The sequence below is a fragment of the Sorex araneus genome, chromosome 1 (assembly GCF_027595985.1).
Source record: "Sorex araneus isolate mSorAra2 chromosome 1, mSorAra2.pri, whole genome shotgun sequence".
Lineage (NCBI taxonomy): Eukaryota > Metazoa > Chordata > Mammalia > Eulipotyphla > Soricidae > Sorex > Sorex araneus.
The window spans coordinates 41,130,098-41,201,872 of NC_073302.1; the positions used below are offsets into that span (position 1 = coordinate 41,130,098).

The window sequence follows — 71,775 nt, forward strand, 5'->3', positions numbered from 1 at the left end:
CTGTTTATTTCTCCTTTCTCCTCTACTTCTCTATCACAGCGTAGTTATATAGAAATGTGAAGGATGGGGGTACTCATAGGTGGGGTTGAACATTATCATTTACAATCACTTGTATCACTTGTCATTCTGTTGCTTATTGATCTGTAACGTCTCATTTCTTCCCTGTCGCGTGCTAGTGTAGCCCAATAGCGTCTGCTCATTCCAGGAACAAGAAGAGCCTCAAAACCGTTCGGTCATAACAATAAACAGATGTAAAACCTCTCCTTCAGGGGAAGTTTTAGGAGATTAATTTAAGGACAAAAATCTCATCTCGGGATTCAGCACTCTAGATTACTAGGAGATCCACTCAAGGGCGGGATTTCATCTAGGGTGTATTACTTTCTGCTTCCCTTAGCGAGTAATCTATTTAAACAGTCATAGTAAATTTACTTCTTACTAATATTCCTAGTCATTTTGTATGGACACGGGAAGATATATATTAAGCTTAAAGGTTGGCTCCTCCTGGGGACATCTCACTGTATATCCCAGACCACAGTCTCAGGCCAGGTTAGTCTCTCCTAACCCCAGCAGAGTCCTTATTCAGTTACTTCTTTTTGGGTCAGGACAGAGTTTGTTCCGTGACTGTGCTTTTGACACTATGCTTCTTATGGCACTTAACTTTTCCCAGGCTAGCTTACAGCTTGCGCTGGGTCCATCCAAGTTCCTTCCTGGGACACTCCTTTTGGGGGTATTAGGAAGTAAGGGCAACTGAGGCTTAAGTCAGGAAAATATGATGGATGCTCAGGAGTAATTATTATCTTGAGTCACTTAACTCCCATGTTATAAAGGCGTAGCATCAACTATCTTCCTGTGTCTATACAAACAGGGCATTGCTAAACCATGCAAAAGACATCAAGAAAAAAGAAAAGCAATATAAGATTAGGAGTGCCTTGGGAGCACTGAGCAAGGAAAACCAATGTCAGCAACAATATACCATAGAGGTAGAGTGCATATGTGAGGTCCTAGATGCAATCCCCAGCACCAAAATGGGAAACTTATTAGTCTATTTCACTATGAAAAATAAAAAATAAGTGGCTATTTAGTAAAAAAAAATCAATATTATTTTCCCCAAGCATGTTATGATTTTTCTTATACATAATTCTAAAGAAAAAGTAATAATTTTGTTTTCACTGAGTGCTTAAGTTACCCCACTGTGTTCTGTGCATATTATGTTTGTGCTATGACATTAAAAAATTGGGAAGCTGGAAGGCCAGAGAGCGAGTACAGTGATTAAGGCACTTGCTTTGCGTGCAGCCAACCCTGGTTCAATCCCTGGTTCTGCACACTGTCCCCCACTACTGCCATGAATTGCCCTGAGCACAGAGCCAGGAATAAACCCTGCGCACTCTGGGAGGCCCCCAAACCCAAATCCAAACCCACCCTGCCCCCAAACCCTGCAAATCGAGGGAAGCCGGGGCAAGGAGATAGAGAAAGGGGTTAGGGCACATGCTAGCTCAGACCCCAGCACCACGTGGACCCCGAGTACCATTCTGTGTCACTCTGGCGGCCTCTTGAACCCAGCCAGGGTTGCTCTGGTGGTCTGGCCCTGAGGGCTTGCGCAGCGTCACACTGGACAACTCACCTGATTGAGTACCGTCACCTGAGCACATCTGGGAGCCCCCGCCCCCTAACAGCTGGAAAGCAGTAGAAACTGTTAGCATCAAAAAGGAGAAACAGGCCAAGGAGGTGGCTCAATCACAGAGAGCAGTCTGGAGTCTTGGCCGGGAGGCCTCCAGAAGCCGCACTGAGACAGGATTTGAGTGTGACTCCTCGAGTGGGAAACGGCTCAGAGTGTGAGCCGGGGAGAGGGGAAGTGAGACAAGGTCCTTGCAGCAGGAAGCCAGTGAGGTGGGTCAGTGTGCCACTTATTCGTCTGGGCAATGGGAACTCCAGCTCTCTGCAGAGCCTCTGGGAGACACTGAGGTCGCTGCTTCAAGAGCATTTCACCACGGCAGGGGCAGGAGCAAAGTTTGCCCAGGGACTCCACATCACCGCTGGCTCCCCGGGGTGTAAATTCCCTCTTTCTCGCCTGAAACATTCGGAGGCCAGAGAGCCCAGATGAAGCCTGCAAGCCGAGTCGCTTGCACTGAGCGAAGCTGTCACGTGCACGAACCGTGTAACTATAGTTAAAGCTCAGTAGGCTCTGTTCCTAGTGATACTTACTACTTGAGAGTAATTACTCTTATGACATGGACCGAGGTGGGCCTGCAGAGAAGACTATGTCTTGTCTTCTTGTCTTCGCTGGTGCTGCCTCTAAATGATCTCTTAAATCGGTCAATTCTCTGGTCCTGCCTGCCAGCGCCCTTGGCAGTAATACATCAGGAAACTCCCAACCACTCTCAGCCTTTCTGTACTTCCCCTTCCTGCACTAGCCCATTCTTCCTCCCAGCAGTAACAGAGAGCTTTATAAAGTGAAAATCACATGCTACATTCTGGCTAACTCCTCCGAGTTGTTTTTTTTTTTTTTTTCACTGAATACAGGATGAACCCTGCCTTGTTCCTCAACGGTGTGTTGTCTGGCCCTGGCTCAGATCTCAGCTTTTGTTTTGTTTTTTTTTTGTTTGGTTTGTTTTTTTTGCGTCACACCCGGCGATACTCAGGGGTTACTTCTGGCTCTGCACTCAGGAATTACCCCTGGCGGTGCTCAGGGGACCATGTGGGATGCTGGGAATTGAACCCAGGTCGGCCGCATGCAAGGCAAATACCCTACCCGCTGTGCTATCACTCCAGCCCCACAACTTTTGTTTTTCTTTTGCTACTTGTACTTTAGCTCCACTTCTGTCATGCCTAAAAAAAAAAAAAAAAAAAAAAAAAAAAAAAAAAAAAAAGATGCTAAAGGTCCTGCTCTTGGATTTTTGTGTATGTTCTCCCCTTAGTCTGTATCATAGGCCTAGGCTGGAGAGATAGTATGGGGCTTAAGGTACTTGCCTTGCCTGTGATTGACCCTGGTTCGATCATCAGCACCACATGTGGTACCCTAGCTCTACCGGGAGTAATTCCTGAGCATAGAACCAGGAATAGCTCTTGGACAAAACTGGATATGGTTCCCAAGTCAAATAATAATAATTAATAATAAATGATAAAGTAGGCAAAATACTTGAATAGACATTTTTTCCAAAGAAGAAGCTCTTTGGAGAAATGAAGGACCAGGGAGGTTGCTCAGTGGTGAGAGAACATGCTTTGTATGTGTGATATCCTGGATTCAATCCTTGGCACTGCAAGCAGCAACAAAATATACAGGCATACAGGTTGAAGAGATAGAACAAAAGCTCTTGCCTTTGCATGCAGCCGACTCTGGTTTGATCCCCAGCATCACATATGGTCCCCTGAGTACTACCAGGTGAGATCCTTGAGTGCAGAGCCAGAAGTAATTCCTGTGCAAAGCTGGGTGTGACCACAAAACAAAACAGATATAGCAATGACGAAATGACATATACAAAGATGTTCAATATCCCTGTTATATAAATGCAAATCAGGGCCACAATGAGATATAAGACACCTCACACGTATTAGGATGACTGCTGTTAAATCACCTCTTGCTCCTAACCCAAACCAAATGAAAATAGGTGTGAGAGAGGGTGTGGAGAAATTAAACACTAGAATACCACTGGTGCATAAAATGTAAAACAACACAGCTGTTTTGGAAAATAGTAGGTATTCCCTTTATTTTTTATATTTTTGCTTTTTGGGTCGTACCCGGCAATGCACATGGGTTACTCCTGGCTCTGCACTATGGAATTACTCCTGGCAGTGCTCAGGGGACCATATGGGATGCTGGGAATCAAACCCGGGTCAGCCGTGTGCAAGGCAAATGCCCTACCCGCTGTGCTATCACTCCAGTCCCCCCTTTATTTTATAAACACTAAATGTAGGATTATTTTATGAGTCAGAAATTGCACTTTGGGGGCCAGAGTGATAGTGCAGCAGGTAGGGCACTTGCCTTGCACATGGCAGACCTGGGTTTGATCCCAGGCATACCATATAGTCCCCTGAGCCCTGCCTTCTAGCCACAGGAGTTATCTCTGAGCACAGAGCCAGGAATAAATCCTGAGCACTGCTGACTGTGATCCCCACTGCAAAAAAAAAAAATTCCACTTTGGAGATACACACACACACATACACACACACACACACACCACACAAATAATTGAAGGCAGATTTTTGAAGATGTCTAATCATGTTCATAGTATAGTAGCATTATTCACAATAGGAAAAAGTTGGGGGCTGGGGATGTCGCTCAGTGGTACAACACTATCTTTGTGTGAAGGCTTGGGTTTGATCTTGAGCACTGAAAAAGAAAAGAAGGGAGTAGAAAAAATTTATATCCATCCATTGAGGGACAATAATGTATAATGTCGGCATTATTCAATGAAGTGTTGTTCTTAAACTTAAAAGGGAGAGGTTTTGCATTTGTGCTGGGGATCAAACACACAGGGTTTTATATAAGTGATCTACCACAAAGCCACATTCTTGGCACTATTAAGAGGAAATTCTGATAGGCTGGAGGAGGAGTTCAAAGGCCTTAGCCATTCTTTGCATGCCAGTGGCACAGGTTCAATCTCTGACATCACATAGTTCCTTGAGCACCCTCAGGAGTAACCCCCGAGCTGTGAGCAGTCCCTGAGTACTACCAGATGTGGTTCACTCCCAGAAAAAACAAACCCAAAACAGGGGTCAGACAGACAGAATAAAGAGATTCAAGTACTTGTTTTGCATGCAACTGACCTTGGTTCCCTCTCTGGCACCACATATGGTCCCACTGATATGTGAGATTAGGAAGAGGCTCCTTCTCTCCCTCTCTGAGTGATCCCTGAGCGGAGAGCTAGGAGTAAGCCCTGAACACTACCAGGCACAGCCCCCAAACACACAGTGAAGCTATGATTTCACTAAATATTTAGAGTATCTTAGAGTGGTGAGCTTCACAGAAACCAAGTGGCTGCTGACTGAAGCTAGGGAACGAAGAAATGGGGAGCTGATAAAGTAATAGTTTCACTTTTTTTTTTTTTTTTTTTTTGCTTTTTGGGTCACACCCAGAGATGCTCAGGGATGACTCCTGGTGGTGCTCAAAAGACATATAGGATGTCAGGGATCAAACCCAGGTTGGCCACATGCAAAGCAAACATCCTACCTGCTGTACCATTGCTCCAGCCCCTAGTTTTATTGTTTCAAAGTTAAAAAGTACTGGAGACAGGTTTCAATATGACATGAATATACTGACCGATATATTTAAAAATCATTAAGATGGGTCAGAATGATAGTACAGCAGGTAGGACATTTGCCTTGCATGCTGCCAACCTAGGTTACCAGGAGTAATTACTGCCAGGAGTAATTCCTGAATGCAGAGCCTGGAATAGACCCTGAGAACTGCTAGGTGTGGCTCCCAAAAATTAAGAAAAAAAAAAGAGTAAGATGGCAAGTTTAGGTTTGTGTACTTTGCTACAATTTTTTTTTAATTAAAGGACTTGAGTAAAGAGAAAGATCCAATAGCCTTGAACAGTGCAGCACAAGATACATTTGCAGTTTGAAGACGACCTTCTGGCAGTGAATTTCAAACTTGAGCAGGCATCAGAACAGCCTTGGGATTTATTAAAAGATTGCCAGGACAGGACTGGATAATACAGTAAGGTGCTTGCCTTGCATAGGCTGACCTGGGTTTGATGCCCAGCACTCCATATAGACCCCAGAGCCCTACCAGGAATGATCCGTGAGTGTAGAGCAAGGAGTAAGACTTAAGCACTGCTAGGTGTGGCGTAAACCCCTCCCTGACCCCCAAGTATTGCTGGGGGAATAGTTCAAAGTGCTGAGTGACTGCTTTGCATAAAGGAGTCCTGTGTTTTCATCTCCAACATGCATGGTCCCTGGAGTGTAGCCAGAAGTGACTCTAGAACAGAGGTAGGAGGTGCCCATGAGCACCTCCCATGTACATTCCCCCCCCCCCAGCCCCAACAAAAAGGCACTTGAAAAATGCTCTACATCACTAATCATCAGGGAAGTACAAATAAAAACAATGAGATGTCATCTCATGCCACAGACTGGCACCCATCAAAAAGAACAAGAACAACCAGTGCTGGCATGAATAAGTGGAGTGAGGGACTCATTTATTACTGGTAGGAATGCCAATTGGTCCAGTCTTTTTGGAAAAAAAATACGAACACTTCTCAAAAAACTAGAAATTGAACTTTCATCCAACCCAGCAATACCACTCCTGGGAATATACCCTGGGGACCCAAACACACAAAAAGAAAAGGCATCTGCTCTCCTATATTCATTGCAGCACTATTTGCAATAGCTAGGATCTGAAAAACAACTCAAGTGTTCAAGAACAGATGATTGGATAAAGGAACTATAGTACATCTACACAATGGAATACTACACAGCCATTAGGAAAAATGAAGTCATAAAATTTGCTTATACATGGATGAGCATGTACCATGAGTAAAATGAGTCAGAGAGAGAGGGACAGATATAGAATGATCGTACTCATTTGTAGGATACAAAAACCCATGAGAATAGGGGGCTAGAGTGATAGTACAGTGGGTAGGGCGTTTGCCCTGCACTCGGCTGAGGCCGACCCGGGTTTGATCCCCAGCATCCCATATGGTCCCCTGAGCACTGCCAGGAGTGATTCCTGAGTGCAGAGGCAGGAGTAACCCTGTAGCATTGCTGGGTGTGACCCAGCAATGATGTAGATGTAGATGCACTGTAGTTTCTTTATCCAATCATCTATTCTTGGACACTTGGGTTGTTTTTCAGATCCTAGCTATTGCAAATAGTGCTGCAACGAACATAGGAGTGCAGATGTCTTTTTTTTGTGTGTGGGTCCCCAGGGTACATTCCCAAGGGTGGTATTGCTGGGTTGAATGAAAGCTCAATTTCTAGTTTTTTGAGAAGTGTTCATTTTTTTCCAAAAAGCCAAAAACAAACAAACAAACAAACCCAAAAACCCAAACATGAGAATAATACCCAAACATAAGAGAAACAAGGGCCAGCAGGACTGCTCAGAGGTAGGAAGGTTACCACAAGGGGTGGAGGATGGGGTGGGGAGTACAGTTAGGACAGAGAAGGGACCATTATGACAATGGTAGTTGGAAATGATCACTCTTGACAAGAACTGAGTGCTGAAAAGAGGTAAAGTGACATGTATGATACCCTTCCAGTAATAATATTGCAAACCACGGTGCCTAAAAGGAGGGGCTGGGAAAGTAGAAAAGTATCTGCTAGAGGCAGGCTTTTGGTTAAGGGAAGGGAAAGAGGGAAATTGGGGACAGCAGTGATGGGAAATGTACACTGGTGGAGAGATGGGTGTTGGAACACTGTATCACTGTCATTCTGTTGTCCGGTTTGCTCAAGAGCGTGCCAGTAACGTCCCCATTCGTCCCTGTTGTGTGCTAGTGTAGCCCAATGGCATCTGCTTGCTCCAGGAACACGAAGAGCTTGAGATTTTAGCAGCCTCTTCTTACTCGTCCTTCCCCAACACCACTGCATTGGGGGCTCTTTCAGGGTCAGGGGAATGAGGCACGTTGTTACTGTTTTTGGCATATCAAATACATAATGGGTAACCTGCCGGGCTCCCCGAGAGGAAAAACAACTCTGTTGGACCACTATATGACTGAAACTCATAAACATGTTTGTAACTATCTCACGGTGATTCAACTAAAAAAGAAAAAGACTGCTGGCCTAACCCCGCACCCCCTTTCTGGTACATCTTAAATCTGTGGTGAGGTCCAAGAAAGTGCCTTTTCAGCTATTACTTTGATGCCAAAGACCATTATATTATTTCTGTATATCTGTGAGCAAATATTTGGAGGCTGAGAAGGCTTAGGGGCCTGCCATAATTCTCTTGCTCTGTGCTAAGTCACCCTACCTCTCTGACCAGGCATTCTCTAAGACAACGGGCTGGAAGGAATAGGCTGAGCGTGAAAAGACCTATTTGACACACTTGAACAATCCAGATCTGTTTTAAATGGACTCACTAAAGCGAGCAGAAGGATAATTCTGAGTTAAGAAACCATAGCGTGTCCTTCCCACCTCGAGCAGTGGAACCGCACGGCAGGCACGGGTCCTCAAGTGCCCGGAGATGCTTCCTGCTCCCCCACTTCCTGTTGTGACCTACATACAAACCCGCGTCTTCTCTGCTAATAAGACAACCCTCTCTGGGGTTTCCTGCAAATTTACCCAACTTTGGTTTTAGCTAGCGTTTCCATCACTCTGTGCAATCTTTTGCTTTTCTAGGGGAGGAAACAATAGCCCCATCTTAATGAAGAAGAAATCTGTTTAAAACCCAGTTTCGATTGAGTTTGAGGATCAGGTTGATCAACCATGTCTTAATCCCTAAAATAGGACTCTTCCATCTGCCTTTGCATAATTGCAATGCCACTTTTAGGGAACATTCTGGAATGACTTATAAGTCATTATAAGATTTCAAACGACTCATCCCAACCTCCTTCTCCTATGGCGTATATTTTTTCCCTGCCTCTAAGCCTGTTTTTCTCCCCGGGTGAAGAAAAAAAAAGCAAGAGTAGACTACAGTAAACTAAACGGGGGGCGGGGGGGAGGGAAGAGACATAGTACTGCAGGAAGGTGAGGGGGAGGAGGCTTGCCTTGCTCCTGGCTGACCTCGATCCCCAACACCCCATATGGTCCCCCGGGGTCCCGCCAGGAGTGATCCCTGAATTGCACAGCCAAGAGGAATGAGGCCTGAGCACCGCCGGGTGTGGCCTAACCCGCCCCCACCCCCGAGTAAATGAGAAGGAGGGGTGGCCGGGAAATGCAGTCGCAGGGCCAGTCCGCGGCGGATCCGGGAACGGCCCTAGACGGTAACTGCCGGCTCGCCGAGCCTCCCAGCTGGGCCTGCGAGGCAGTGAAAGGGGCGCGGCTCGGTGACTGGGGGGGAGGGGCGGGTGCCGCAGAGGCAGGAGGTACCCCCAAGTACCCGCTCCCTAGACCCCCCCCTCCCCGGCGGCTGCCCGGAGCGCGAGGGCACGCGCGCGGTGACGTCACTCCCCGGCGCCGACACGCCCCTTGACGTCACTCCCAGGCGCCGGCCGCGCCGGGGCCGGCAGCGTGGCGGGGAGCCGTGGGCGTCCGAGGTAAGGCGGCGGCGTGAAGGCCTCCCTCCGCGGCCCCGAGCGCTCGGCCGCGGCCCCGCCGCTGACGCACGCCCCCCTTCCCGGCAGGCCGAGCGCCGGGCTTCCGGCCGGCCCCTTCCGCTCGGCCGCCCGCCGCGGCGCACGTGCGCCCCCGCCCCCCTGCCGCGGGCTGCGCCCGGGGCCGGGAGGGCAGGAAGGGGGCGGGGAAGGGGAGCGGGGAAGCCGGCGAGGGGCGCTCCTGTGGGCTCCCAGTGGGGGCCCTTCAGCCGGAGACCACCCCCTTCCCGCCCCCCACAGTCTCGGATGCAGCCCCTGGAGGGCCCGCGCCGGGTGGGCTTCACGCCCGGCTGACGGCTGGTGGTCAGTCTGCCGGAAGGCCACCCGGTGCCTCTGTGCCTTTCGACCCGGTGCCAGTGGGCACTGCCTGCCTTACTGGATTCAAATGATCAGATTTAATCTTACTTTATTATTATTTTTTTATTTTAAGGTTTTGGGGTTGTTGCAGTGTGGCCCCAACTTTTTGAGCCCCTACCCCAGACCCCTTGACTAGCTTCCACGCCCATCCCACCCCACCGTGCAAGGCCCACGTGGAGGATGCAGTCACTTGAGCAAGTGTTGGGGCTACCGCCCTGGACATGGCAGCACTGCCCATGGTGGGCCGCCTGCGACTACCTGCAGGCGCAGGGGCCGTGTGAAGTATGCTGAGAAGGAAGTTAGAGATCACAGCCACCAGGAGGGTGCTGGCTTCCCGGCAGCCCCACGAGTGGTCCTGAGCCCCCTCCTTCCTCCCCGGCTGGGTGGGGGTGCTCCCCCCCTGAGTGAGGCCTTAGCCCGGGCCAAGATTTGAACTCATCCTAAGGGATACCTGGGAGTTACCCACCTTTCCACCTTTCTGGTTTTTCTCTCCTCCCCCCCCTTCCACCTCTAGGGCATCTCCATTTTGTTTTCTATGTAAAGGAAGAGTAAGGGAGGTGGGGAGATGCTGTGGGGAGTGGCTCAAAGGACAGGGCCCACCATGCCCTGCTAGCCCTGTCACCAGGATCCAACCCGGGTTGGTTGCTTGCAGGGCAAGTGTCTTACCTGCGGTGTTGTCTATCTGGCACTCTCTGAAATTTATGCTTTATCAGCAAGACAATAACACGTATACCTCCATAATTGTGCAGGTTGCCTATTGCATAAAGCTACAACATTCACACCATTTTTTTTTAAGGGGTTGCACTTGGGTTGAAGGGGGGCGTGGAGGAAGAGATGGGACTGTGTGGTGGGACCTGAATTCTGCATGTAATGAATATACTCCAGCCCCTGAGTCATCTGCCAGTTTGCTTCTACATTTCTTAAATTTTTTGGTTTCTTCATTTATTATGACAATCTTCTAGCACAGATGGAAGTAAATATACTAACAGTATATTATGACATGGAAGGGAAACTTTCCAATCGGCCTGTGAACTGGAGTGCATCCTTTCAACACCTGGCAGTGCTCAGGACTTCTGGTTCTGTGTCATTCAGGTATCACTTTTGCAGGTGGTTGGGGGATCTAACATGGCTTTGCCGCATGCAAAGCAAGCACCCAACCCACTCTAGTATCTCTCAGACCAGTGTCCTTAAGTTCTTAGATCTTTGCTAAATTCCTTTTCTTAAACAACAACAACAACAAAACGAAGCCTGGGAGATAGCTCAAAGGGCTAGTTGTGAATGCTTTGCATGCAGGAGCCCTGGGTTTGTTTTTGCTGTGGGACCTTCTGGGATGCTGAGAATCAAAACTGGGTCTGCTGTGTGCAAGGCAACTGGCTTAGCTGCTGTACTATTGCTCCAGCCTGGGAGCCTTTATTTGATCCCTGGCACGATCCCCTGAGTATCGCCCCAAGAGATTCCTCAGTTCCTCAGCACAGCCAGGCATCGTTATTTCCACCCAACCCTCGAGACAAAAATATTAAAAAAAAAAATCTCGGGCTGGAGTGTTAGCCCAGTGGGCAAAACACTTACCTTGCACGCACCTAGCTGGATTCCATCCCCCGCACCCCATATGGTCCCCCAGGCCCAGCTAGGAGTAAGCCCTAGGCACCGCCGGGTGTGGCTCAAAGTGTTAAGCAATTTTACTTTTCATTTCCTCCCTCCTCTCACTTCCCTTTGTTGTTTCAATATCAGGAATTGCATACATACCTATGAGTGCTTTATCACAGTTTTAGCTTGTGGTAGTTGCTCGCTGGGGTGTGGGTTACACATTAGGTTGTCGTGTTTGCACACTTGACCATGAGGCTTGGGAAGGTTTGCACTGCTGTAGCTGTGGTGCTTGTACATGTGCTTGCTGTGCACACAGGCTGTGGTTGTGTTTGCCAGAGGTTGCCGTCGGCTTCACATACACACTCAACAGAAGTCACACTGCCTTTTCTTTTTTTCTTTTTTGGGGCCACACCTGGTGGTGCTCAGGCCTTCTGTGCTCCGGGTCATTCTCAGCAGGGCTCAGGGGACCATATGTGGGACCAGGAATTTGAACCAGAGTAAGCCATGTGCCAGGCCAGTGAGGAAGTCACATGTTTTGGCCACAGCATTTGCACATCTTAGTGCTCGCAGTGCTTGCAGTAGTACAGCTGCCGAGGTTGTGCTCAAGCCTGTGGCATACTTGGGAATGTGAATTCATGTACTTGCAAGGCAGGTGATGTTTTAGGCTCTTGCGCTACTTCTCTCTCCCATAAAGATATTTTTTAGGAGTCAGAGCGATAGCACAGTGGGTAAGACCTTGCACACAACTGACCCAGGTTTTATCCCTGGTATTCCATATGGTCCCCCATGCACCTCCAGGAGTAATTCCTGAGTGCAGAGCCAGGGGTAATCCCTGAGCGTCATGGGGTGTGGCCCAAAAAGCCAAAAAAATAAAAAATACTCCCCACAAGAACTGTTCTTTTCCTGAGTTAATGCCATATTTGACTAGCCTCTTCGCACAGTGTTAATCATATTCTGTGGTAATGTCTGATACAGGAGTTTGTCTGCTTCACTGCCTTCCGGGTCCTTGAAGCATGGGGATGGTGTTAATCATTCTTTGATCCCCAGCTTGTAGTGCAGTGTCCAGTGCATGGAGTCTGCCAGTAGTTTTTCTTTTAGTTGTTTATTTTTTTAATTGATTCACCATGAAAAAAATTACAAAGCTTTTAGGTTTAAGTCTCAGTCATACAATGATCAAACCCCCATCCCTTCACTAGTGCACGTGTTCCACCACCAAGAACCCCCAGTATATCTCCCATCCCACCCCCACCCCCCCCTACCTGTGTGGCTAATGATCTTCACTTTACTCTCTATATACTTTGATTACATTCAATATTTCAACAGAAAACTCACTATTATTATTTGGAATTTTCCCCCAACAATCAAACCTGCTGAAAAGGCATCATTTGATAATTTGTTTTCCATTGCTGAGAATGAGGAGTATATGAGGTCAGTTTTGGATTTCTGGTATTTTAATAATTAAGTCCAGAGGAATTTCTGCCAGAAGTTGCGTCACTGCAAGCTCCTACCTCTGGTTACTGGGCTCTATAAGATGGTGGTCACCACGCAGCCACCGCCGCCGCCACCACCGCAGAAAGGAAAGGCTGAGAGAGAAAAACCTTTCCCCTCCCGGGGTGGAATGGGGTCACAGCTCAGTTCACAGTCTAGAGGCATTTCTGTAAGAAGCCGCTGGGTGCTGAAAATAGTTAGTAGGCCTCGGGATCATGGTCTTTTAGGAGCAGAAGAGCCATTCGTGTGCGGCCGCTCTGGGTCTCCTCTGGTCAGAGTGGAGTCTGCCAGGAGTCTTAATAAAAGATTTGATTTTCTAGCATGATTCAGATAGACAGCAGTAAACCCTACCCACCTCATCTCACTGAACCCTCACAACAGCCTCATGAGTCCTGTCATTATGACATTTTACAGGTGGGGAAATTGAGACTAGGGAGGAGAAGTCACTTGCCTTAAGATGAACAGCTGGTAAATGGCTGGTGTGGTGGTCTGGGTGTGACTCCCCAGGGCTTGTGCCAGCGTTTCCAGTGATCCCCTTCGGTGTCTTCTTGCAGAGTAATGATGCGGGCGTGCTGGTTGGTGAGGCAGGACAATCGGCACCAACGAATCAAGCTTCCACATCTGGAAGTGATTGTGCTTGGGCGCAGCCCCGAGACCAAGATCACAGACAAGAAATGCTCCCGCCAGCAAGGTAACTGCTCACAGGAATGTGGAGATGACCCAGTGGGTTCCTTAGGATTGTGATAACCAAAGGCGGACGTTTCTTTCATGGAAACCTTTTGGTTTCAGTCAGCCACAAGCAGAACTTTTAGTCAACATCACGGCCCCCTTCACTTCTGGTTCCACCCTCTGAAATCCGTAATATCTAAGGCAGGGCAGGTTGTGTGTAGATTGTAGACAGATTCTGCTATGCTCCCATGCTCCCGTGGACTGGTGGGACTAAATCCAGGTCTCTCCTGCTCAGGGATATTTCTTAATTTTTTTTTTTTTTTGTTTTTGGGTCACACCCGGCGATGCACAGGGGTTACTCCTGGCTCTTCACTCAGGAATTACCCCTGGCGGTGCTCAGGGGACCATATGTGATGCTGGGGACCATATGGGATGCTGGGATTAGAACCCGGGTTGGCCGAGTGCAAGGCAAATGCCCTACCCGCTGTGCTATTGCTCCAGCCCCTCAGGGATATTTCTTGATGGGTGGTAAGGCCACAGAATTCTGGAAGTCTCCAGGCAGAGTACTTTGAGAAGTGATGGGATGACCCTACCCTTCACATATTGCCTTACTTTTGAAGGCTCTGGCATCCTGCCATTGGAATGTCTTTCCTGAGATTTAATGGGATGAAAGTCTTCAGAAAAACGCCATATCGGGGCCGGAGCGATAGCACAGTGGGTAGGGCGTTTGCCTTGCACGCAGCCGACCCGGGTTCGATCCCCGGCATCCCATATGGTCCCCCAAGCACCGCCAGGAGTAATTCCTGAGTGCAGAGCCAGGAGTAACCCCTGAGCATCGCTGGGTGTGACCCAAAAAGCAAAAAAAAAAAAAAAAAAAAGTTTAAAAAAAAAAAAAAAGAAAAACGCCATATCAAGTACCTTTTTTTTTTTCTTTCTTGTAAACTCCAGGCATGCTCCTTACTGCTCAAACTTCCCATACTCCCGTTACTGCCAACCCATTCCAAGAACTGGAGTCTGTAGCACTGATTAAGATTTCCCTCCATGTGATTTACTCGAAGTGACTCCCCCCACTTTTTCTTTTTTGTAGTTCTAGGGATTAAACCCGGACTGGAGCAATAGCACATCGGGTAGGGCATTTGCCTTGCATGCGGCTGACCCCAGTTTGATTTCTTCGTCTCTCTCGGAGAGCCCAGCAAGCTACCGAGAGTATCCTGCCCACATGGCAGAGCCTGGCAAGCTACCCATGGCGAATTCGATATGCCAAAAACATTAACAACAAGTCTCACAATGGAGACATTACTGGTGCCCACTTGAGCAAATTGACAACAGAATGACAGTGCTACACTGCTAGAGGGATTAAACCCAGGACCTTATTTACAATGTGAAAGGCAATGCTTTGTCATTGGGCTGCATTCCCAGCCCTTAATCTAAAGGGTGAAAAAGCTGTGCTTGAGCAGAAAGCAGAGGTAGACTTTGTTTCTCTTTGGCAGCAGCTGTGAGGACCTATTTGCCAGCCTGCTTTCTGTCTTCCTTTTCTAGAGAGCCCCAGAGATAAAGCTTCTTTGCTTCCTGAATGATACCAGAAACTTTGTTTCTTGACTCCAGGATCAGATATTAGATCTGGGGATTCACACATGCATGGCCTGTGCTTCACCATTCAACCTCATCCTCGGCCCTATATTAATCTGTATTTATTATGAAGATTACCGGAACTTCAAATAAAGGACCTGGTTTGGTTCTAGGTTCTCATTTCATACATTGAATAGTTAATTTCTTATTCAGTTTCTAAATGGCTCATTTGCTTTTGTTTTTATTTAAAGTATGTGAATATATATGAAGGGCTGGAGCAATATCACAGTGGGTAGGGTATTTGCCTTGCACACGGCCGACCTGGGTTGATTCTTGCGTCCCTCTCGGGGAGCTCGGCAAGCTACCAAGAGTATCCCGCCTGCATGGCAAAGCCTGGCAAGCTAACTGTGGTGTATTTGATATGCCAAAAACAGTAACAACAAGTCTCACAATGGAGATATTACTGGTACCCGCTCGAGCAAATTGATGAGCAACAGGATGACAGTGATACAGTTATACCTGAAGTTCAGTATTTGGTATTTCTTCTCACACAGACTCTTGCCATCTTCCTTCCTTCCTTCCTTCCTTCCTTCCTTCCTTCCTTCCTTCCTTCCTTCCTTCCTTCCTTCCTTCCTTCCTTCCTTCCTTCCTTCCTTCCCTTTCTCTTTCTTTCTTTCTTTCTTTCTTTCTTTCTTTCTTTCTTTCTTTCTTTCTTTCTTTCTTTCCTTCTTCTTTCTTTCTTTCTTTCTTTCTTTCTTTCTTCTTCCTTCCTTCCTTCTTTCCTCTTTCTTTCTTTCTTTCTTTCTTTCTTTCTTTCTTTCTTTCTTTCTTTCTTTCTTTCTTTCTTTCTTTCTTCCTTCCTTCCTTCCTTCCTTCCTTCCTTCCTTCCTTCTTTCCTCTTTCTTTCTTTCTTTCTTTCTTTCTTCTTCTTTCTTTCTTTCTTTCTTTCTTTCTTTCTTTCTTTCTTTCTTTCTTTCTTTCTTCCTTCCTCCTCCCTCCCTCCCTTCCTTCCTTCCTTCCTTCTTTCCTCTTTCTTTCTTTCTTTCTTTCTTTCTTTCTTTCTTTCTTTCTTTCTTTCTTTCTTTCTTTCTTTCTTTCTTTCTTTCTTTCTTTCTTTCTTTCTTCCTTCCTTCCTCCCTTCCTTCCTTCTTTCCCTCTTTCTTTCTTTCTTTCTTTCTTTCTTTCTTTCTTTCTTTCTTTCTTTCTTTCTTTCTTTCTTTCTTTCTTTCTTTCTTTCTTTCTCTCTCTCTCTCTCTCTCTTTCTTTCTTTCTTTCTTTCTTTCTTTCTTTCTTTCTTTCTTTCTTTCTTTCTTTCTTTCTTTCTTTCTTTCCTAGCACTCTCTTTAGTCTTTATACCCCAAACCGACCTGAACCAGGAATCTTTTATTTTTTTATGTTTTGTTATTTTTTGCCACACCTGGTGGTGCTCAGATCTTATTTTTATTTATTTATTTATTTTGCTCTTTTGGGTCACACCCAGCGATGTTCAGGGTCACTTCTGGCTCTGCACTCAGGAATTACCCCTGGCCGTGCTCAGGGGACCATATGGGATGCTGGGAATTGAACCCGGGTCGGCCTCATGCAAGGCAAAGGCCCTGCCCGCTGTGCTATCGCTCCAGCCCCATCGGATCTTATTCTTGTTGTACCCAGAGATCACGCCTGGCTGTGCTTGGGGACCTGATGTGGTTGAACCTGGGTCAGCCATGTGCAAGGCCAGTGCTGTACCTGCTGTGCTATTGCTCCGGCCCCTGGAAATGTATTTTACCTCTTTGTTGAAGGCATCTGATGGTGGTTTTTGTTTTTTTTTTGGCTTTTTGGGTCACACCCAGCTGTGCACAGGGGTTACTCCTGGCTCTGCACTCAGGAATTACTCCTGGCGGTGCTGGGGGACCATATGGGATGCTGGGAATCGAACCCGGGTCGGCCGTGTGCAAGGCAAATGCCCTACCCGCTGTGCTATTGCTCCAGCCCCCGGCATCTGATGGTTTTACGGAAGAGTGGAAACCTTATTTAATCCCACACCAAGAGCTGTGAGAGCAGTGGGTCTCCTTCCTTGGCTGCAAAGTTTGAACCTGATGTAGACCAACTGCTTTGAAATAGGGAAATTTCTGAAGTTACCTCATGGGGACATTAGTAATAGGTAAGGGAGTGTATGCCCTACTGGGCAGTCATTGAAGGATTTCATTTGTTTGTTTTGGACAAACAAACACGCCTAGCAGTTCTCAGGGCTTACATCTGGCTCTGCACTCAGGAATCACTCCTGGTGGTGCTCAGGGGATCATATTGGGTGCCGGGGGTCAAACCCAGGTTGGCTGTGTGCAAGACAAGCGCCCTTTCCACTTTACTATTGCTCCTGTCCTTATTGAAGGATTTGGAGCTCTTAGAAATTGATGCATTTGGAGCCTCAGTCACCTGTGACAAATGGTTTTTTGCTCACAGGCCTTTGAGGGAACTCCTGTTGGGTGGCTTCCTGAAGTGAGGCATCATTGTCTTATAGGGAGAATGGAAGCAGGAGACTGGTTCTTTGTGGCATTTGTGTTTAACTTTTCTTAATCTCTTTCAGTACAATTGAAGGCAGAATGTAATAAAGGCTATGTCAAGGTGAAGCAGGTATGTCTGCCGGTAACTTGGATTTTCATTTTATACTTGATTTCCTTGTGCTGTTGATTTTAAAATGTTTGTACCAGTTAACGAGCAGAAGTGACAGAGTAATAGAAACGAACATTAAGCATGGTGTCTGGCATAGAGCAGTGGCTATGTTACTAATTTTTTTTTTTTTGCTGTTACTATAATTATTTTTTGATTGTTTATTCTCTAGGTCGGGGTCAATCCCACCAGCATTGACTCAGTCATCATTGGGAAGGACCAAGAAGTGAAGCTGCAGCCTGGCCAGGTTCTCCACCTGGTGAATGAGCTTTACCCATATATTATAGAGTTTGAGGAAGAGTCAGCGAGCTCGGGTGCGACGACACCCAGGAAGAGAAAGAGGTCAGGCAGCAGTGATTCTTTAGAAAGTAATGCTGCTCCGGAGCCTGCGCCTGGGACTAGACTGGAGCCCGGGACCCACCCTAGCCAGTGCTCTGTTTCCCCAAAGAAGAGCAAAGATGATGCATCTACCAAGAAGGTGAGGGCAGTGTGCTCAGTAGGCGATGCCAGCGGGTAAATGAGATGTAATGGTTGCTTAATTGTTTAGCTTACTGAAAACACACAGGAAGGGGTTATTAAACCATGATGAAAGAGTCATTTGTTTGTGACATGAAAAAAAATTCATCTGACTGTCTCTTTATTCTCTCTTCAATTCCTGAGGTTAGCCACTTGAAGGTAGGGTGATAGTGGCAGCATGCTGACTATTGAACTGCTAAAGTGAGTCAGGTGTTTGTATAACTATGGGAGGTTAGCATTGGAGCACTTTTCAGAGGTCATATGATTATCACGTGAAATCTTAGTCAGGCTGTGTAGGTGAAGAGGGTTATGCAAATGAGATTACCCAGTCTCCATCTGGACACACAACTTTGAATAGAAACAAAATGGAATTGCCTGATGGTTGTAAAAGACGAGTGAAGTAATCTAGTTAAGTCTTAAAAATTAGTCTTCCAAGTTTGGTTGGACTTTCCTAATAGATACTGTTTACTAATGCCAAACTAAAATTGGTGTATTTGCAAATCCTATCGCTGTTTTCTTGGTTTTAGGAATCACTGGGCCACTGGAGTCAAGGCTTGAAGGTTTCTATGCAGGACCCAAAAATGCAGGTCAGAATAAGATTTTGGCATAAAAGTAAATACATTTTTTAAAATTGAATCACTGTGAGCAACACTTACAAAACTTTGTTTGAGTTTCAGTCATACAATGATCAAACACCCATCCCTCTACCAGTGTACATTTTCCACCACCAATGTCCCCAATACCCCTCGCCCGTAAAGTAAATACATTTTATGTTTTAAATAACCCCTCCAAGAAGTCTTAATTACAAACAAAATTTAGCTATCAGTCCTGATTACAATGAGTGAGATTTGTTTTATTGGACTACTTTTCTATAAGAAAAAATGTTTTTCCTATTATCAGGAAATTAGTAACTTTTCATCTTTAGAGAAGGTAAGTTCTTCAAATGAATATGCTTTTCTTTCTAAACTTTTGGATTCTTTTTTGGGGGCGTGGGGGTCATACCCAGTGGTGCTCAGGACTTACTCCTGGCTCTGCACTCAGGAATCACTCCTAGCAATGATCAGGGAACCATATGGGGTGCTGGGGATTGAAAACAGTTGGACATGTGCCAGGCAAATGCTGTATCTGCTGTACTATCTCCTGCCCCCCAGTTTTTAGATATTATTAAGAAAAGTTGTGTTAAACTTAGTTTAGTCCCTTTAAAGGGTACATCAGACAATATATTGTGACTGGAGTTACTTGACTCCTCTGGGATTAATAAGATCGTCCTAGGAGAAGTCTTTGAGTTCTTAATCACATCTCGGGTGAGAAGTGTCAGATCCATCATGGCTTCTTGGAACACATGTGCATGTGTCATGGTCTGCTCTTAGAGGGAGAGGGGGATGTTTGAGAATACACCTGAAGATACATCAGGTCCCTAGGAACTGTTTCGCACTGGGTCTTGTGTGTGGTGTGGAGATCGAAAGCACAGACGCTGGAGTCAGCTGGATCTGGGATTCCAGCCCAGATTTCCACTTAACAGCCCTGTGACTGTGTACAGGGTGCTCATTTTGCCTGAATCTCTGTGCTCTCTCAACTGTCCAATTGAGATATTCAGGACCTTTTGCTCAAGATTGTTGTGGGAATTTAGTGACATACTTTATATGAGAGCACCAAGCACACAGAAGATGCTAGTGGATGTTCGTTTCCTTCTCCTGCCCCCTTTGCTAGGTTTACAAAGATGAGCAGGTGGTGGTGATCAAGGATAAATACCCCAAGGCTCGGTACCACTGGCTGGTCTTGCCGTGGGCCTCCCTTTCCAGCCTGAAGGTCGTGGGCCGGGAGCACCTGCAGCTGCTCAGACACATGCACTCCGTGGGGGAGAAGGTGATCGCAGACCAGGCCGGCGCCAGCAAGCTGCGCTTCCGGCTGGGCTACCATGCCATTCCCAGCATGAGGTGAGCCCCGGTGGTGGTTCTGGTGTGTGTTCCTTATACTGATGCTGGGCATTTAGTTTCTATAGTTGAATGACTGCTTGTTGTGAGTTTCAGCACTTTTGAATTGACACCTACCTCACATACAGTAACATGCATACTAAGATTTACAGTTTGATGGGTTTTGGCAAATTAGTTATGTGCCCAGTAGTTATCACTCTGATCAAGGTGCAGAGGACTGTGTCCATGTTCTCATCCCTGTGTTCCTTTCTGTGAGTTTCAAGGAGCGTGGGTCCGAGGGGTGGGCGTGGTTCGGTGCCTGAGAACCGTGACCCTGGCTGGCCTGCAGTGATGGACGGACAAAGGACAGGAGAATGGGAGAATGGGGAAACAGGGCCCCAGGCTGGTTGGTTGTTTCTCTCTCCTCTCCTTCTCCCCTCTTCCAATTCATTCTCCTGCTTCCCTCTTACAGTGTAGTTATTTCTTCCCCAGCATACTTACACCTCTCTCTCCCCTACAGCAGCGCAGTTATTTCTCCTCTTCCCCTATTACAGTGTTGCTATTTTCCAGCAGGTAGGGCGTTTGCCTTGCATGCGGCCAACCCGGGTTCGATTCCTCCATCCCTCTCGGAGAGCCCGGCAAGCTACCGAGAGTATCCCGCCCGCAGAGCAGAGCCTGGCAAGCTACCTATGGTGTATTTGATATGCCAAAAACAGTAACAACAAGTCTCACAATGGAGACGTTACTGGTGCCTGCTCAAGCAATGGGACGACAGTGCTACAGTGTTGTTTTCCTCCCCATTACAATGTAGTAATTTTCCCCACAGTTAGGTCTCTTCCCCCTTACAGTGTCAATATTTTCTTCCACATAGTTAGATAGATTTGTTTCCCATCTCCTTCCTTACTGCAGAGTCATATAGAAATCATGAAGGGTGGGGGTACACATAGGTGGGGTTGAACATTGTCATAACCACAAACAGATGTAAAGCCACTCCTGCAGGGGAAGTTCTTCTAGGAGATTAACTCAAGGACAAAATCTCATCTCTGGGGGTTCAGCACCTTAGATTACTAGGAAATCCGCTCGAGGGCACCATCGAGGGTGCATTGCTTTCTCCTTTCCTCAGCTAGTAATCCATTTAAACAATCATAATAAAGTTACTTTTTTTTTTAGAAAAATTACTTTTTGCTAATATTTCTAGTCATTTTGTATGGATACAGTAAGGGATGTATTAAGCATAAAGGTTGACTCTTCTTGGGGACATCTCACTATATATCCCAGACTACAGTCCTCAGGCCTGGTACTCTTTTTCTAACCTCAGCAGGGTTCATGATAGTTTTTTTTGGGTCATGACAGTTTGACCCATGACTGTGCTCTTAACTTATTATACTTCTTATGGCACTTAACTGGTCCTGTTTCTATGCCAGGGTAGCTTATAAGCTTGTCCTTGGTCCATTTTTGTCCTTCTCTGGGGCCCTCCTTTTGGGGGTGTTAGGAAGTAAGGGCAATTGAGGCTTGTCAGGTAAAAATGACAGATGCCCAGGAGTAAAGATTAATTTGGACATCAACTGTCTTCCTGTGTCTATACAAAAAGGCCATTGTTAAACTATGCAAAGGACATAAAGGAAAGAGAAAAGAAATGTAGGATTATTAGTGCTTGATGGAATTGGGTATGTCTCAGGCGCTCTGTTGTGGGAGTATCTCGGTAAACCGAAGGTCCCTATGGAAGGAGCAAGGACAACCCAATATTATCCAACACTTTTCCAATTAATTCTCCCCATAAATCTGAAGCACTCTTCTGATTTCTTTCAGAAGAAATTAGCTTTATCTCTTCGAGAACTTCACATAAGCACAGTCATACATGTGTACTCATTCTTTCCACTTTTATTAGTTGTAATTTTGAGACTCATTCATGTGGTTTCATATTGTGAACATACTTTGTTCCTTTTTCTCCATGGGCTAATGCCTAGTAGTGGAATTGCTAGGCCATAGGCAGGCACATTAACGATAGTGTAAGAAATTATCTGCGTGTAGTCCCCTTCCCTTTGTTGTCACACGGATGGGGTCACTTTTACACTTAGTGCTGCTGCTTTGTGAGGGCATTTCTGGCCTGCTCATTGTTTAGCCCCAATGCTTGCTGGCAGTTGCATATTTTAGTTGTAGTGCTTAAACACACCTGACTGCTTGCCAGACATTACACACTCTTATGTGGTATCGGGGATGTCAGACTTTGTGGGTGCACGTGGGTCGAACTGGGAATTGAGTTTGTGATCTCAAACCTGCCAGGCAGTTGCTTCCTGGACCCCCTTCCCCTAGCTTCCCTGCTTTTTTGTTTTGTTGTGTTTAGGCCACACCCAGCTGTGTTCAGCTTCTGACTCTGCGCTTAGTGATCACTCCCCTCCTGGTGGTGCTTGGTGGACCATATTGAGTGTCAGGGATTGAACCTGGTCAGCTAAGTGCAAGGCAAGTGCCCTACCTGCTATATTATCTATCTCTCCCTGAAACTGTTCTTAATCTTGTTAGAATTGTTTTTCATTATTATTATTATTTTTCAGTTTTTGAGCCATACCAGGTGGTACTCAGGGGTTATTCCTGGCTTTGCACCCTGTAATCACTCCTGGCGGTACTTGATAGACCATATGGGATTCCAGGGATGGAATCCGGATCAGTTTCATGCAAAGCAAGTGTTCTACCTGCTGTTCTATACTCTATAGAACTCTACACTTCTTTTCTTTCTCTCTTTTTTTTTTTTTTTGCTTAACCCCAGCGATGCACAGGGGTTACTCCTGGCTCTGCACTCAGGAATTACCCCTGGCCGTGCTCAGAGGACCATATGGGATGCTGGGAATCGAACCCGGGTCGGCCGCATGCAAGGCAAACGCCCTACCCGCTGTACTATCGCTCCAGCCCCTCTCTTTCTTTCTTTCTTTCCTCCTCCCTCCCTCCCTCCCTCCCTCCCTCCCTCCCTCCCTCCCTCCCTCCCTCCCTCCCTCCCTTCCTTCCTTCCTTCCTTCCTTCCTTCCTTCCTTCCTTCCTTCCTTCCTTCCTTCCTTCCTTCCTTCCTTCCTTTCCTCCCTCTCTCCCTCCCTCCCTCCCTTCCCTCCCTCCCTCCTTCCTTCTTTCCCCTCCCTCCCTCCCTCCCTCCCTCCCTCCCTCCCTCCTTCCTTCCCTCCCTCCCTCCCTCCCTCCCTCCCTCCTTCCCTCCCTCCCTCCCCTCCCTTCCTTCCTTCCTTCCTTCCTTCCTTCCTTCCTTCCTTCCTTCCTTCCTTCCTTCCTTCCTTCCTTCCTTCCTTCCTTCCTTCCTTCCTTCCTTTTTTCTTTGCTTTTTGGGTCACACCTGGTGATGCTCAGGGGTTACTCCTGGCTCTGTACTCAGGAATCACTCCTGGTGGTGCTTGGGGGACCGTATAGGATGCTGGGGATCGAACCCAGGTCAATTGGCCATGTAAAGGCAAATTAGGACCCAATCCAGGATCTCACATTATGTTTATTTGTTGTCCATCTAGTCTCTCCTAATTTGTGATAGTTCCTCCTTTCTAGGTTTCATAATCTTGACAGTTTGAAACTTTATTTCAAAAGATGTGAGTGAAGAAAGGGAGCACTACATGTTTGAGAGTGAACAGTCTTCAGACTCGAAAAAGCAAGCAAAGAAACACGAGCTAGCAAGATTCAAGGGAGAACAGGGGTTTAGCAAGCCAACCTTGACACTTTTCTTTCTTTTTTTGGCTTTTTTTTGGTCACACCTGGTGATGCTCAGAGGTCATTCCTAGTTCTGCACTCAGGAGTCACTCCTGGCGATGCTCAGGGGACCATATGGGATGCCGGGAATTGAATCTGGGTCTGGCAAATGCTCTACCTGCTGTACTGTCTCTCCAGCCCAACCTTGACACTTTTCATAAGTGTTGATGGAGACCTCTTGCTTTAGAAGAAGTCCTCAATTTGGATTTGTTTGATGTTTTTTATGATTAGATTTTTTTTAACTTTTAACTTTTATTTTCATAAGGTTGTTCACATTAATTACATTGAATATTTCAACAGCAGTCTCACCACCATTACACCTTCCCACCACCATTATTTCAAATTTTCCCACCACCATTCAAGCCTGCTTGCCACAGGCAGATGCTAGATAATTTATTTTCTCTTGCTTATTATGAATATCATGAGCGGTCCTGTGGCCGCTTTTGAGGTCTTGAACTCCTGGTTTTCTAAAATTGTAAATGATTGTTTGGGAAATCTCTTTAGGGAGCTAATCCATCCTGAGATTCCATTTGTGAGTCTCTGGATCAAGGTCATTAATGCACTTAAATGGCACCTGGAGGCGTGACAGCCAGGACCCCGAGCAGGTGGGGAGATGGGAGGGAAGGCCTGTCCCACCCCCATATGGGCTGGAGTCTTCAGTCCCTGGTCCTGAGTGCCTGGGCTTTCTTTGGAAATTTTTGGCCCCCGGGGGTTCATTTGGAGTGGGCAGAGAGAGGACACCCCTCCATCTGAGGCCCTGGAGAAATGGCTCCATATGGGGTCTGGAGAAATCTCCGGCGAGCTGCTGTTTTCCAGGATTCACTGCTGAGCATGCTTAAAAATTCTGATTAGATTTTTTTTTTTAAGTACTACTGAAATATTGCTCTCAGTGCCTCATATCAAGGATTCCCTAGTGTTGAGAGGGTTTATTTATTTTTTTGTTTGCTTTTTGGGTCACACCCGGAGATGCCCAGGGTTACTCCTGGCTCATGCACTCAGGAATTTCTCCTGGCGGTGCTCGGGGGACCATATGGTATGCTGGGAATTGAACCCCAGTTGGCAACGTACAAGGCAAACACCCTACCCACTGCGCTATCACTTCAGCCCCGAAGTGGTTTATTACATGTGATATTAATCTTATTCACTTTTATCAAAGTGGCATCTTGTGTTTCTCTACTCAGTGCATAAATTTTCCCCTTTGTGATTAATAAATATCTTTGGGAGAATGGTTTGAGATTATACTACTTCCTGTTTCTCTTCAAACTTTAGTTCAGTGATTTTAGCATTGGTGGTCCTAACCTGCAATAGTACTGTCGTATTTACCTAGTAGATATTTTATGCTTCTTCATGCCTTCTAGTTTATTAGTTGGAAATCTGTGTGGAAGAGCTGTCTCTCCTACTATCTATGTATTTGATTATTTGCTAGTGTGGACTCATAATTATTTTTGTCTGTAGGTCTTTCTCTTATTTTTTTCTCAATTGAAATTTACTTAGAAAAATGTGAGGGTAAAGAGAGGGATACATATTTAAGAGGAAACATGGGTTCCTCCAGAATGGGGAAAAGCAAAGAAGGAGACAGAGAGAGAACATAGGCTTGAAAGAGCAAGCCTTATTGTGTAGGTCTTTATTCTTTTTTATTTTCGATGGGGGAGGGGAACACTTGCATGTGTTCAGGGGCCTTGGTGCTCAGGGAAGTTCCCGGTTTGCCTGGGAAACCATGTTGGGCTAGGAGCTACGCCAGGGCTCCTGCACATGAAGCGTGTGCTCCTTTGAGCTATTTCCCAGCCCCCTAATCTGCTGGTGTTAGTTCAGTCTATTTACATTTACTTTGTTCCAGTTTTGGTCTTTGGCAGCTCCTTTAGGTTGGCTTCTGTGCCACTGTTGACATGAGCCAAGCAGCATTTTTTGAGTACTTTTTGTTTGTTTGTTTCTGAGCCACTCCTGGCAATGTTCAGGAATTACACCTGGGTCTGCACTCGGGAATCACTCCTGGTGTTGTTCAGGGGGCCCTGTGGATGCTAGGGATTGAACCTAGGTCTGCCACACACAAGGTAAATCCACTGTATTCTCTCTCTGGCCCCATTTCTTTCCCCTGCAGTGTCAGGAATTAAGCCCAGGGCCTCACAGGTGTGAGATATCTGCTCTACTGGGGTATTGAGCCATACCCCAGCCCATTATTGTGCTGGGATATTCTTAAGTGAATGAATAAATAAATTAAATGAAAGCACTTTTAATTTTGTGCATGGTCATACTTCTGTTAGTTACAGTGGTTAAATTATAATTTATAATCAGTTTAATGATCAATTTTCTTCTTCTCTACTAGCCAAGTACACCTTCACGTAATCAGCCAGGATTTTGATTCTCCTTGTCTTAAAAATAAAAAGCACTGGAATTCTTTCAATACAGAATACTTCCTAGAATCACAAGGTAAATGGTGTTCCTCAGTTTTATGTCTGTTTCCTTAAATAATAAGTTTTTCAAAACCTGTTTTCCACTTTGTCTTCTTGATGAGAAAGAACCCTATTTAAAGAACAAAGACGCACACACACACACACACACACACACACACACACACAGAGCCCTAAAAAACCTACAAGACCAAATGAAGAACAAAAGCTGGGTCATTGTTAGAGGATTGCCACCGTGCTATGAGTAGCCTTGTAGGGGATCTAGAAAGAATCAGAAGGGTGTTTGATTGTAATAGCAAGGGACTGAAAGGCTGTTCTGATAATTATTGGGGTTTCTGGATATCTTCCTCTCTGCCATGATCAGAGCATGAGCTTGGGGAACGTTAAGGTCCTTACTGACAGGGAGGCTGTGTGCTGGAAGGATGCGTTTCCCAGTGTCTGTATTGTCCAGCTTCAGTGCTGGGTGGTTAATAATGACAGCGACCCTCCCTCCTACTGAGGGTTACGAGGGGCAAAGCCCTTTAACAAACCTTTGACATCGTATCATGAGTTATATAGAGCAGCTGTTTCTCCTCTGGAGGACATGTGGTCCCAAGGTATCCCACGGATGTGACAGGTGAAGTTCCTGGGAAACCACGGCCTGAGACTTGGCTGGGTCAGGGAGCAGCAGGAAGGAAACGAGCTTGGGAGGGGGCGCATGGTTGGAACAGGGCTGAGGAACAGCGGTTTTGCACAAACCGGAAGGGATGTCATCATCTCAGAAATAGGTTTCCCAGATTGAGAATCTCATCAAGATTGTTTTCCTCACAGTGAGTCCAACCTGAAGACTAGCTTTAGGACACCTGGCGTATTTTCATTTGGAATCAGGTTTTCTCCCTTCCTTCCTTCCTTCCTTCCTTCCTTCCTTCCTTCCTTCCTTCCTTCCTTCCTTCCTTCCTTCCTTCCTTCCTTCCTTCCTTCCTTCCTTCCTTCCTTCCTCCCTCCCTCCCTCCCTCCCTCCCTCCCTCCCCCTTTTTTCCTTCTTTCCCTTCCTTCCTTTCTTTCTTCCTTCCCTCCTTCCTTCCTTCCTTCCTTCCTTCCTTCCTTCCTTCCTTCCTTCCTTCCTTCCTTCCTTCCTTCCTTCCTTCCTTCCTTTCTTCTCCTTCTTCTTCTTCTTCTTCTTCTTCTTCTTCTTCTTCTTCTTCTTCTTCTTCTTCTTCTTCTTCTTCTTCTTCTTCTTCTTCTTCTTCTTCTTCTTCTTCTTCTTCCTTCCTTTGTATTAGATTGAGGTTTCTCCCTCCCTCCCTCCCCTCCCCTCCCCTCCCTCCCTCCCTTCTTTCTTTCTTTCTTTCTTTCTTTCTTTCTTTCTTCTTTCTTTCTTTCTTTCTTTCTTTCTTTCTTTCTTTCTTTCTTTCTTTCTTTCTTTCTTTCTTTCTTTCTTCCTTCCTCCCTTTCTTCCTTCCTCCCTTTCTCCCTCCCTCCCTTCCCTCCCTCCCTCCCTCCCTCCCTCCCTCCCTCCCTCCCTCCCTCCCTCCCTCCCTCCCTCCCTCCCTCTCCTTCCTTCCTTCCTTCCTTCCTTCCTTCCTTCCTTCCTTCCTTCCTTCCTTCCTTCCTTCCTTCCTTCTTCACTTTCTAGAGTAGCTGGGCTCTGAACAGTTTTTGTTCTTGCCTGCAGCTGTGATGGACATGATACAGGAGTCTGGCAGAGTGACAGTCCGAGACGGGGACGCCTGAGCTCTTGAAGCTGCCCCTCCGTTGTCACGAGTGCCAGCAGCTGCTGCCTTCCATGCCTCATCTGAAGAGCATCTCAAGAAGCACTGGTTGGAGTGATTCTGTGGAGCGCGGGCTGCGGCACCAACTGTGGCTGGTTGTCCAGAGCTGGGCACCTGTCCTGCATTGTGGGTGGACCTTTCATTTATTGAATTAAAATCCACAGCTTTTGGGGGCTGGAGAGCTAGTACATCCTTGCAAGGCAAGTTAAGGCACTTGCCTTGCATGTGGCCAATTGTGATTCAACCCCTGGCACCACATGTGTTCTCCAGAGCAGCATCAGGTATGGCCCAAACTGCACCCCTCACCCCCAATAAATCAAAGCTTGTCCTGTTTGCGAGTGGGGTAATTCAAAATAGGTTCGGTGTTAGGGTTTGTCATGGATGTGTTTTCTTTTTTTTTTTTTTTTTTTTTTTTTTTTTTTTGCTTTTTTTGGGTCACACCTGGCGATGCACAAGGGTCACTCCTGGCTCTGCACTCAGGAATTACCCCTGGCGGTGCTCAGGGGACCATATGGGATGCTGGGAATCGAACCCGGGTCGGCCGCGTGCAAGGCAAACGCCCTACCCGCTGTGCTATCACTCCAGCCCCTGTCATGGATGTGTTTTCTGATGAGGATGGTTGGGACATGAACAACACTGTGTTCCTATATGAAAACCAGAGGCTGATTATATGTTCCTCTGTGTGTGTGTGTGTGTGTGTGTGTGTGTGTGTTAGTGTGTTATCAGGGATTTAACTTAGGCCTCATGCATGCAAAACTTGAACACCATCCTGGCTTGTGTTCCTGTCTTTACATTTATCTTCCTGGATGAGAGGGAGGGGCAAGGGGAGAGAGGAGACTAATGATTTTGTATATGTGGAAGACGGAAAAAAATTTGTGGGACGTGCTCAGTGGTGTGGTCAGGGCTTACTCCCGAGTTTGTGCTCAGGGATCACTCCTGGGGCCTCAGGGCACCATATAGGGTGCCAGGGATTGAATGAGTTTCAGCGGTGTGCAAGGCAAAGCTCTTTCCTGTTCTACTCTCTCTAGCCCCTAAATTTTAACTTAATCATCTGAGTTTTGTATGCGTATCTTTCATACAATTCCTAAGGACCCACAAGTGCAGGAAAATCCACTTTAGTGCTAAGAAGATCACCCTTGTTCTCTTTTCTCAGGAAGTCTGTCTCATTAGCAAGCACACTGGTGAGATGTGGGGGTGAAGGACAGAGTTTTCTTCTTCCTCTTCTCTACTTTTTTGCAGGGAGAGATTCTTTTGGGGGGCGGGGTCTGGTAGAGTTTTTTTGTTTGTTTGGCTACACCTGGCAATGCTCAGGCCTTACTCCTGGCACCATGCTCAGGGGTTACTCAGGGACCATAGGCGGTGCTGGGGACAACCTTCACTTGGTTACCTGCAAGGCAAGCGCCCTCCCAGCTGTACTATTGCTCTGGCCCCTTTTTAGTGGGCTAAGGGGTTATCTCTCCAGCTTCAAAGAGCTAGCACTGCCTCATCTTATATCTGCAGATAGTATTTTGATTTTTCTGTTATTGTTTTTGTTTTTTGTATGTGCTCAGGGCTTATGCTGGCTGTGCTCAGGGATCACGCCTGGCAGTGCTACAGTGAATATATGGTGCAGGGTCAGCTGCATGCAATGCAAGCACCCTTTACCCACCTAATATCTCACCAGCCCTGGGGTTTTGTTTTAATATCAGGGGTTCCGGGACTGTTAGGGACATACTGACCAGATATATTCCTATCATGGTTCAACTTCAGATTTTTTTTTCTTTTTTTGCTGGACTGCATGAATCTTTTATCTGAAAATAAAGTTATTTGTTTATGGATTCTCAAGTTCTTGGAAACTTTCAGGAGTTCAATAAATTATGAAAATCAGTTCTGATGCACCAAAAGGTAGTTGTTCAATGGGTTGTGTCAAACTCCATGACTTAATTTTTTCCCCCTCAGAATAAATTTGGACAGAACAGTAACATCAAATCAGGGAATGAAGGGAAATATAAAACATTGCTGTAATAAAATTATTGAATTTTGGGGTTAGATGGTCTGATTTTCTGTCAATTAAAAAAAGCACCATATTTTGTTTGATTTTTGGGCCATGCCCAGCAGTGCTGAGGGGTTACTTCTGATCTGTCTCAGGGATCACTCCTGGCTCAAGAGGGCCATCTGGGATTGGCAGGATTGAACCCCAGTTGGCCACACGCGAGGCAGACGCTCTGATCTCTGTACTATTGCTCTGGGCTAAAGCCAACACCCTTAACGTTCGCTTTCCTAGGGCTGCAAGAATCTAACCCACAGAGACCTCACTTGACCTCAGTGTCTTCCACAAATAAACAAGATGCCCGAGTGGTTTATGGTTGAGCGTGGGTATACTAACAATTAGTAGTAATTAATGTTTACAGTAGCTAACATTTGTCCAACTCCTGTGAGTCTGGTATTATGTTACATACTTTATTTAATCATCTCATTTACTTCTCACTGCATGTGGCTTTGAGGGTGGGTTAATCCCCATTTAAAGAATGAGAACCCAATAGTCTATAAAGGATCCTGGGCTTCAGAGTTGGGCTTGGTGCTGGTCTTGGTTTTGAACCCATTATTTGCCCTCTCAGTTAAGAGCTATAAATGTAGTGTCCTGTTACTTACAGGCAGCTGGAGCCAGATGCTCCCCAGAGACTCTGGGCCTGTGCCGGCCAAAGTCTCTGATTGTCATCCCTTTAAAGCCCCTTTGTCCACGTGCTGTTGTCTAACACTTCTCATTTCAGTCCACGGCTCCTTCAGCACACTAGGAATATGCTACCTCGAACACCCTGGACCTACGGGTCTGCTCTGTCATTGCCTTTCTCTCCTGCAAGGGTTCATGGGTTACTTTCTGTTTTTTTGTTTTTGTTTTTTTTTTGCTTTTTGGGTCACACCTGGTGATGCACAGGGGTTACTCCTGGCTCTGCACTCAGGAATTACTCCTGGTGGTGCTCGGGGGACCATATGGGATGCTGGGAATCGAACCCGGATTGGCCGCATGCAAGGCAAAGGCCCTACCCGCTGTGCTATTGCTCCAGCCCCAATGGATTACTTTCTGATGGATTACATTCTAAGCATTTTAAGAAGTAACATTGGTTTGTCCTGGCTCCTTCTGCAGGGACCTTAGGTTTTTTTTAATTATTACCATCCAGGTGCTCCCGAGGCACATCCACTTTCCTTTATGTCCTTTGCATAGTTTAGAGCAAAGTTTACTTTTTTTTTTTTTTTTTTTTTTTGCTTTTTGGTTCATACCTAGCAATACACAGGGGTTACTCCTGGCTGTGCACTCAGGAATCACACCTGGCGGTGCTCAGAGAACCATATGGGATGCTGGGAATCGAACCTGGGTCAGCGTGTGCAAGGCAAAAATGCCCTACCCGCTGTACTATTGCTCCAGCCCCAAACTTTACTTTTTTCCCTCTCCTCAGGCCCCAACTCCTGAAGTTAGAATCAAATTTCCTTTTTAAAAATGTAAACACTGGGGCCAGAACTATATAGTTTAGTGGGTAGGGCATTTGCCCTGCAAACGGCTGGCCTGGGTTTGATCCCCAACATCCCATATGGTTCCCTGAACACCTCCAGGAGTGATTCCCAACTGCAGAGTCAGGAGTAACCCCTGAGCTTCACCTGGGGTGATCCTAAAAAGCACCACCCCCCAAAAAAGTAAAAACTGGTCCAAATAGCCAGTTATTTGGTTATTAGAATTACTGATTTATAGTCTCCTGGACCTAGGATTTTTATTTATACTAAAGTTGGAGAACTACAATATTAAAAGTGACAAAGGGTGCTGGAGATAAAAATTCAATAAGACCAAGTGCATAATGCTAGAGACCCTACCCCTGGCATCAAATTGTCCCCCAAGAACTGCCAAGAGGGACCCCCAGCACTGAGTCGGAACTACCCCTGAGCACTACTGACTATAGCCCAGAAACAAACCCTTAATACGCCCAAAATAAAAGTGTTTGAATGTTGAGATTGAGCTGCCTGTACTTCCTGCTCGGCTTTCTGGGCTAAGGTTCAGTCCTACCTTCTGTAGAGTCTAGACCAGGAAAACAAGGAAGGCTGACCCTATTCCCGGGGGGTGTTGGAGGTTGCTCTGTCCCAGGCTCTTTGGAGATGATCTGGACTTCCTGGCCACTCCTTCCCGTAGCGCCCATCTATTCTGCCCAGAGCGCTCTCCCCGAGACTTGGTCAGGGTCTTGGAATAAATGGAGCGAGCCGAAGCCTTGGAGCACAGATGGATATTTCCCTTTCCTGGGCCTGTCTCAGATCTACCTACCAATGGTCTTCCCAGGGGCCATACCAGAACATGCTTAGGATCGTTATTAAGGATTTGTATATTCAGGGGCATGGTGTGGAGCCTGGCACCTGGCAGCCAGTCACTGGGTATCTGGGCAGGACTCACCTGGGTCTGAACTGGCCTGCCTCTCTCCAGGAGGTCATCCCCGCTCAGACTTCCACAGAGCAATGAAGATTTTTCCATGGGGTAGATTAAAATATACATGCAAGTCATGAAAGCTTGGCTCTTCAGAATTATGTATAGATGCAGTTTATTCCTGTTAATAAGGGATTTGTTATCTTTTAAGTGCTTCGTATCCTCTTGGCATCAGGACCCCAGCTGGAGAAGTTCTTGGGAGAGAAGGATTCTCCCTGTTCCTCGAGACCTCAGGCATCAACTGACTGTCTCCAGGATGCTTTCCGGTTTTTATTTTGTTTGTTTGTTTGTTTCTATACCCAGCAATGCTCAGGGGTAACTCCTGACTCTGCACTTGTAAATTACTCCTGGCCAGCTGTGCAAGGCCAGTGCCCTATCTGCTGGACTATCACCCACTTTCCTTAGAGGCCTCAGGGCAGGCCAGGATTTTAATTTTAACCCAGCTTCCATCCTCCCCTTCCATCCCTCCCCTCCCCTCCCCTCCCCTGCTTGGGAATTCTCAGTGAGTCCCAGGGGGCTGGGAACCCTTCCCGAGAGGCTCCTAATAATTTGATCTAAAAGCTGAGGACTTGAGTAAGATGAGCTGCTGAGGACAGCAGCAGCACTCACCCCGTTAGCGACCACTTGCATCATGACCGCCCAGTCAGTGGCAGGGACTGCACTTCTTCCACGCAGGATGTTAACGGTGCAGACTGTCCGTCTGAAGACCAGTACAGCTAGAAGCATCTTGAGTTACAGAACTAAGGCAGAGATTTCCCTGAAGCCCAGGCCAAGCCAATGCTCTTGAGAACTACAGTTTTTCTTTTTCCCTTTCTTGTTTCGTTTTTTTGAACCACACTTGGCAGCAGTTGCTTAGAGCTCAGAACATACTCCCGTTTCTGCACTCAGGCCTCCCTTGTGGGGACTCGGGGGGCCCATATGGGATGCTGGGGATCAAACCTGGGTCAGACACATGCAAGGCAGACACCCTAGCTGCTGTCCTAGAGCTCCAGGCCCTCAGTTTCAGGGACTGAGGCCTGTATCCAGCAGAGGCATGTGGTGCCTGGCAGTGAATCCAGGTGTCATACATGCCAGGAATGTGCTTCACTACTTTAGTTGTCTCCTTGGAATTGCAGGAATTATAGAACGTCTAAGTGAGTTTAGGGCCAGGGGGTGCTTCAGTGGAAGCACACATGCCTTGCATCCATGACCCTTTGGGTTCAGTCCCCAGCACCACACCTTCCACTACACTCTTCCCAAGGTTCCTTAATTTGGAACATTCGAAGTTCAAGTAAAGTGCTCAGTGAACTTTATTTTTGGCTCTTAATAAGGCTCAGGACTTCTTGTGGTGCTTGGGGGGCTATATAGATGTCGGGCATTGAACCAAGGTCAGCTGTGTGCAAGGCAAACACCTTACCTGCTATACTATCACTCTGGCCCCAAACTTATTTTTTCACTTTTGGGTTTTTGGTCCCACTGAACTGTTTGCAGGGGCTGTTCTGTGCCCAGGAGTGACTCCTGCTGGTACTTGGGGAAATCTAAATAGTGCCGGGGGATTCAAACTGAATAAAAGGCCGCACTTAACCCCTGTGCTATCTCTCTGGCCCTCTCATGTACTTTTTTTTTTAAGTTTTTTTTTTTTTTTTTTTTTGGCATATGAGACTTGTTGTTACTGTTTTTGGCATATCAAATACACCACGGGTAGCTTGCCAGTCTCTGTTATGGGGGCGAGATACTCTTGGTAGCTTGCCAGGCTCTCTAAGAGGGGTGAAGGAATCGAAACAGTAACAATAAGTCTCACAGTGGAGATGTTACTGGTGCTTACTTGAGCAAATTGATGAACAACAGAATGACAGTGATACAGTGACAGTGATTAAAGTTTTATTTATTTATTTATTTTTGCTTTTTTTGGGTCACACCCGGTGATGCATGGGGTCACTCCTGGATCTGCACTCCGGAATTACTCCTGGCGGTGCTCAGGGGACCACATGGGATGCTGGAATCGAACCCGAGTCAGCCTTATGCAAGGCAAATGTCCTACCCGCTGTGCTATCACTCCAGCCCCTCCCGTGTGAACTTTTAATTTTATTGTTTTTGGGCCACACCTGGTGGTGCTCAGAAGACCACATGGGATACTGGGGATTGAACTGGGGTCGGCTATGTGCAAGGCCCTACCACTGAACCACTGCCCCAGCCCAGTATATTAACATGTTGACACTGGTGCATGCCACTGGTGACTCAGACCCGAATGAAGTTTAATTAATACAAATTGCAGCACCAGCATCAGTGAATTAAAATCAAAACACAAATATTAAGAAGACTATTTTGTAAGGAATTGTAATCAATTTACCACTGGGGAATTGTAAAGAGGAAGTGGGCTAGGGGATAGTTCTGTGGCAGAGTCACCTTCCTTGCAAGCCTGAGGCTTGTGACCCCCAGCACTGTTCCAAAGACCTGAGCAACCCCCAAGTGGCTCTGCTGTTTGGGATACCTGGTGCCACCGGGAAGCCCATCTTTAGAGAGCCACAGGTGTGCACGACTGCTGGTGAGCACCGTCACCAAAGGTGGATGATGACGTCTGGTCACTGCAGTGGGGAGGGGAAGCAGGGAGTGGTTTAAAAAAGAGAGAGAGATGGGGGCCAGAGAGAGGGAGAGTACAGTGGGTCAAGTGCCTGCCTTGCTCCCTGGCACCTCATAGGGTCCCCCTCCACCAGGAGACCAGGAATGATTCATGAATGCAGAGCCAGGAATAAGATCTACCAACTGCCTGGTGTGACTCCCAAACAACAGCAGCACAAAGAGAAAGGAAAGCCATGACTCTGCTGTATAGGAGATGTAATGAAGGACAGTTTGGAAGAGTGAGGTGAATGCCTTTCTGTTCTTCCTTCAGCCAGGCTGCTGAGTGATTTGAATAATAACTCTTAGAACAAAGTGAATATTGACATGAGTTGGAAGGGACCCATAAAAGAAAATCTAAGTAAAACAATATGGACTATTCTCAAAAAATTAGAAATTGAGCTCCCATTTGACCCAGCAATACCACTGCTGGGAATATATCCCAGAGAGGCAAAAAAGTATAATCGAAATGGCATATGCACATGTATGTTCATCGCAGCACTGTTTACAATAGCCAGAATCTGGAAAAAACCCGAATGCCCTAGAACGGATGACTGGTTGAGGAAACTGGTACATCTATACAATGGAATACTATGCAGCTGTTAGAAAAAAGGAGGTCACAAATTTTTTATTTAAGTGGATGGGCATGAAAAGTTTCATGCTAAGTGAAATGAGTCAGGAAGAGAGAGACAGACATAGAAAGATTGCACTCATCTATGACATATAGAATAACAGAGTGGGAGACTAACACCCAAGAATTGTAGAAACAACTACCAGGAGGTTGACTCCATGGCTAGGAGGCTGGCCTCACATTCTGGGGAAAGGGCAACTCAGAGAAGGGATCACCAACTATAATGTAGTCGAAGGCCATGTGGGAGAAGGGAGTTGCGGGCTGAATGAGGGCTAGAGACTGAGCACAGTGGCCACTCAACACCTTTATTGCAAACCACAATAGCTAATTAGAGGGAGAGAACAGAAGGGAATGCCCTGCCACAGTGACAGGGTGGGGTGGGGGGAGATGGGATTGGGGAGGATGGGAGGGATGCTGGGTTTACTGGTGGTGGAGTATGGGTACTGGTGAAGGGATGGGTTCCCGAACTTTGTATGGGGGAAGCATAAGCACAGATGTGTATAAATCCGTAACTGTACCCTCATGGTGATTCATTAATTAAAAATAAATAAATTTATTTAAAAAAAAAGATAATCTAAGTATATAGACCCCATGAATCCTCTTTTCCAGGCCAGCTATTGTTGATACAGTTCCTAGAAAAAGGACATCTTTTTTTAAAAAAAAATTTTATTGAATCACCATGTGGAAAGTTACAAAGTTCTCAGGTTTATGTCTCAGTTATACAATATTCTAACACCCATCCCTTCACCAGTGCCCATATTCCACCACCAAAAACCCCAGTATACCCCCCGCCCCCGCCCCCCATCCCCAACTGTATAACTGATGAATTTCACTTCCTTTTCTCTTTACCTTGATTACATTCCATATTTCAACACAAAACTCACTATTGTTGTTGGAGTTTCCCCCCAAGAAAGACAGCCCTACTACCAAGGAAGCATTTGATAATTAGTTTTCCATTAAAAGATTGTATGTTTTCAGTTTTTAGAAAAGGTCGGAGTTGTCCCAGTCCCGAATCCCGCAGCCGTGTTAGTTGCTGCTCAGTGTCGCTGGGGCTCCATCTGGAGAAGGTGTGGTGGCTGCACCTCCTCCGTCTGGATCCCCGGTGTTGCTGGCCCTGTCTCGGGTCCGGAGCATTCTCCGGCCACGTTGCTCACCAGAATGCCCGGCTTCTTCTCTGTTGAATGTCAGGACATCTCTTTTTTTTTTTTAACCCCCAATTTAGCATTGTGTTACACAGATCACGGTACAGGGTGTACTGCTTGAAGAAGTAAACCAAAAGCATACACATCACATTTTTTTGTTGTTGATGTTTTGAGGCAATACCTAGAGATGCTCAGAGTCTACTCCTGACTCTGTACTCAGGAATCTCTCCTGGTGGTGCTTGGGGGACTATATGGGATGCGGGGGAATCAAACCCAGGTTGGCTGCGTGCGGGGCATACGCCCTACCTGCTGTACTATTGCTCCAGCCCTATGCATTATGTTTGTGACGAAAAATTGTTACATTTCCCAGGTTCTTTGCCTCCGTGTGCCATGCAATTTGGCAGCCAGCCGTGGATATGTCCCCAGACAGAGCGCTCCTGGACACTTATGCATGAGCACAAAGGTGACTGCGTGGAAGAAAGTCCTCGACTGGCTGGCTCTCCAGGCAGCCTGATCACAGACTTTAAACACTGTCTATGGGATTCAAGAACATCCAAGAGCGTCCACCCAATTTGCAACAATATGCAGCTCCCTTGTCGCTTGCCAGGAGACGCAGCACTCTGCTCCAGGAACCACGCCCCGTCCTGCTGGTCTGCACACGTTCTAATCAGGGTTTGCTGCCCCGGGCTCCAAAGATCAGCACACGGCAGCACGGGAAGCACGTGTGTAGTGGAGGCGGAGCCTCACCAGAGGCCGGAGTGGCCGGTTCCCTCCATTCTTCCATTCTTTTTTTTCCCTTTGCTTTTTGGGTCACACCCGGCGATGCACAGGGGTTACTCCTAGCTCTGCACTCAGGAATTACCCCTGGCGGTGCTCAGGAATTACCATATGGGATGCTTGGAACCGAACCCCGCCTGGCCACGTGCAAGGCAAATGCCCTATTCGCTGTGCTATCACTTCAGCCCCTGGTTCCCTCCATTCTGGGAAGGTTCAGAAGTAAGCAGACTAGACTGTGAGCACTGGGTTTGGAATTCTTTTCTGCCTTCAGGGGGATGGGTTAATTTTTTTTTTTTTGTGGGGGGAGGGTCACATCCAGCCATGCACAGGGGTTCTCCTGGCTTTGCACTCAGGAATCGCTCCTGGCGGTGCTCGGGGGACCATAAGGGATGCTGGGAATCAAACCCAGGTCGGCTGAGTGCAAGGCAAATGCCCTACCCACTGTACTATTGCGTCAGCCCCACAATGCAAATGTTTTAAAACCACACATTAACTTACAGAATAAGGTGGTTTTTTTTTTTAACTTTAATTTTTTTATTGAGTCACCATGTGGAAAGTTACAAAGTTTTCAGGTTTAAATCTCAGTTATACAATGCTTGAATACCATCCCTTCACCAGTGCACATATTTCACCACCAAGAATCCCAGTATAGCACCACCCCGCACCCCCACACCCCTAACCCCTCCACGCCCCTAGCCCCCCCACCCTTGGCCCCCCCGCCTGTGTAATTAATAAATTTCACTTTACTTTCACTTTGATTGCAAAGAATAAGGTGTTTTGATTTTTTTTTTTGGGGGGGGCACACCTGACTCTAACTCAGGGTTCACTCCTAGTGGTCACTCCTATTGGAGCTGGGAGACCATATGTGGCGTCGGGGATTGAACCAGAGTTGACCATGTGCAGGGCAAGTACCTTAAATCTTGTACTATCTTTCTTTCCCTAAAGTATGTTTTTTGTTTGCTACCTTGGGTTTTGGGATCACTGGCCAGTGTTTGGGGCCTTCTCCCAGTTGGTGCTTAGGGGTCACTCCTAGCAGGTTTTCTGTTGTTTTTCTGCCACCCTCAGCAGTGATGTGGGGTTTACTCCTGGCTCTGCACTCAGAGTCCTGGTGTGCTTCAGGGACCACATGGGATGCTGGGAATCGAACCTGGGGCAGCCGTGTGCAAGGCAATGCCCTACCCATTGCACTATTGCTCTGGTACTGCTCCTAGCAATTTTCAAGGGAACATGCAATTACTGGGATCAAACTTGGACTTCAGCATACAAGGCACATGACCCAACACTTTGAGTCATCACCCCGGCCCATTAAAGTAAGTCTTAAAAGACATGCGCCTCCCTTTATCCTGATTTTGGACTCATGGTAGGGAATAAAGAGCAGTTCATTTTGGGGGTTTACTGCCTCCTGGCAGTGCTGGGAAGTTCCAGGGTCGCCTATATCCAGTGATGCTCAGGGGACGGGGATCAAATGAATCAAACTGGGGCTAGCCCCGTGCAAGGCATATACCTTAATTATTTCTCTGTCTCCACTGTCTTTTTTTTCTGCTTTCCAGTGTGAACTCTCCAGAGGGCAGCAAAATAGCCGTGGACCTCAGTAGCCCTCCCTGCCCCCAATCCTTTTTTAATTTTTTTTTTTTTTGCTTTTTGGGTCACACCCGGCGATGCACAGGGCTTACTCCTGGCTCATGCACTCAGGAATTACTCCCAGCGGTGCTCGGGGACCATATGGGATGCTGGGAATCGAACCTGGGTCGGCCGCGTGCAAGACAAACGCCCTACCCGCTGTGCTATCTTTCTAGCCCGCCACCCCCAATCTTTATGGAAGTACAGAAGGGAGCGGGGCTCCTCTGCTCTCTTCACATGTGTCTGGACTGATCACCATGTGTCAGGAGGGCAACAGTCTCGGGCAGAGTGACAATGCCATATGAGGCAGAGGCAGACACCCATTGTAGGTGGGGACAGACAGACAGACAGCCCCTGATGGCCCCACGAGAATGACACAGCAGACAGGAGCAGTTTGCAAAGCCACAGTTACTGCTCTCTCCTGTCAGCTGCAACTTGATCTGATGTGCTGGCCTCCTGCCCCAGAAGGGGGCAAGAGTCCCAGACACAGCCCACCATCCCCACTCCCAGCCCGACCATTCGGAGGGACAGTTGTATCGGATATTCAAATGGAATCAATAGTTAGGAACTTTTGGCAGAAACTACTCCAGACATCTAGAATTGACTCTAATAAGCAGGGCTTGGGGTTGGAGTGATAGTACAGTGGGGGGGGGGGCACTTGCCTTGCATATCAATTAACTCCCACGTTACGAAAGCATAGCATCAACTGTCTTCGTGTGTCTATACAAAAAGCCTATTGCTAAACCATGCAAAGGACATAAAACAAAGAGAAAAAGAAATAGGATTATTAGTGCCTGATGGAATTGGGTATGTCTCAGGAGCACTGTTGTGGGAGTAACTCGATAAACCTAAGCTCCCTGCGGGAGGAGCAAGGACAACCCAATGTTATCCAACATTTTTCAATTCTCCCCTCAAATCTGAAGCACTCTTCTATAAAGAATATTTCGGAATCAATTAACCCCTGATCAATCCCTGGCATCCCCTGTGGTCCCTGAGCTCTGCCAGGAGTGATTCCTGAGTTCAGAGCCAGGAATAATCCCTGAGTACCACAGAGTGGGGCCTGAAAACAAAAGAAAGCAAAACAAGCCAACAAAAACAACCGAGGGCAGACCAGATTGGAGTTGGCAGAGCCCGGGCAGCCTCTGTACCTTGCTTGGATCACAGCTGCCTGTGAAGTAATGAGCAGCTGGATTCTCGCCTGCTCCTGATGCATGCCCTTGTACACAGGGCCTCTCTGGGTTACAGACGCCTAGAGAGTTCTCAGTGGTTAGGGATCAGAAACAGTTACTTTTGCTTTCTGGAATTCAGAAAGGGGAAAATGTTCATGAAAGATAAAGGGTTTTTTTTTTTGTTTGTTTGTTTTTGTTTTTTGGGTCACACCCAGCGATGCACAGGGGTTACTCCTGGCTCTGCACTCAGAAATTACTCCTGGCGGTGCTGGGGGACCATATGGGATGCTGGGAATCGAACCTGGGTAGGCCGCGTACATGACAAATGCCCTACCTACTGTGCTATTGCTCCAGCCCCAAGAGTTTTAATCTGATAAAATAACCCATTCTGATGGTCAGGCAAGAGAGAACAGATCAAGATTTTGGAGAGAGACCTCCAGAGTCATCCCGATGTGAACCAGAGATCTAGTACAGCAGGCAGGATGCTTGTCTTATACGCGGCTGACCTAGGTTCAATCCCTGGCACCCCATACGGGCCTCTGAGCACTACTAGGAGTGGTCCCCAAGCAGAGCAGGAGGAAGCCCTGAGCAAAACTGGGTGTGTCCCCCAAACGAAAACAAAAGTCGCTCCAATGGGAATTCTCCACTGGAGAATAATTTGTATGTCCCTTACTGTGAAAAAAAGTCACCCTTTTCAGACACAAGCTTCTTTTTTTTTTTTTTTTTTGGGGGGGGTCATACCCAGCGATGCTCAGGGGTTACTCCTGGATCTGCACTCAGGAATTGCTCCTGGCAATGCTGGAGGACTATACGGGATGCCGGGGATTGAACCTGGGTCGGCCGAGTACAAGGCTGCATACAAGGCCTACTGTCCTATGGCTCCAGCACCCCACAAGCTTCTTTCTTTTTTTCCCCTTTTTTTTTTAATGGAATCATTGTGAGATACAGTTACAAAGCTTTCATGATTGAAGTTCTGTCGTACAATGATTGAACTCCCATCCACCAGTGCACGTTTTCCACCACCAATGTTCCCAGTATCCCTCCCACCACCCCCGCCCCATCCCACCCCCTGCCTCTGTGGCAGGCACTTTCCTTCTTACTCTCTCTCTACTTTGGGGCACTATGGTTTGCAATACAGATACTGAAAGGCTATTATGTTTGGTCCTTGGTCTACTTTCAGCACGCATCTCCCATCCCGAAGGATCCCTCCAACCATCACTGATTTAGAGATCCCTTCTCTATTCCAGCTGCCTTCTCCCCCAGCTCTTGAGGCAGGATTCCAACCATGGAGCGACCCTCCTGATTCCTTCTCTCTACTGTCCTTGCGCAGACACAAGCTTCTAAGCCACACTTAGCACTGAGGCCGAGGCTATATAGGCACACATGTTCAGTCCTGCTGGGACCTGTCTTGAGTTCTCTAGAATAGAGTCTGTTGCTTCAGGGCTTCATCACAAATTCGGAGAAATCCAGTGTCCTGGGAACACACTACTATCCCAATCAGATTTTGTTCATTAAATGAAGCCTGGTCTGCCGGACCCCATGCCAGGCTGTTTCACTCGGGGTGCCCCAGAGGGGGGTGGGTGAGACCCCTCCCCACCCTAAGAGACCCAGCCCGGTAGCTGAAAACCTTCAGATTTCAACCATTGCCATGCTCACGGCCGCTCTCCACGTGCTTGGGCCAAGTCTTACCCACGAGTGAATCCTCAGAAAACCCAGGTATGCGGGACTTTGTGATTGAGAACTCTGGGTTCAATGGGACTGGGAACAGAGATCCCCTGCCTGTCTCTGGCAACTCAGAAGTCATGCCCATAAGCCATCCCTGGCTGGCGCCACATAATCTCGTCATTGACTACTCTCCAGACTGCATGTCTTTCTCTCCCGGAAGGGAGCAACATGACGCTTGCCATAACCATGCCGCTGGGCCCCGTGCCAGACTGTTTCTTTCAGGGCGCCCCAAAGGGGGGCTGGTGAGACCCCTCCCCGACCTAAGGGACCCAGCCCGGGCAGCCGAAAACCTCCAGAACTCAACTGCCGGTCTGCTCACGGCCACTCTCCACATGCTCGGGCCGAGCCTCACCCACGAGTGAACCTATTCCCGGACACTTCACAGGACACACTATTTTAGTTCTGCTTTGGGGTAGGGATTGGAGGTTGAGATGGAAAACACCCGAAATGTGGTGGGAAGATGTAATGTTGGTGGGATTGGTGTTTGAATGTTAAATGCAATCAAATATGTGAAAAATAAATGAAGCCTGGTGTCATGCTTGGATAACAAGGAAAAAACACATTTCCTGTTGCTTCTGTTAAGTGGAGTCCACTGATACTGCAACTTGATTTCTGGAGACCTTCTAAGGGGAACATCCTGTTAACCATTACTGATGGGCAAAGTATTCTAATGGGTCAAATTAGTGGAACATGAACGTCAGTTGTTTCCTATGTAATGTTCCAGGTAATATTTTCCTCACACAACGTTCCAGATGATTAATCTTTGCTTGAAGACCAGCGGATCAGTTAGGGTGACTGATTCTATTCCTCCCACTGTTTTTCTATGGTCTATTTTTTGAGCAGGGGAAGATGCTACCTTTGGCCACCAGATGGCAGCATTAGAACAAGAAAGTCCTCATCTGCCTTTCATAAATGAAATTACTCCCCCCCACCCCAAAGAAGTTTTATATAATTCTTGCATGTCTCAGAATCGATGATTCAAAATCAAATATGAAGGAAATTTAAAAAATAAGATGTAATTTCCTCCAGGTAGCCTAACTTAAGAGAGTAGATCTGGAAGTGCAAAGATCACAGCGCACACAATTCAAGGGGAGCCCGTTTGACAGATTAAACAGATTCTAACAGTGTCCAGACACAGAGCTGGAAAATGAGGCTGCCCAGGGGGCGGGGGCGGGGAAAGGACCTGGGGATGATGGTGAGATGTGGGTGGGCTCTCTAGTGATTGGGGGTGGTGCAGTAGCATTTCCAGCATGAAACGATATTAATGCGGTGTAAATCATGATACCTCAACAACAAAAAATGATTTTAAGAAAATGGGCTAGAGCTGGGGTTGAGGCGTGACTGTGGCCTTGATCAGATGAGGTCTTGGGGCGTGCCGGGTGTGCAGCAGTGGCAGAGAGCATGCGCAGATTGCACGAGATCCCGAGTTTGATCCCCGGACCTGCCTCAAGTTGGCCAGCTGGCTATTCCCAGCTCTGCAGGGCCTGGACCCAGTTTGCTGTAACGTGTGCAACTTCCCAGGGCAGCAGCCTCAGCAACAATAGTAACCAAGAGGACCGTAGGGTTAAAGAGTAATGTGGAGGGAAAGTTACAGTGCTAGGAGAAAGCCAGGCATGTGCGGAGATTGTGAGAGAGTCCCTCCTCCTGCAGCTGTTTGAGTTTCTGCTGCTGACAGCTGGCCCCGGGGGCTGGTGGTGGCTGATGGGAGCCCATGCTTTCCTTGGCCTGGACCGGCCACACTGCATAACCCGAGGAGCCCTCTGCCGGCGCCCCTCCCTCCTGCCCCGGCCTGTCTGGGAGCTCAGATCCCCTGGAGTGGGAGCGGGTGTTCAGAGCACCCTGCATCTGTCTCCGCGTCCCAAACTCCCTGCAAGTGAGCCAGGGCAGCTTCTGCGGAAGGAAGGCGGTAGTTATTGAATTGTCACAGTTTGGAAAGAACCTTTCACAGTGTGTGATCTGCCCAGAGGCGCTCTCCAAAAAGCACCACAAAAGCCTCTGGGAATCTTTTCATCTTCTAGAAACTCCCGTTTGCATTTCCGGGGGAGCCCGGCTGACCTGCTGAGCGGTGTTGGGTCAGGACAGGGGCTGCTTTCTCAGCTCCCAATGGTTGGAGGAGATGGGGTGGGGGTGGGGCTGGGAGTGGGGGTGACACCAGACTGGTGCCCACGTTTTTGCACAAAAATGAACTGGGAGCTCATCCGTGGAAAGAAGACATCAGGAACAGTCGGCGGTGAGGCTGCAAAGGGAATGAGCAGTGAGAAAGGTTTTGGGGGTCAAAAGGAATTCCCACACTCTGGTGGACAGCAGAAGCAGGGGGTTGGGATGTGACTCAGCGGTAGAGGGTGAGAGAGTGCAGTGTTCCTATGTGTGAGGGTTCGATCCCTGGTACTACAATCACTATATCACTGTCATCCCTTTGCTCATCGATTTGCTCAAGCGGGCACCAGTAACATCTCCATTGTGAGACTTGTTAATGTTTTTTGGCATATCGAATACGCCATGGGTAGCTTGCCAGGCTCTGCCATGTGGGCAGGATACTCTTGGTAGTTTGCCGGGCTCTCACATGGAATAAAAGCTGGGCCATTCAAGCTGAGACACCTGATCCTCCTGTGGGGATTCAGGGGCCATAGTCTGCTGGGCACAGGGCTCTAAAATTGCCAGCAAGAAGGCTCCCCTAACACCAGGGCTGGCTGGCAGTAAGACCAGAGCTCGTGGCTTTAGCACTTTGCTTGAGGAATTTCCCCCTCAGAGTGATCATGCCATGGACCCAAGAGCAGTGAGGACAGAGACCATCCCTGGTGCCCAGGTGTCCCCTCCCAACACTCCTAATGTCTGCCTTCAATGCTTTTTCTTTTTTTGCTTTTTTTTTTTTTTTTTTTTTTTGGTTTTTGGGTCACACCTGGCGATGCACAGGGGTTACTCCTGGCTCTGCACTCAGGAATTACCCCTGGCCATGCTCAGGGGACCATATGGGATGCTGGGATTTGAACCCGGGTCGGCCGCGTGCAAGGCAAACGCCCTACCCGCTGTGCTATCTCTCCAGCCCCTTTTTTTTTTGCTTTTTGATGGCAGTGACAGTGCTTTTTTGGGTCACACCTAGCGATGCTCAGGGGTTACTCCTGGCTCTGCAAGCTCTGCACTCAGCAATTACTCCTGGTGGTGCTTGAGGGACCATATGGGATGTTGGGAATCGAACCTGGGTCGGCCAGGTGCAAGGCAAACGCCCTACCCACTGTGCTATCGCTCCAGCCCCTGCCTCCAATGCTTTCAGGCAGGGGCTGGCAGAGTTGCAGAGTTGGGGAAGACTTTTGAGCCAAGCCCGGGGTGCTCAGGGGCTGGGTGCTGGGCTGGCTCTCTGGGATCTTCCCAGGACCATGTGGTGTCCGGGAGGAAGCCAGGATGCCGGTGTGAGAAGCCTGTGCCACAGCCCGTCCCTTTCTGTGTTCGCCACGTTTTAGAGGAGGAAGTTGTAAGCGGAGCCAAAGGAGGGACTTGCTTCCATGAAACGTGGGCTCCACTGAGCGGGTGAGCGGGCAGGGCAGGGTGAGAGCCCTGGGAGCAGGAGAGACGCCCAGCCGTCTGGCCTCCTCTGGCTCTGCTGGGCTCTTGTGGTCTTGGGGCCCTGTGCTATGGCACTAGGGTTCGAGACTATAAGGAGGAAGTGAACTCTAGTGTTACAGTGCTCAGGGCCAGAGAGATAGTACATCAAGTAGGGTGCTTGCCTTGCAAGGGACCGACCCCTTATGGTCTTCTGAGCACCACCAGGAGTGATCTCTGAGTGCAGAGCCAGGAGTGAGCCCTGAGCACCTCTCGGTATGAGTCCCTGTACCCCCCACCCCCCAAAGTGCTCAGCCCCAGTCTGCCAGATGAGACCCTAAAAATGCATTTAAATTTTGCATTCAAAAAAACCATTTTGAATGCAAAATTTAAAAATAAAGTGCTCCGTGCCAGGCCTGGCCAGTGGTTCTGAATTTCTTTTCCTACTGAACACAGAAGGTTCAGGCTCCCTGGACCGCGCCCCAGGAGGGGGGCGACGGAGGAGGGGCAAAGGGCTGTGCAGTTCCTACCTCTGGCCCTCCCTGCAGGTGTCTGTGTGCGGCCTCTCGGGAAATCTTCCTATGCAGTGCTCATGCGGCACTGCAGTTCCTCAGCCTGGGGTAGGCACAAGAGGCTGCATAGGAAGATTTCCCGAGAGGCCGGGCTGGGGGTATCCAGAGGACACGGTGACCGGGAAGGGGACCCCAATGCTGGAGACGCGGATGTGAGGCCTGCATCCTTCTTCAGGTGCGAAGACGTCGAGGGCCTCCTGGTTAGGGCCCCCTGGGGAGACGTGCCCGCCAAAACAGCAGGCTCGTGTGGGACCTCCTGCCCTCTGCCCAGGGGCACGCGCAGGCATTGGCCCTGAAGGACATCAGGGACAACAGGGGCCGTAACAGTCAGTCGCTGCTTGTTGGGATGAGGCTCCTCGCATCAGCCCGGGGGGCGCTGCTAGGGGCGCTTTTCCAGTCTACTTTGGTTTGTTTGGGGGCCACACCCAGTGGTGCTCAGGGCTTTCTCTAGGCTCTGCACTCAGGGACCACTCCTGGCAGTGCTTGGGGGAACATGTGGCGACGGGTTTGAACCTCCAAGAGAGTTGCATGCCAGACAAGTTGGAGGGCACTTTTCAGCCCAAGCTGTGTTTGGGTGCCCAGAGGCTGGGCTTCAAGGAAGGGGGCCTCCAAATTCCTCAAGTCCCTAGGAACCCCCTATCTAAAAGTGGGTTCTCACAGTGCCGAGCGAGCATAACGGGATTATGGCACTTTCTTGGCCTGTGGCTAACCCAGTTTGATTCCCAGCACCTCCTGGTCTCCAAAGCACCCCTGGGAGTGATCCCCGAGCACAACACTGGGAGTACCCTGCCTGCTTGGCACAGCAGGGTCTGGGCCCAATTTCCCCAGCATCCAGAAGTGGGCTTTCAGTGCAGCCACCCCTCGAAGCACTAGAACACAGCATGTGTGCTAGCCTCACAATGAAAGCACCCCTCGCAGAGAGCACCGAGGGTGGGAGCCCAGCCTCTGGTGTGTGGACCCCACAAACACTCCAACGAAATGCGCCAGTGATTGGCCCACCCAGGAGTGTGTGTAAAGCCAGGTCATTGCAACACCACATATTCCGCTGACTTAGGGTTCAAACCCGTCACCACATAAATTCCAGCACTGCCAGGAGTGATCCTCAAGTGCAGAGCCTGAGTACATAGCTGCAAAGAAGCTTTTAAGAGTAGTTTTGGGGGGCTGGAGCAATAGCACAGCGGGTAGAGCATTTGCCTTGCACGCGGCCGACCTGGGTTCAATTCCCAGCATCCCATTTGGTCCCCTGAGCACCGCCAGGAGTAATTCCTGAGTGCAGAGCCAGGAGTAACCAAGTACATTGCTGGGTGTGACCCAAAAAGAAAAAAAAAAGAGTAGTTTTGGGACTTACTCTTCTAGCCTGTATTACCCCTTGAACACATATCTTGTTTGTTTCTGTGTCTCTTTGCCTTTTGTTTTGGAGAAGCCTGTGTTCTTGCTTGAATATGACTTCCTTTCTTTCTTTCCCCTTACATCTTTCATTAAATAAGGAAGTTTTAGTCAACAAAAGTGACCTTGCTTCACACACACACACACACACACACACACACACACACACACACACAATGTAGTGATTAGGGCCAGAGAGATAGCACAGCAGGTAGGGTGTTTGCTTTGTCCTATGGCTGACCCGAGTTCAATCTCCAGCATCCCACAGGGTCCCTGAGTCCACCAGGAATGATCCCTGAATACAGAATCAGGAGTAAACCTTGAGCACCACTGAGTGTGTCCCCAAAATTAAAAAAAAAAAATTGTGTTTTGGGGCTGGAGAGATAGTACAGTGGGCAGGGCTCTTGCCTTTCAGGCAGTCAACCTGGGTTCAATACTTGGCATCACAAATGGTCCCCCAAGCACCACCAGGAGTGATCCCTGAGTGCAGAGCCAGGAGTAAGCCCTGAGCACCCCCTCGCCCCCAAACAAAAGACCAGGATTTCCTGTGCCTGGTGACAGAATAGCTGCCCTTTCCTAGCCTCAGTGACCAATCTTGGAATTTCCTTTTCCTCTTGATTAGTGCAAGCCTCGGGCTCCTGCCCGCTGAGTAAGCACAGTACCCTTTGAGCTATCTCTGCAGCGGGGGTCGTTTCCATAGTTATTAGTAAACTGTCATCATTATTTGAACGATAACCCATGCCTTTCATCTGGAGCTAAGCCCAGGCTCTCAGGCCTGCTTGGAGCCGGCTGTCTGAGAACATCACAGACCCCAGCATCAGCTGTGGGTGGACGTGTGTTCTCCAAAGCCCCCAGCCGGCCAGGCCAAGACTGCCGGCCGGCATTCCACATCCCTGGCCCATGCGCGAGGAACGTCTGCCTCTGAGCACAGATGGATCGTCAGCTCTGATCTACAGCTCCAGGGAGTCCCGGCAGGTCCACATGGGAGAGAGTTTCTTGGCGGTGAGGAGTTTGGCAGAGACCCAGCCAGCCTTGACGATGGACGGAAGTTGCATGTTGAAGTAGATTCCGCCCCAGCCTCACCTGTCCGTCCACAGACTGCACCCCCCCCCCCCCCCCAGCTGCCATCCGCAGCTGTTTCTGCCTCCTTTCGGGGCTGTCTGCTGGGCTCAGGCCCTGCTCCTCTGCACAGCCCACTAGTCTTTTTTGGTAGATCTGCAGAAAAGAGTTCCCTGGATGGGTTGTGGAGGTGGGACTGCCACACCAGGCTGCTAAGCCAGATCACTTTTAATTTTTTTTAATTAAAAATTATTTTTAAAAAATTGAGTTACTGTGAGATACGCAGTTACAAAGTTGTTCATGATTAGGTTTCAGTCATACAGTGTTCCAACACTGTACATTTCCTACCACCAATGTCCCCAGTCTTCCTACAGTCACTCCCTCCCCCATAACTCCCCTTCTCTCCCCCCTGGCACTTTATGGCAGGCACCTCTCTCTCTCCTTCTCTCTCTCTCTCTCTCTCTCTCTCTCTCTCCACACACACACACACACACACACACACACACACACACACACACACCACACTCCCCTTTTTTTTTTTTTTTTTTTCAGAACTCAGATCTTGTCCAGAGCAATCACTTCCAATTATCATTGTCATAGTGGTCCCTTCTCTATCCTAAATGTCCTTCCGCGCTCGTTGTCCCCCCCTACCCCCATACACACACCTGAAGCCAGGCCACCCTTGAGCTAAGTGCAACATGGGCAAGCACTGCCACAGACATTCAGGTTCATTACAACATTTGACTTCGAATTGCTTGTTCTGGCGTTCAGAAACCTGCCACATTTTTCAAGCCCCTACGTTCAAGTTCTTATGGTCACGACCCTCAGTTTATGAAGTAGTGGGGAGCCAGAGGCTCCCAACTATTGTGTTTTTAACAGTGGAAACTATGTGACAGGTAAAGAGTATTTCGCTGAGTTCACAAGTGTTTGGAGTAACTCCACGCCAGGGCTAAACTCCCTAACCCGTGGCCAGGTCCAGATGAACATTCCTTTGTTTTGCCTGATGGAGAGTAAATGTTTAGTGTAATTCCAAGTTACCCCCATCTTCGTCCACACTCTTCGTCCTTTCGGGTTTTCCATGTATTGCATCCACCCCAAATCTTTGAGGCTTAAAACTAAAATGACTTGGGCCGGAGAGCTAGTGCAGCTTGCCTTGAACGTGACCCACCTGGGTGCTATTCCTGGCATTCCTCTGGGTGCTGCCAGGGGTTATCCTTGAATTCAGAGTCAGGAGGAAGTCCTGAGAACAGCCAGGAGTGGCCCCAAAACAAACAAACAAAAAACCCAAACCAAAACAAGCCCCCCACAAAACATACACACAAATCCAAACAAAGAATCCCCGACATAGAGATGATCGACAGGGGTGCTTCCATACGCATCATACAATAGTTAACTTTTGCATACCTCTTCCTTCTTGTTGCAAAGAGGAGTTATCAGAAAGAAAAGAAAAGCATCTTTCCAGGTGTCCGTTGTAGGCCAGTTCTCTGCCCAGGATTCTTTTTGTAGGCTGGCCTAACAAGAGTGGGTATTATAATTAAAAGCATTTCTGAATTGCTCTTTAGTTCCTCATTACTGTATAATGGTTTCTTGAGAGAAAATCGTAATTTTTGTCTTCTTAACAGGGCTACCTAATTGCATAGTCATTTTCAGTGGAACAAAAGCCAACACTAAAAAGGAGTCCAGGGAGAGAATCGCAACTAGCTATTTGGGAAGAGGTAAATGATCTGATATGTGATCCTGTGCTTTGCTTTGGTAGAAACAGAAAAAGTTTAAAAATTTTTTTTTTTCTTTTTGGGTCACACCTGGAGATGCACAAGGGTTACTACTGGCTTATGCATTCAGGAATTACTCCTGGCAGTGCTCGAGGGACCATATGGGATGCTGGGAATCGAACCCAGGTTGGCCTTGTGCAAGGCAAATGCTCTACCCGCTGTGCTATTGCTCCAGCCTCTAAAATTTTTTTAAGGAAAAAAAAAATCTAGTATCAATGTGTTTGTTTAGCTACAGAAAGTTCTATTGGCAGAAGTTGTTTACTATTTTTCTTATTCACTTGGTGCCTAATAAAAATGACTAGCTTTTGCATCTTAGTTCACTGGTATATGACCATTATTATTATCATTGTTTTTCTTGACCACACCTGGGGGTGCTCAGGATTTACTCCTAGCTCTGTGCTCAGAGACCTTAGGTGGTTCTGGGGATTGAAACAGGGTCGGCTACATGACCTCGCTGCTATCTCTCCAGCCTTGATTCTTTCATTTTTCTGGGGCAGGGCGTTTGGGTCACACCCAGCGTTGCTTAAGGACTATTGTTGGCTTGGGAGTGATCACTGGTGATGCCCAGGGGACAGTCTAAGGTACCAGGAATTTGAATGGGGGCTGGCAGGATGCAAGGCAAATGCCTGAATCTGCATCCTGTCTCTTCTGATTCTTTTTGTTTGTTTTTGGGTCACATCTAACTGTGTTCAGGGCTCATTCCTGGCTTTGTGCTCTGGGATCACTCTTGTGGGAGCTTGAGGGACCATATGTGGTACTGATGTAGGCAGGTAGATTAAGGAAGGACCCTTCCCCTCCACCTCCCTTAATGGCTATGAAATTTCTGGGAAGTAATAAAGCCACCAGTGGATACAGAAAGACCTGATAAGACCTTCTCCAGCCGCAGACCCTGTGGAGACAGGGCCCCTCCCTACAGAAAGCGCCTAAAGAAAATACTGGAGAACCTTCAATTCCTTCCTTTAATCTGATTAACCCTCAGCTAGCCCAGACCAGAGAAGGCTGGACGCACTCTCTCAGAGAAAATTCAGCAGGAACAAAGTCAAGAAAAGGAGTTTCAAAGAAGGCCACTCCCAACTCTACCCACTTAGTAACAATCCTAGCAATGAACTTTTATCTGGCTAGAAAGCCCCACGTGGGGGCGGCTTGGAAAAACCCAGAAAAGCCATCCTGAGCAAAGGGAGGGTGCACATATGCTGCCTGAGCCCATGTGCTGCCTGTGCTCACGTGGCCGAGCACATGAGGTGCCCAAGTACTTATGTCGCCTGCATCTCCCCTCTTGAGATGTGGACTTCCCCATCTAATGCTGGGGTGTGTGTAGGGGCTCTCTCTGCCCTTGGAGAAGCCCACGGTCTCCCTATAGCGTGTTACACACACACTCTCTCTGTCTCTGTCTCTGTCTCTCTCTCTGTCTCTCTGTCTCTCTCTCCCTCCCTCCCTCTGTACATCCAAAAACCTCCAAATGAAATGTGTTTTACTTCACTGCTCATCTACTCCTGAAATTCTTTTCTGCAAGGCTAGACAAGAATTCGTTAACTCAGTTCTTTCTTCCTTCCTTCCTTCCTTTCTTTCTTTCTTTCTTTCTTTCTTTCTTTCTTTCTTTCTTTCTTTCTTTCTTTCTTTCTTTCTTTCTTTCTTTCTTTCTTTCTTTCTTTCTTTCTTTCTTTCTTTCTTTCTTTCTTTCTTTCTTTCTTTCTTTCTTTCTTTCTTTCTTTCTTTTCTTTCTTTCTGGGTCACACTGGCGTTGCTCAGGGTTCTTCCTGGCTCTGCACTCAGGAATTACCCCTGGCAGTGCTCAGGGGACCATATGGGATGCTGGGAATTGAACCTATGTTGGCTGTGTGCAAGGCAAATGCCCTACCCACTGTGTCATAGCCCCAGCCCCAAGAATCTGTTAACTCTGAGTAAGGCTTAGGATACACTTTCCTTTTCCTGCAAAGAGCAATTCCTTGTCCTAACCCGAGTCCGTGGTTCCCCGAGAAATAGGGTGGTGGGAATAAACTACCGTGCCAAGAAGACCAAGTGGACCTCAGGTGTGACTTGGCAGCCACCTGGTGGCACTGGTGGGGCTTTGGCCAGTGCCCAGCGGGGCTCATTGCAGACTTTATTAGTCCTAGTCTTCCCATCTGGTTCTTGGGGCCACAGAGGCAGATCAGGAGAAAGTGACCGTCTCTCTCCCCACTGCCTCACATAAGCTACCAGTGGGGTCCACCGACATCAGTACCAGGGATTGAATCTGTGTTGACCATGAGCAAGGCAAGCACCTTACCCAAGGGCCTGTCTCTTTTTAATCATCAACATTTTTCTCGACTCTTCTGTCTGGGAGAATGATTCTGAGTTCCCAACTTTTTTTTTTTTTTTAATGAAAATCAGAGTGTATTATGAAACCTTTTATTGTGGCTGCAGAGTCATCCTCGTCTTCATGGAGCTTGTACTCTGAGGAGACAGTGTGAATTGTATTTTTTTTTTCTTTTTGGGTCACACCTAGCATTGCACAGGGGTTGCTCCTGGCTCATGCACTCGGGAATTACTCTTGGCGGTGCTCAGGGGACCATATGGGATGTATTCTTAAATCTTCAACAAAACCCTTCCTTGCCTTTTTCTCTGTCCTCTTTCTCCTCCTCCCCCTTCCCTTTCCTCTTTCTGTTCTTCCTCTTTCTCCTCCTCCTTCTCCTCTCCTTCCTCTCCCCTCACAGTACTTGGAGGGCTATTCTTGGTGCTGTGCTCAGGAGCCTGTGCAATGCCAGGGCTGGAATCTGGGGCTTCTGCATATAAAACAAGTTAGTTCTTCAACTCTCTGGGCTATCTCCGGGCCCCGACTCTGCTTCCTATAAAATAGTGAAGCTCACAATAAATGAAAGTGTAAATAGAATTTGGCAGTAATTGTCTGTCTTAGAGTTAGCCACTCCTAATTCTTTCAGATTGGCATGTGTGAGCATGCAAATGAGAATACACAGGGGTCTGAGAAATAGTACAGTGGGTAGGACACTTGCCTTGTATGTGGCTTACCTAGGTTCGGTCCTCAGCATCCCATATGGTCCCCTGAGCACCACCAGGAGTGATTTCTTTCTTTTTTTTTAATTTATTCATTTATTGATTTGACACAGTTCCCCACTCAAATATAGCACGTGACAAACTGGGTAGCCAGGCGCTGACACAGGAAATGATGGGAACCCACAGCAGGGATGGGGGAGGGGACAAGGCAAACAGAGGCTCAGCAGGAGGAGGGGCTGCTGGGGGAGGGCTGGTGTTGGGGAAGAGGGAGCCCCCTATGGCCTCCCTGGCAGGTGCTAGTAAACCTGATCCACATTCCTCTCCCTCGAGACTCATTTCCCAGACCATTGGCCAAACTCCCCCTTCTCTGTCCCTCCCCTCCCCTCCGGTCCCCACACAGATGCTTCCACATATCCCCTGCAGTCAGGCGAGGGGAAGAAGGACAGGGACAGCTGTCGGGGGCCTTGAACAGGGAGGTCTCTGTGCCCAACTTCACCGCCCTAAATCTTTCCCTCCTTCCAGGCTCTCCCCCTCCCGCCCCCTTCCCCTGGCCACAGACTAATCCCGGGCCTCCAGAGCATTCTCCCACCTTAGTCCTAATCCACAGTGATGGGGCCACAGGGGAGTGTGGCCACAACCCCCTGCCACCGCCACATGCTGCTCTCTGGCACAACCTGACAGAATAAAGGGATCTAGCTTAGTTTTTTTTTTTTTTCCAGGAGTAATTTCTGAGTGTAGATCCAGGAATAACCCCTGAGCATAACCGTGTGTGGCCTCAAAACAAAAACAACAAATGAGAGTACATATAAAATGGCAGTTTTTAGCTTACTGTTACCCATATGCCAATGTATTCAGCTTCTTTTTTTTTGTTATTTATTATTCTGACTTTATAACTTTATTTGCTGGTGGTGAGACTGTGCTGTGGTGCTTGGCAAATGAAGCACTTCATTCTGATCTGGTCTAGAAACAGATCTTTGCCTCCTCCTCCTCCTCCTTTTCCTCCTCCTCCTCCTTCTCCTCCTCCTCCCTTTCCTCCTCCTCTTCCTTCTCCTCCTCCTCCTCTCCCTCCCTCTCCTCCTATTTTTTGCTTATTGTTAATATATAGAAAAGAAAGAGAACAATATGGACAATTTATTTTATAACCAGCCTCTTTGTGAATGTTCTAATTAGTTAATAGCTTGGCAGTTAATTTCTTCAAAATTTTCTGTAAGCTTCTGTGATAATTCTTCCCCTTTTTAATAGTTATGCTTGTTTCTTTTGTATTGCATTTTTTCCAACTCCATGTGCTAAAATACTCAAGTCAGTGTTAAATAGTAGTAGCTATTATGGCTATCCCTAGCTTGATTCGAAAACTTACATTTTTTTAAAGGACTTGATTTTTCATACTCTTTTTTTTTTCCATTTAGGGATATGTGAATTTTGTACAATTAAGGAAATTACTCATAAGTTTATGAACTGTAATGGATTAGTAATCATGGAAATTATCTGTACCTTGAAAATGTGTTATTTTCAAATTATGTTAACTGGGTGTGGTAGAAAAAATCACATAAATCCTATAAAAGGAAAGAAAGTTATAGGATCAGAAATACAGTTTTCTCCTTTAAGACTAGAAGTCAACTTAGCAGTAAAGTACTTGTTGGACAGGTTTTGAGGTTTTAAAAAACTCAAGACAGATGTATCTACTTTGGTTGAACTAATGTTCTGCAGTTTATGACAGCTAAGAAGAGAAGAAATTTCTAGTGCAAAAATCCTATTCTTTTCTTGTAGCACAAATAAACCCTCTGTTTAATATCATGTGTGTAATTTATGCCATATGGGTTAGTTAAGTAGCATTATATTAACGGTGGATCTTATGAAAAGGAACAGTGAATGACTCCAGAATTATACAGTGTTATAAATGAATAACAGTAAACGCCTAAGTTCTTCTTTAAAGGCAAGTTAGAATAAATATTTATATAAGAGCACGAACCTGATTTCTTCAATGACAGTACATTGATTTATTTTGGGGGAGGAGGTATTTGGACCCTACCTGACTATACCTCTGTGCTCAAGGGTCACTCCTGGGGGGCTCAGGGAACCATATGTGATGCTGGGATTGAACCTGAGTTGACCCAACCTTACCCTCTGTACTATCTCTCTGGCCTGTATGATGGTGGATTTATTTATTTTATTTATTTATTGTTTCTGGAAGTATTCAGGGCATTCTCAGGGATCACTTTTTTTTTGAGGGGGGCTTGGGGACCCATATGGGGTGCTGGGGATTGAACCCATGTCGGCTGCATGCTCTGCCCACTGTGCTATATCTCTGGCCCTAGAATGATGATAGATTACAAAAGCAAACACACAATTCTTGACAATTTGGCTCCTGAAATATAAAAACAATATAATAAGTAATAGGATGAGACAATTACATGGCCATGGGTAACCCCAAGCCAATGTCAACCAAACCCATTAACATTCAGCAAGGTTCAATGTGAACATATTGGCATATTATGTGCCAGGGGAAAATTTGGGCACACGCTTCTTTTTTTTTTTTTTCTTTTTGGGTCACACCCGGCCATGCACAGGGGTTACTCCTGGCTTTGCACTCAGGAATTACTCCTGGCGGTGCTCGGGGGACCATATGGGATGCTGGGAATTGAACCCAGGTTGCCGCATGCAAGGCAAATGCCCTACCCGCTGTGCTATCGCTCCAACCCTGGGCACACACTTCTAAGAGATGTGCACAGCCCAGTTTCCTTAACCCAGTGTTCTCCTTTACTTCCTTGCCCTTTTGAGAAACCACAAATGGAGAGACTTCCCCCTCATCTCCCACCGGTTAACTCCCTTCACTGCCCTTTCCTTCATTCATCCTTCCCCACCCTAATTTTGAAGACAGTGTTATTTAGCTATAAAGTTTTTTTGTTTGTTTACTTGTTTGTTTTTTTAAAAACCGGGCAATGCTTAGGAGTTACTTCTGGCTCAGCACTCAGGAATTACTACTCCTAGTGGTGCTCGGGGGATTTTTATGGGGTGTTAGTAATTTGGACCTGGGTCGGCTGAGTGCAAGGCAAACACCCTACCCAATGTACTAATTGCTCTAGCACAGCGACAAGATTTATATTAGGACAATAAAAGAAAAAAAAAACCATGATATCTGAGAGTTTTTCAGTAGATACTGCATGTAGGGACATGGAAAATTCAAAAACAAACAAGAACCTCTCTTTCCACTGGTGTCCAGAAGCTAATACTTTTTCTCAACGCTGTCAGCATCTAAATATTTTTAAACCTGATGTGGGCAGTTAGAGGACCTGTCAGTGATGGCTGGGAAAGGCTTGATTTACCCAAACAGCTCACCCGTCATCACTGATATTCTCCCTGCACGTCAGACTGGTTATTTCCTTTTACATTTGTGCCAGGCTTCTATGGCATGACTCACAGTAAGAAACATATCATAAGAATGTGCCAGATTGCAGAAGAGGTTTCCTTTCTCCCCCTAACGGCAGATTCAAAGTTTTAAGTTTGCAGTAATTCAGTAAGGAGTGTGATTTTTGGAGTTCCATACTTTTTTTTTTGTTACTGTAAACTGCATTTCTTTACTAAAAACAAACAAACTAAAATTGTCATTTAATTCAGACACTCTCCAGTTTGAAATAATGTTCTCTTCAATTTGAAAATGAAGGTGCAATTTTGCCATCAGTGGAGGAAAAAAGGGGATTGTAAATATAGATAGCATTGACATCATACTGTCAAAAAGTCTGTGTGTGTGTCTATGTTGAGTGTGTATTGTGGGCACAAAGTTTGTGTGACATGGGTGGGGTGTGTGATTTGTGTGTTGGGTGTGTGGTGTGGTGTATGTGTATATATGTTGTGTATATATGCATAGGAGCATGTGTGCATGAAACTACACATCTGTGTGATGAATATGTGTGTGATGTGTATGAAGTGTACTTGTGGTGTGTGGGTTTGTAGTGCACATTTGCCTAATATGTATATATTTGGTTTGATGAATGTGTGTGTGTGTGTGTGTGCGTGTGTGCACATGATGGATCTGTATATGGCAGGAAGCAGAACACACGACATAAAAGTTTTGCTTTAAAATTATCTTTGTGGGGCCAGAGTGATAGTACATCGGGTAGGGCATTTGTCTTGCATGCAGCTGACCTGGATTCGATTTCCAGCATCCCATATGGTCCCCTGAGCACCACAGGGTATGATTCCTGAGTGTGTGATTCAGGAGTGATTCCTGAGTGCAGAGCCAGGAGAATCCCCTGAGCATCACAGAGTGTGTCCCCAAAACTAAAAAAAATTATCTTTGTGGCTAGAGCAATAGTATAGCAGTAGGGCACTTGCCTTGATTGTGGCCGACTTATGTTCAATCCCTGGCATTCCATATGGTCCTCCAAGCACTGCCAGGAGTAATTCTTGAGTGTAGATCCAGGAGTAACTCCCGAACAATGCTGAGTGTGGCCCAAAACCGATAAAATAATAAAAATAAAAATAAAAAGTGTCTTCATGCATGAGATTCTATCATTAGCAGAATTGTAAACCATGATGCTTCAAATTTAAAAAAAAGAGTATCTTTTCATCTCTGTATTGAGATTAATTGGTAGTCTTTCACATATTTTTATCTTCCAAGAAATCATTTGGAATGTTTCTTTCTTGTTTTTGGGTCAACTCTGGTGGTGCTCTGGAGTGACCCCTGGTGGTGCTTGGGAGGCCATCTGTGGTGCCACTGATTAGAACCAGGGTTAGTGGGGGCAAGGGTAGCACTGTAGCACTGTCATCCCGTTGCTCATCGATTTGCTCAAGGGGGCACCAGTAACGTCTCCATTCTGAGACTTGTTGTTACTGTTTTTGGCATATCATATATGCAATGAGTAGCTTGCCAGGCTCTGCCATGCGGGCGGGATACTCTCGGTAGCTTGCCGGGCTTTCTAAGATGGACGGAGGAATTGAACCTGGGTCGATCGTGTGCAAGGCAAATGCCCTATCCGCTGTGCTATCAAGGCAAGCATACTGATCCCTGTCCTATCTCTCTGGCCTTGGAATTTTTTCCCCCTAAGTCCAAGTATTTGCCTGTTCAGAAGGAAACTTTAAATACTATAAGCTAGGAGCTGGAGTGCTAGTACAGTGCGTACGGCATTTACCTTTTTTTTTTCTTTTTTTCTTTTTGGGTCACACCCAGTGATGCACAGGAGTCACTCCTGGCTCTGCATCAGGAATTACCCCTGGCGGTGCTCAGGGGACCATATGGAATGCTGAGAATCGAACCTAGGTTGGCCGAGTGCAAGGCAAATGCCCTACCCACTGTGCTATTGCTCCAGCCCGGGCATTTACCTTTTATATGGCTGACTGGGTTGGATCCCTAGTACCACATGTGGTCCTCCAAGCCCCACTAGGTATGATCCCAGAGCTCAGAGCCAGGAGGTGTTGCCCCCAAGCCAAAAAGAAAAATAAAAGAAAGAAAAGCAAAAAAAAAAAAAAAAAAAACAACCCTAAAACACTATAAGCTAGATTGAAGCTCAAGTGATTTCTGTTTTTTTTTTTAAATTTATTTTTACAGAAACACCATGATTTACAAAGTTGTTAATAATACAGTTGTTTCAGGCCTTTAGTATTCTGACATCACCACTCTGACCTTCCCTCCACTGATGCTCCCTGCTTCCCTCCCAATCCCCCAACCTGCCAACCTGCCTTCTTAGGCACATAACAAATTTGCCAAGGGATTTCTGTTTGACAGTAATTTCAGCCCACATTGTAGTTTCACTGAGCAAAGGCACTTGGGCTTAGACTTATACCAGAACTTCAAGAGGACCCGTCTCCGCCGCCTCTGCCGTGTAAATTTGTCTCTCTGGCCAGTAGCAGCCCTTTCTCGCTCTTCAGAAACCCTTGGACCATGTGCTCCCTTGGCCGCTCTCCCCCTCTGCCGTGTGCTCTGCTGTCCTGAGGGAGCCTGTGTGGTGTTGAGGCCAAGAATGGAAGCTCTTGGGGCTGGAGCGACAGCACAGTGGGTAGGGCATTTGCCTTGCAGGTGGCCGACCTGGGTTCAATCCCCGGCATCCCATATGGTTCCCTGAGCACCACCAGCAGTAATTCCTGAGTGCAGAGCCAGGAGTAACCCCTGAGCATTGCTGGGTGTGACCCAGAAAAGAAAAAAAAATAAAGGTAAAGAATGGGAGCTCTTGAGTTAGACCACCTTCCTCCAAGGGTCCCCTTCACTCAGTCACTGAGTGTGGACTTGGTCCCCGTGAGTTTCCCCTGGTGTGAGATGTGGTGCCGGCCCTGACAGCATGGGACTGATGGGAGGATGTGTGAGAGGCTGTAAAACACTGTGCTTAGCATGGAGTCAGGGTTCCAGTGAGGGTGTGTTTCACTGATGAGGCAACGGTGAGGCCTCCACAGCTACAGGGATGAGGAGAGAGAGATCCAACCTCGGAGCCTATGGTCTAAGATTTGCTGTGAATGGATTCCCGCTGGCCTGCCTATGCCAGTGAGGGCCCTCAAGGGAGTCTCAACGCTCCTGTCAAAGGTGAGAAATACATCATGTGAACAGCGCTGGCAGGGAGAAGGGAGATGGTGTGGGCCCAGGCCTGGGCTATTCTAGGGCCAATGTGTTCTCCCTCCCGGGTTGCAACTGGCCCCGCTGGCTCTGTCCGGCTCAGGTGGGTAAGCCTTGGGCAATGGAGAACTCCACTTGGAGAGCCTCAAGAAAAAAAGGCAAAGAAAAATCAACAACCCACAAAAACCCTGGCATCTTATATAAGTCACTCTGACTAACACGCGGTTATTTGGCACAATTTTCAGATGAAACCTCACATTTTGTCCCTGCTATTTCTGGGCCCCTTAGAGAGAGAGAGAGAGAGAGAGAGAGAGAGAGAGAGAGAGAGAGAGAGAGAGAGAGAGAGAGAGAGAGAGAGAGAGAGAGAGAGAGAGAGAGAGAGAGAGAGGAGAGAGAGAGACATGAGTGTCTGAGCAAAGTGTCCATTAGCACGCGGGGTGCTGTGGATGAGGGGCGTCTGCTGTGTCCACGCACTCCTGCTCGTCCGTCCTGTTCGAGGAGGAGGGTCTGGGTGGCCTCTTCTGGCCTGCCGAGAGCACAGTGTGGATGCCAAGAGTGTGCGGGGTGGGGGAACCCTGACAGGAACCCATAATCTTGCGTTTGTCTAGCGGCCACTGTGAAAGGCAGAGCTGGGGGTGGGAGTAGGGGGCAGGGTGTCCAGCCACAAAGAGGCCAGGACACCTGCCTACCCATATCCCTTCCTGTCCACTGACCTTCATGCTCAAGCTGGGCTCAGACTCCTCTGCTGCTGCGCTGTCCCCAAGTGTCGAGAATGCATGGTGGGGGGCATGTGTCCTACCCCTTGGCCACCTCCCTGACCCCTCTGTGTCCACTTTGGGGAAAAGGTAACAATTTTTCTCTAGACCTTTATGAACTCAGTTGTGGCAAAAAAAGGAGCTGTAGGACAGGGGGTTCGGCATTTGCCTTGCATCCGGCTGACCTGGGTTTGGTTCCTGACATCCCATGTGTGGTTCCCTGAGCCCTGGCAGGAGTGATCCCTGAGCACAGAGCCAGGAGTAAGCCCTGAACGGGGCTGGGTATGGCCCCCCCAAGCAAAGTCAAAAACAAAACAGGATTCATGGTAAGAGAGCTGTCCTGCCGGGCTTCTCCAGGAGTCCCCCTCTCCTTCTCCCCCTGTTTGTCTCTCTGACAGAAAGCCGGGAAAAAGGTAGATTTAGGGACTGTAAAGGGGGATTTAAGTGGCTGTCTTCAGCATTTCCACCCCCAGGCAGTGGTCAGTGGTATAAATGACAAAGCCACTGGTGACAGCCTTCCCTGACCTTTCTACCCCCATACAGACCCAGTGCCCCCTGCAGCGGCAATGGGAGACTGATCTGTTGAATATTGATCTATTGCTGGTCTGTTGAGCTCGGCCCTTGCACCCCAAATTTATCCCACCTTTCTCCATCCCTCTGCAAGTGTTTTTCCTTTCCCCTTCAGCGACATTAGGGTTTACCTCTTCACTTCTTATCAGAGGTCTCTGCTGGCAGCAGCTGTCAGCGGTGTCCCTCTCTGTTTCTTGGGCAGGTATTCCAAGGATACTCTTTTGGAGACCCTTTCACCCCTTTAGATTTTTCTGACACTAAAGACTTATCTGTGCCCATGATGTCCTCCCAGGATTGCACACCAAGTCGGTTTCTCTCTCTTTCTCTTCTTTATTTTTAATTTTTTATTTTTATTGAGTCACCATGAGATAGTTATGATCAATACCCATCCCTCCACCAGTGCACGTTACCCAGCACCAATATCTCCGGGATTACTCCCCCCCCCCTTTTCTAACACTGACCTTCATGCTCAAGCTGGGCTCAGACTCCTCTGAGATTCCCCCTGCCTCCATAGCAGACAATATTCCCCATACTCTCTTCTTTTGGGCATTATGGCTTGCAACACAGACATTGAGAGGTCATCATGTTTGGTCCATTATCTACTTTCAGCACGCATCTCCCATCCTGACTGGTTCCTCCAGCCATCATTTTCTTAGTGATCCCTTCTCTATTCCATCTGCCTTCTCCCCTCTGCTCATGAAGCAGTCTTCCAGTTATGGGGCAATCCTCCTGGCCCTTGTATCTACTGTCCTTGGGTGTCAGCCTCATGTGATGTTATTCTATACTCCACAAATGATTGCAGTCCTTCTATGTCTGTCCCTTTCTTTCTGACTCATTTCACTTAGCATGATACTCTCCATGACTATCCACTTATTAGCAAATTTCATGACTTCATCCCTCCTAACAGCTGCATAGTATTCCATTGTGAAGATGTACCAAAGTTTCTTTAACCAGTCATCTGTTCTAGGGCATTTGGGTTGTTTCCATATTTTGGCAATTGTGAACAGTGCTGCAATGAACATATAGATACAGATGTTATTTCTACTGTGCTTTTTTGCATCCTCGGGATATACTCCCAGAAGTGGTATTGCGGGGTCATATGGAAGCTCAATTTCTAATTTTGAAGGACGGTCTATATTGTTTTCCAGAAAGGCTGGACCAATCGGCATTCCCACCAACAGTGAAAGAGCGTCCCTTTTTCCCCACATCCACGCCAGCACTGACCATGCAAGTGGAAACAAACATAAACAAATGGGACTACATCAAACTAAGAAGCTTCTGCACTTCAAAAGAAACAGTGACCAAAATACAGAAAGAGCCCACAGAATGAAAAAGAATATTTACCCAATACCCATCTGATAAGGGATTAATATCCAGGATATACAAGGCACTAGTAGAATTGTACAAGAAAAAAAACTCCAACCCCATCAAAAAATGGGGAGAAGAAATGAACAGAAGTTTCCTCAAAAAAGAAATACAAATGGCCAAAAGGCACATGAAAAAATGCTCCACATCGCTAGTCATCAGGGAGATGCAAATCAAAACAACAATGAGATATCATCTCTGTGTCTCTTCTTATGGTGCTGGGGATTGAACCCAGGGCCTCACACATGCAAGGTAAGGGCTCTATTCTGAGCCATATCTGCAGCTCTAAAATTCTCTTTTATTAGCCACATAATTCTTGCTTCTTTCTTTTTGGGGGGTAAGATGGGGTGGGGGCTTGCATACCTGGCACTGCTCAGAGCTTACTCCTGACTCTGCACTCAGGGATCCTTGGCAGTGCTCAGGGGACCATATTGGATGCCGGGGATAGAACTCAGGTCAGCTGTGTGCAAAGCAAGTGCCTTTACCACTATACTTTCTCTCTGGTCCCTTGCTCTCTCACGTCTACCAGATCTTCATTGATTTTTTTTTGTTGTTTCTGTTGCTGTGATACTCAGGTAGCGTCTGTGGTGCTGGGAACTGAGTCCAGAGCCTCACCCTTGCGGGGCATGTGTCCTACCCTTCAGCCACATCCCTGACTCCTCTGTGTCCACTTTTGGGAAAAAGATGACAATTTTCTCTGGACCTTTATTAACTCATTTGTGGCAAAAATATCTTTATTAATCAATCGATCAGTCAATGAAGAGTAAGTATGTAAAGATTATTATTGAGTCCTACCCCTTGATATAGGCATGGACCCGTGGATGTGACTCAAATGATAGAGTATATGCTTTGTTATACGCTTTGGATTTGATCCCTGGAACCTTATGTTCTCTCAAGCTCTGCAAGGTAAAGCCTGGTGGTCCCTAAACACTGCTTGGTGGGAGTCTTCTTCCCCCTACAAAATGAAACAAAACAAACAAAAGCCTATTCTTATTAGAGAAAGAGAATGCAAATATCCTAAATCAACAAAATAGTGGAGGATTTTCATGTGTCAGTTTTTATTTTATTTTATTTTTTCAATGAGCAATAATAATAATAATTGAAAAAAAATTTTTAAAAAAAATTTGGACTGGAGCTATAGCACAGCAGGTAGGGCATTTGCCTTGCATGCAGCTGACCCATGTTCTATTCCTTTGTCCCTCTTGGAGAGCCCAGCAAGCTATCGAGAGTATCTTGCCTGCACTGCAGAGCCTGGTAAGCTACCCGTGGCGTATTCAATATGCCAAAAACAGCAGCAACAAGTCTCACAATGGAGACGTTACTGGTGCCCGCTCGAGCAAATTGATGAACAATGGGATGACAGTGCTACAACAGTGCTACAGTGCTATTTTATTTTTATTTTTATTTTTTATATTGGGACCCTACCTATCACTTCTCAAGGATTACTCCTGGCTCTACACTCAGGAATTACTCCTGGCAGGGCTCAGGGGACCCTATGGGATGCCGGGATGCACATGCAAGGCAAGTACCCTTCTGCTGTACTATCTCTATGGCCCCAGCACATGTTAGTTTTTATCGTTGGCCAATATCTAAGAATTGAGGCAGTTTACAATAGATGATAGCTCTGGGCTAAGGTTATAGTTTAATGGTAGAAAGCACGTTCTCAGTGTGAGACCCAGTTTTTGTTTTCTGAGCCACACCTGGCAATGTTCAGGGGTTACTCGTGGTTCTGCACTCAGGAATTACTCCTTCTGGTGCTCAGGGGATCATATGGGATAACAAGATTGAACCTGGGTCAGCCGCGTGCAAGGCAAAGCACCCTACCTGCTGAACTGTCTCAACCCTGGCACCCAGTTTTGATCCCTGGCACTGAGAAAAGAGCCAATAAAATATAGTTCTATAGAATGTTCCAATAATGTACAATAGATTAAGATCTATGTAATAAGAGATAATTAAAGAGGAAATTCAACTAAAAGTTGTTGGACTTGAGGACAGCATTTAGAATTGACTTTCTTGGATCAAAACATTGCTGTGCTATCATCTAAGACCTGTGAGATGGCACATATCAAAAGGTCTGGAAATAGGTCTCAAGCAATAGTACAGGGGGTAGGGTGGTGGCCTCGCATGCAGCCAACCTAGGTTCAATCCCCAGACCACATACGGTCCCCTGAGCACCACCAAGAGTGAACCTTTACTATCTCTCTGGCTCCTAGACTCATTATCTGTCAGGAATTGACAAACAAGTGAGCAGAATCCAGTCACTGAGCAATTTTGGAAGAAGTGATGTGATTGGTCATTGGTTATTATGCTCATCTATGACTGATTTGTGGACTGAGGGCTGGTACCAATGCCTACTCCTTATGTGCTTGTTTATAGTTACTGTATGGTAGTGACTGAAATTTCAAATCTTGACTGGCATTATTTAACTAAACCAATGGAAATATGTACCCAATGAAACTGTACCGAATCACTGCCAATACATCTGCTCAGTAATACTGGGTGTTTAATGCTGGATATTTTGAGTCAGAGTCTTGAGCTGTCCCACCTTGACCTTTGACTTAGGAAAAAATAAATTCCGGGAGCTGCTCTGAGCCCCAGGGTTGTTTTCTCAAGACAGGATCTCCTTCTTGCCTCCTTCCTCAATTAATGAGCCCTTGGCCTTGACCAGCTCGAAGCTCACTCATCTCTCCTTCTGAAGACAAAACAGCGGAGTCTTCGCTGTGAGGTCTTCTGTTCTCTCTCTGGTTTCTCTATGCTCTGGGGATTTATCTCTGCCCTTCAGAAGCACGACAGCCCTCCCCTGGCTCTATAGCTCTTCCCTTCTCGTCAGGATGAAAGTTTTACCTGAGCACTCACAGCTCCAACCAGTGATTCTTTACCTTTTTAATGAGTAACACACCAGCATGGAAAGCGTGGCCGCCCTGGAGAATGCTTGGTGTGGCAGTTACAACCTCTCTTTTAAATCTCACACTGGTACGATTTTCTTTTCTTTTTACCCCTTTTCCCTGTAAGAACCTAAGTTTCAAAAACTCGTCTGTAGTATTTAACACCATCTTCAAAGACACAACAAAGGAGAAAAAAAAAAGATACCTCAAGAGGTTCTTTGTCTCTTTTTTTCTTCAGAAACTTGGTGGCGTTTTCAATTTGACAAAATAGTTTTGAGCAGATCCAGAGAGACCCCGTGGCTCCTTTATGCCTCCAAATACTTAGAACACGACTAGGCACCTAGGAAGCATTTTAAAAATGCTTGTCATTTGGTTGATTGAAACGACAAACTGTACGCATATTTTCTTTGATTTATACGCACATTTAGTTTTGAAAATTGTTTTTTTTTTTTTTGAGGATGGGGAGGGAGACATTATACTGGATTGGGTAAGGGTGGGTGGAATCAGAGAATAAACCTTGCTCTGAAAGCCTCCTATTAAAAGGGACAAACTTAGACAGCTTTTGGATGACACTTTTGAAATTTGGTGGTTTGCAATAAAACAACTGCCCCCCAAACCAAAGCGCCATCTTTTTTTTGGGGGGGTGAAGCAAGATCTTTTTTTTTTATTGAATTAAATTTGCTTGGAATGAAGGTAAATTGCTCTTGAGGGGAGAGAAAAAGAGGAAATATGGGTTTGAGAGAGTAAGTCAAAATAAATCTTTTGTTTAAATTAGGATTTTAGGTATTTTGTTTTAAACATAGTATATATCTTTTAGTGGGGAGCTTTTGCAATCTCAATGTTGTAGGAGTCTTGCATGGTTCCCAAAAGACGTATATCTCCTGGCTGGCTTGCCAAATGATGAGGGAGAGGGAAATGGAGAAGGAGAAGGAGAGGGAAAATAGAACAAAATCCAAAAAGACCAAAGCCCATCTCTCCAGTAGTGAGGGAACTGAGAGTGTGCTCATGAGTTGAGATGTGGGTGACCCCCAGAATGGAGATACATGCGCTTGCCTTTGCTAAGTTGATTTTGTAGGGTTTCCCCCAAACTGCCTTCACTGGGGCCTTTCTAGGTAGATAAGAGCCTGTTGGTAGGCCGCTCTCAAGAGGAAGATCAAGGAGCTTTGAATATCTTCTTTCACATTATTAATATGTCCCTTATTCTCCTTGCCTCAGGGGCTCCATCGGTCTTTGGGCTGGTTCTGGAGCCACTTGGTGACCTCGTTTCTATCTCTTTTTATTTGGTTTTTATTATTTTATTTTTTATATTAATGAATCACACTGGGGTACCGTTACAGACTTACAAACTTTCATTCGAGTACCCATCCCTCCACCAGTGCCCATTTTCCACCACCAATGGTCCGAGCATCCCTTCCACCATCCCCTCCCCATTCTTCTCCACCCCCACCCCGCCTCTGTGCTCACGTTTCTATCTCTTAAAGCTGGTCCGGCCTTCATGCTTTTGGGCTGCTGAGTTAGGCTAGTGACAGAATAACTTCTTTAATTCATCTATTGGATTTTTCACTTTCCAAGAAAACCCTTGCCAGGGATCCTCCATTCCCCTCCTAGTCTACCTGTCTGTTTCAAAAACAAAGGATCAGTATTTTAAAAAAGGCACCAGAGAGATAGCATGAGGCTTAACTCTGGTTCCATTTCTAGCACCCTCCTATATGATCCTCCAAGCAGTGCCAGGAATGATCCCTTAGCTCAGAGCCAGGAATAACTTTTGAATACCATCAAGTGTGAGCCAATACTCCCTGCTCTCCAGAGACAATGAGGTTGTGAGGCCATAAGTTTGATCCCTGGCACTGCCTTTAGTACAACCACAGCAGTTCTACTATTTGGGGTCCCTGGTGCCACAACAAAGGTGAGTGAGCTCTACGCATTACACCCAAGTGTCTGCCAGTACCACAACTGTGTGAGCAATGCAATCAAGGATGCAGCTTCTCGTGAACCCTGCATCCAAGTGTGTGTGTGTGTGTGGGGGGGGGGGCAGCCATGGCAGAACTGACAACAAAGCAAAGGGGAGAGGACAATAAAGAAAAGAAAATGTTTGGTCTAGAGAGATAGGATATGCCTTACATGCAGCCAACACAGGTATGATCCCTGGCATCCCGTAAAGTCCACCAAACACCACAGAAGTTTGAGTGCAGATTCCAGGGTGGACCCCTGAGCATTGCCAGGTGTGGTCCCAAAGCCAAAATGAAACAAACGAAAAACAAAAAAAATTATTTTCAGTCTAAGACCAACCATGGCTTCCTTTTTCCTCGTTTCCTTTAGTTTTCCTGATGGAGTTTAGTGAAAATAGCCTCCATCCTTCTGCTTATTTCTTCGACTGGCTTACGAGCTATTTGGAAGTCGGATCCTTGTGTCTATTTCCTACCTCTCTTAGCAGAGAGGGGGACTATGCCCACAGTGAATATCTAGACGTCTTTGTGGCATCAGATCCTGCTTTCTTTCATCATTTGTTAAGGTCTCATTCTGTGAAAATCAAAGATAAGTTACAAATTATAAGACAAGTTCAGAAAGATGTGAGAGCTCATGGCATATAAGCTTAGACTCAGAAACAGAGAAACTTGATGGTAGGATTCTTTTTTTGATTTGTTTGTTTGGGTTTGGGGCCATACCCGGAGGTACTCAGGAAGTCCTTACTCTTGGCTCTGTACTCAGGAATCACTTCTAGGGACTATATGGGATGCCGGGATGGAACCCGGGTGAGCTGTATGCAAGGCAAGCACCTTAACCACTGCACTATCTCTATGGCCCAGGACTCTTTTGTGACACAGCTTAGGACATGATTCAGATGGTCTTATGGTGAGTGATGGCAGCAACACAGAGCAAAAAGTCTCCTATGATCCCAAGTGCTGACCCCGGCACCACAAACATGGTTCAGGGAAAGGGTGGTTCAAGTTTGATTCAGACTTAAGTTTTCTTCCTTCCTTTCTCTTTTTTTGTTGCGATGACTGGGGGCTCATACATGTAGCTGCAGTGCTCTGGGAGGGGGGTTCACACACTTAGATGTGTGCTACTAACAGCAGTGGCACATGTGGGCTACGGCTGTGGACCAAACCGTGTGTCAAACAAAGTCGGGGCTGGAGTGATGAAACAGCAGGTAAGGTAGAGTGTTTGCTTTCACACGGCTGACCCAGGTTGGGTTCTGGCATTCCTGAGCCTGCCAGGAGGGATTCCTGAGTGCAGAGCCAGGAGTAAGCCCTGAGCACAGCCAGGTGTGGCCCCCAAACAAAAACAAACATATAAACAAACAAAATATGCTTGCAAACTCTGGTTGGAAAGTAAGTGCTCTATCACTGAGACAACCCCAAGACCTTCGAAATTTGTTGGTTCATGTTAATTTATGTTTTAGATGAAAAATTTATAGAAAGCAGGGTTCAGGGCTGTTGAAGTGAACAGTTTTCTCCCAAAATGCCTTGGTTCATACCCTGCCTCCCCCATCTCAGAATATGTCTATATTTGGCCTTAGAATTCCTGTCTCTCCCCACTCCTTTTATTTGGCACTGGGAATTGAACTCAGGGCCTCACTTTCATGAGGCATGCACCTCTGAGCATCCTCCTCAGTCCTACCCATAGAACCTTTAATTAAATTAATTAACTAAGTTTGTTTTTGTTTTTTGGGTCACACCTGGTTGTGCTGAGGATTTACTCAGGGCTCTACATTCAGGGATCACTTTTGGCGGTACTTGGAGTGGGGGAGACCTTATGTGATTCTGGGGATTGAACCTGTGTCAGCTGTATGTAAAGCAAATACTGTACTCTGGCCTCCATTCATTAATTTATTTTTATAGAGTTGCTGGTACCAATTTCAAATCAATTAAATTTTTTAGGTATCACAATTTTTTTTTTTGCTTTTGCTTTTTGGGTCACACCTGGTGATGCTCAGGAGTTACTCCTGGCTCTGCACTCAGGAACTACTCCTGACAGTGCTCGGGAGACCCTATGGGATACTGGAGATTGAACTCGGGACAGCTGTGTGCAAGGCAAATGCCCTACTTGTACTATCACTCTGGTGCCAGCACCGCAATTTATAATACTGTTGATGATGTGTTCAGTGTTCGAATGCCACACCATCCACCAGCATGCTTATCTCAATAGGCCTGCCCATTCTCCTTTCCTGACACCACAGTAGCTCTGTTCTGTTTCTTTTTTTCTCTCCCCTTTTTCTTTGGTTTTGAGTCACATACAGCAGTGCTTAGGACTTACTCCTGGTCCAACACTCAGTATCCACTCCCAGTGGTGCTTGGAGGACCATATGGGATGGGGAACACACCTGGTTTGTTGTGTGCAAGGCAAGCAACCTACTCTCTGTACTCCAGCCCCCAGTTCATTTCTATAGACCAGATTTAAGGTTATTTTTAATTTATTTTTTGTTTTTTGGACACACCTGGGGTGCTCAGAGGCTATGCCTGGCTCTATGCTCAGGAGTGACCCCTGGCAGTATCTGTGGTCTGTGGTGTGGGGGATTTTAACTAGAGTCATCTGCATGCAAAGAAAATACCTTAACTCTTATACTGTCTCTCTGACCCCCCAAGAGCCTTTTAAAGATGTAATTCAGGGGCCAGGGCAATAGTACAGTGGATAAAATGCTTGCTTTGCGACCAACCCAGATTAGATCCCCAGCATCCCTATGGTCCCTCGAGCACTGCCAGGAATGATTCCTGAGTGTAGAACCAGGTGTAAGCCCTGAGCATCGCTGGGTGTGGCCTCAAAAATACCCCCAAAAGAATAAAGATGTAGTTTGGGGAAAATGAAGTCTGCCAGTGGTCTCTAATCCAAGCGTGATTGGTGTTTTTCGAGAAGGACACGGACACACACAGGGGAAGAGCATGTAGATACTCCAGAAGGGAACAGCAAGTCAGGATAAAACCAACCCACTGAGTCTTTGACCTTATTCTAGCCTCTAGATCTATGAGGAAATACCTTTGTATTGTTTAAATGAGTAGCTTTTAACTATAAAAAATTTCTGCTGGTCCAAAAATATGTCATTATTGCTCAACTGACAGTGGTTTGCAACCACCGATCCATGGACAGTTGCAGGTGGGCAGGTATAAAAGATTGGAAACCACTGGTACAAGCCACCAAGTTGTGGCATTTATTATGACAGCCCTAGAAAACAAGTGCAAGGACCTTTTAAATTTCTATTATTAGCTGTTAGCATCCTCTTAAAACTACATAAAGGGGCTGGGGAGGTAGCCCAAGGCCCTGAGTTCAATCATTGGCCCCAGATTACCTGTGCCCACCTCCCTGCCAGCCCCCCTCCCTCCCAAGAACTACTGGGTTGGCTCTGGTGGTCCCACATTTGGTCCTAGCACTTCAGGCCTGGGCACTGAAGCATGAGACTTGCAGTGCAGGACCCAATATCACTGGGAGTGAACCCCATTCTGGACTCCCAGGATCACTGGGTGGCCCACAGACAGACAGACAGACAGACTATGTGTAAGTCAGATACATTTAACAAGCAGTCAAAAAATAAGATATGGACAAAGAATTTTTTTTTTTAGTGGTTTAGTGGCAGGTGTGGTATCAAGGGCAAGAAACTGAATTAGTCTGGGCCAAACAGGATCATAATTTGTTGTTGTTGATGTTATTGTTGGTTTTAATTGTTTTGGGGGGGTCACACCTGGCTGTGCTCAGGGTTTACTCCTGACCCTATGTTCAGGGATCACTCATGGTGGGCTTCGGAGGACCACATGTGATGATGGGGATTGAATTTGGGCCAAATACTGCCCATTGTACTCGCTGTCTCATTCCATGTTAAATTTTTTTGGGGGAAGTCTACACCCTGTGATGCTCAGGAGTTACTCTTGGCTCTGCACTCAGAAATCACTCCTGGCAGTGCTTGGGGGGCCATATGGGATGCAAGTACCTCGCATGCCGCTGACCCAGGTTCAATCCTTGGCATCCCATATGGTCCCCATGTTTTAATTTTTTAAACTTTAATTAATTTTTAATTAAAAAATTAAAACAAATTGAATCACAGTGAGACACACAGTTACAGAGCTGTTCATGGTCAGGTTTCAGTCATACAATGTTCCAACACCCATCCCTCCACCAGTGTACATTTCCCACCACCAGTGTCCCCAGTTTTCCTCCCCCCACCCCTCATGGCCTATCTCAATGGCAGGCATATCTCTGTCTCTCTCTGTCTCTCTGTCTCTCTGTCTCTCTGTCTCTCTCTCTCTCTCTCTCTCTCTCTCTCTCTCTGTCTGTCTCTCTCTCTCTTTTTAGGCATTATTCGTTTTTGTTTTAAATTTTTTAATCTTAATTTTATTTACTTTGTTAAAATCATATTTTGATTTGCTATTTGTTACAATACCTTAAAATTTCACAAGCATAGCTTTATTCGTCCATATGTGCATGAGGC

At 47.0% G+C, this 71,775-nt stretch overlaps 1 protein-coding gene across 1 annotated transcript; it reads left to right on the top strand.

Annotated features, from left to right (window-relative positions):
- The first annotated feature begins 8,991 nt into the window (after positions 1-8,991).
- Positions 8,992-28,157, top strand: APTX (aprataxin). The gene is given in 10 exon segments (XM_055123579.1): positions 8,992-9,128; positions 13,172-13,308; positions 17,419-17,465; positions 17,674-17,979; positions 18,545-18,604; positions 19,728-19,954; positions 25,989-26,092; positions 27,728-27,774; positions 27,776-27,848; positions 27,851-28,157. Coding segments are annotated over 9 exon segments (1,029 nt in total). The 5' UTR covers positions 8,992-9,128; positions 13,172-13,175; the 3' UTR covers positions 27,883-28,157.
- The last annotated feature ends 43,618 nt before the right edge of the window (positions 28,158-71,775 follow it).